This window comes from Eumetopias jubatus, unplaced genomic scaffold (assembly GCF_037043125.1).
Source record: "Eumetopias jubatus isolate StellerSeaLion01/CBP00866 unplaced genomic scaffold, mEumJub1_p1.0 scaffold_12, whole genome shotgun sequence".
Classification (NCBI taxonomy): Eukaryota; Metazoa; Chordata; class Mammalia; order Carnivora; family Otariidae; genus Eumetopias; species Eumetopias jubatus.
The window spans coordinates 25243947-25313897 of NW_028274818.1; the positions used below are offsets into that span (position 1 = coordinate 25243947).

Below are 69951 nucleotides of genomic sequence, written 5' to 3' on the forward strand. Positions count from 1 at the left end.
CACATCTAGTTATCCCGTGCTGTGGTCCAAATGTTGGCACCCCTCCCGCCCCAGTACATATGTTGAAATCTCAGTCCCTAAAGATGACAGTATTAGGAAGTGGGGCCCTTGGAAGGTGCTTAGGTCATGAGGCTGGAACCTTCCGGAATGGGATTAGTGCCCTCGTAAAAGCGACCCCACAGAGTTTCCTCACCGCTTCCACCATGTGAAGACACAGAGAGAGGGCTGTCAGCTATGAACCAAGAAGGAGGCTCTCACCAGAATTCCAACCAACCCGGTGCCTTGCCCTTGGGCTTCCCAACCTTCAGAATGGTGAGAAATAAATTTCTGCGGTTTACACACAGTCTGTGGTACATTGTTATAGCAGCCTAGATGGACTGAGATATTAAGAAACATTTGATTCATCCAAGCTCCCTTCCCCACTCTGCCCAGACACCACGCTCCCCAATTAGCATGATGGTCATAGTTTGGCATTTCATACTAATTTCTCTTATAGGAAAGGTGTGTGACAGAGGACCCCCATCACAGCATTTCTCTCAATGTTATAACTGCTTCCTTGAGAGTCTATTAACCTAGACTGAAGTTTCTCGTATCCCTCCCTCTCAGCACAATGCCTGGACCATAGCAGGAGCTCGTGAAATATTTGTTGAGTGAACGGACCCGGAAGGGACAGTCACATCTCACCAGGAAGGAAGGTGGGCAGTGGTCAGGAGAAGGAGCGGGGAAATGACATTTGAGAACCAGGAGTCCTTCATTCAATACTCAGGAGGCCCCTGTTCTGTGAGAGGCACAAGGCTAGGAGACACAGGGTGCGTAAAGATGACTGACACGGTGTTTGCTTTCAAGGAATTCCATGGAATGGAGGGGACGTCCCCGGCTGAGAGAGTAACATGAGCAAAAGGCTGGAGTCCCAGCAGTGCTGGATGTGTCTGAGGGGTCATAGCTTATGAGGCTGGAGCCCAGGAATTGTTAGGGATGACAGAGGTGATGCTTTCACCTGGAAGTGGGAAGGCGGATTTGGTTCAGGTAGTAGGTATAGGTAATGAGTTGTATATTCTGAGATGGAGGGGTTATGAGGACATCCGGGAGGAGAAATCCTGTAGGAAACTGGAGACAGGGATCCAGAGGTTAGGGGAGAATTTAGGGTCAGAAATAAAGGTCAGCGGTCTTTAACATTTGGGTCATGAACAAAGCCTTGGGGAGTGCATGGGGCGTGCATTGGGGGACCATAGTCCGGAGAAAGAAGCCTGAGGCAAGGCCAGACCCCGTTCTTCAGAGCTGGTGGAACAGAACCCCAAAAGAAACAAAAACTGGTCAGAGAGATAGAGGGAGACTCACGGAAGCCAAGAGAGGCCAGCGTTTTGGAGAAGGGACAGGGAAGGGACATCTAAGCCTGCTGTGGAGGCCAAGAATGTTTACCTAAAACAGGACGTCTAGGGGCGCCTGGGTGGCTCAGTTGGTTAAGCGACTGCCTTCGGCTCAGGTCATGATCCTGGAGTCCCAGGATCGAGTCCCGCATCGGGCTCCCTGCTCGGCGGGGAGTCTGCTTCTCCCTCTGACCCTATCCCCTCTGATGTGCTCTCTCTCTCTCTCTCTCTCTCTCAAATAAATAAATAAAATCTTTAAAAAAAAATAAAAAATAAAACGGGACGTCTAAGCTGGGCTTGAGGAGAACTATGGGCCGGTGGGTAGACAATGCCTGGAAGGGCCGCTGGTGGGGACAGCAGACACATTCAGGAGACTGGAGAGTGAGTGGGAGCTGAGAAAGCATAGGCAGCAAACAGAACCCGTTATTTTTTGAAGTTTGACACTGAGGGGAAGGATAGGCTGATGATGGTTGAAGGGGAAAGTTTTCTTAGGATGGGTGAGACCAAACATGTTGACTGGCAGGATGGAGAGATGAGAGTCTGAGGACCTGAGGGAGGCAAGAGGGGATGCAGCGGGAGGAGGTGAGGGGCAGCCCAAGCTTTGGGCACCCCGCACCTCCGACCTCCTGTCCTCGCCTCTGGGCTGCACTGGGTGCCCCCCTTGGCCTCCCTGATCTAGCCACTCCATGAGCACTTACTGAGCAGCTCCTGGGGAAGGAATGGCCCTGGATGCTCGGCTGTGAGGGTGACTGAGACCTAGGCTGTCCTCTCAAGGACTCAGTCTGAAAGGTGGAACAGACAGAGACGGGGAGCATGGTGAGCCCCACAAGTAGCGTGGCGCTGGGCTGGTGATATCTGAGCTGAGATGGAAAGTCAAGTCGGCCCTGCAGTCAGCGCTGGCAGCTGGCATGGGGGCGGGGAACAGGGGGAGTATCTTAAACAGAATGTTTCCCTACAAATCCCCTCCTGCTTCTTCCAAGGTCTGGCCGGCTCCCGGGGTGCTGGGCTGAGAGTGGGAGGACCCTCTCCCCTTCCTTCTTCCCCCAGCACAGTCCTCGCCTCTATTTCACTAACACTCCTCCCCCGCCCCCCCCCCCCTCAGAGTGGGTTTTAGCCCCTGGTCTTTTGGAAAACTTCGAAGAGACTGGTCTTAGTCATCTCCGCGTCTCCTTAAGTACCCGGTGTAGCGCTCTGCACATGGTTAATGCCTGAACGTTACATATCTATTTTTATAAAGCATTGCTTCATTTTTTTTTTTTTTTTGAAATAAACTCTACCCCCAACGTGGGGCTCAAACTCACAACCCTGAGATCAAAAGTCACATGCTCTACTGACTGAGCCGGCCAGGCGCTCCCCAAAATATATTTTTTGCTCTGAAATTTTCTCAGGCCTGAGGACCACTATCACTTAGTAAATTCCCAAGGGGACCACTGACAGGGTTAAGGCACAGAGGTATAAAGGGAGAGGAAAAGTAGGCAGAGAAAGAAAAATAAGGCTGAGGGAGAGGCCTGGGGTGGGGGTGGGGGTAGGGAGAAAACAAGGAAACAATGATCAAGTCTACACACAGTGGGGAGGGAGACGGTTCCAAGCAAAGTCTAACCAGGGTTCTCTTTGCCATGAAACCCTGCCGTTGGATGCTCGTCCATCCCGGCAGAACCCCCTCTTCTCCCTCCACTTCAGGGCGCTCCCGTTGGGAGCTGATTTCTGGACATAATCAGTTACAGGCATCACGGGGGCATTTTTGGAGCAGCGGGGAGAAGCTGAGAGAAAGAGGTGGGGGGAAAAGCCCTATCGACCCAACAATTTCCCCATTTTGTGGGGTGAGCCTAGACAGAAATTACATTTCCTTCCCTTGAGAGTCTGACGGAGGGAAGCTGGCGGCTGTGTCACACTTCTGGACTGGGTATGAAACTCGCCAGCTCCACATGCTTTAGCGTGGCAAAACTGATTTTGTTTCGCAGCTGGATAAATAAAGTAAGGCAGGAAAAAGCTGGCTTTACACATTTTTGAATTAGCACCAAGTCTTCCAGACTCCACCTCTTTCAGGACATGTTCCTGAATGCAGTGGGAGGTGGTAATTTCCCTCCCTCCCCCTCCTCACCGCAACACTGCACTTACCGTGACATCTGTCAGCCTGGCTCTTCCTTCCCCAACATCTCTGGATCCTTAGCTGAGTTTTTTGTCTATATCAATAGGATCATAAGAGATAATGAGAGGGAACTGTAAAAGAGATGGAAGTCGTGGAGAAGACTGATGGTCTCCGAGGGTGTCAGTGTTGCTGGTCCACAACTGAAAAGTCCTAAAAAAATAAAAATAAATAAATAGAAGAACAAAGCCTTTTGGTGGTGGTCCCTGAATTAACTTGTTTTGTTGTTCCTGAGTTAATTTTAAGTGAAAAAAAAATTCCAGTCAGTTATCCTAAAATTTACAAGAGAGGAAACAAAACTTCTGGCTTAAAATTCAGAGAAATACATATCCTATAATGTTGGATATGTCAAGCCACCCAGAATCCACCCAGAATCTTACACGTCATCCACAAGGTCGATTTTTAATCAAGTTACACCTTTTCCAAAGGGCACTAGGAAAGAAATGATCAGTTCTATCCTCTTTCTCCAGTACATATTCCACAGCAATTTTCACAACCCAGAAAGAGTACACGTATCAAGGACCAATAAAATTGTTCTAAGTTAAAAAATATTAGTGGAGGGCGCCTGGATGGTTCAGTCAGTTGAGATCTGACTCTTGATTTCGGCTACAGGTCATGATCTCAGGGTTGCAAGACTGAGAACCACGCTGGGCTCTGTGCTAGGTGTGGAGTCTGCTTGAAGATTCTCTCCCTCCCTCGCTAAATAAATAAATAAAAAAAATCTTTTAAAAAATGTATTAGTGGAGGAGAAAAGAAGGAGACTCGGTGTAGACTGCAGTGAAGAAAAGTATATGAAGCTATTTCTGAGGTGTGTTTGGGACAGGTCATGAAATGTGTTAGATCCGTAGTATGCCCCAGGCAGGTAACTGCAATAAAGTCATGTCTTGTCATGTCCTCTCTGGGAAAAGAGGGTGTTTTGTGAAGATTACAGCTAGGGCTGAAAGATGTTTCCATGAGCTTTCCTCACAGTCTAGAGGCCACAAATACCTTGTTCAAAGGCTTTTTCACGGGTTTTCTCTGGACCTTGAATACCCTCTGATTATAGGTCTTATTTTTGGGGATGAAACTTCTTTGCCCAGAATAATAAATAGTCTTGGTGTAAAGATATTTCTAACCATCACGCCACTGGTTGGTCTTTGGTGAATTTTAGGGCCTTGATAGGTAGTGGGGTTAGCAAATACTGTCAGATTCAGTATCCAGCTAGCCTGTTTTATTTTCGAAGGTAACTGTTTCTTTAACATTTCAAGCCCCACAAACATAATAACTATAGAGTCCTTCAGCAAGAATTCAAAGTCTACTTTGATCAACTGGTTTTTTCTTTGCCTCCATCCACCACAGTCTACAAGTGAAAGGTATGAATAGCTTTTATTTTTAAAGATATTGAAAGTGAGGCCCAAAAGGGATAAGTCATAAGGGTTTTCTCAGGAGGATTAAGCTTGGAGTTGAGGGAGATTGAAAGGCGAGAACTCAGAAATCCCTGAGTTTTATTCCCTCATGTCACACATGCTGCAGTTTGCTTCACATCTATCCCTATCTGGGACGGCCGACGCTTCCTTCAACTTAAAGCTATCTCTTCTTTACTTCATGTGCTGCAAGACATTGCCTGGAAGACAGGACGGGCAATCAGATGGTTCTATGCTTGCTCAGTCAGAGTCCATGAAATACTTCTTTAGGAAAAAGGGACATTAACTTGGGGTAATGACGAGGCAGCGAAATAGAAGAGAGGGAAGGGGAAGTTGCTTCGAGAAATCATCATAACCAGGTGTTACTGGGAAAGGAAATGTCATTAAATTAGGGGAATAGGGGCAGCAGGGCTGGGGTAACTAAAATGGTTGAAAAACACAATGGAGGGCAGGCCAGGCAGAAAAACAGACATTAAACCACTTAAATAAAATCTGCAAATTTTATTTGAGATAACCCTGAGTAGCCAAGGCTAGGACTGGAAATCTATCCAGTGGGAAAGTGACCAAACAAGATAACGAAAAAGCAACATAACCACCATGGAGTTTGCAAAACAACCATCTGTTGTGTGAGGAACGTGGAGAGAGATTCTGTATTTATAGAATCTTGAGTGGGAAAACCAGGCACATTAATAAACTTTTCCCCTAGTTCACCAATCTGAAATCTGAGTCTTCTTCTAGTTTCTCTGCTGTCAACATGTACTGTTTTTAAAAAAAAAAAAAAGTCCATTTAAAAACAGACAGACAAGGGGGCACCTGAGTGGCTCAGTTGTTGGACGTCTGCCTCTCATCTCGGGTCGTGGTCTGGGGTCCTGGGATCGAGCACTGCGCCTGGCTGCTTCTCCCTCTCCCACTCCCACTGCTTGTGTTCCCTCTCTCGTTGTGTCTCTATCAAATAAATAAATAAAATCTTTAAAAAAAAACCAGACAGATTTGCTATGACTAATTTAAGAACTCCCAAATTAGGCTCTTTTCCAAAAATACATTGCAATCGACAAGACCGTCAACTCCGTCTTAAAGGAATTGTGATACCACTGCAGACCCTGAGGCTGAATCAGAGGTTCCCTGCTAGTTTGGGTAGAGCAGGGTAGTCTGTTGAAGAGTTCCACAACCCTGAACTGTTTTTGGTCTGAGGCTTAAGATGAAATCCTTCTATAAACAAATGTTTCCAAGGGTGTATCTTAAACAGCTTACCTTAAAAATTCTTATTTTTTCCTCCCCGTTTCTAAAATGGAAACTGTTGCGAGGAAACATTTTATATCAGAGGCCAAGAGTGCTAGTGTTTTTCAGTTATTGCACGTTTCCTCTTAATGAAAATGTTTACATCCTCTTGTAAAATTATTTTTAAAAAGGTAACATCTTTTGGTAGTGTTGCTTTTACAAGAATACCTCTGTGTTATAATTACTCTTAGGGTGGAGGTGGTTGGAAATAAAATGTGCTAATTCTCTTCCAAAAGCCTACCTGGGTTAATAGGATCACACTTAGTGAGTTCAATTAATTTTACCTCGAATTCAGTTGGGGTGAGGTGGAGGCAAAAATAAATGACATCACCATTTACTGGGTGTCTACTGTGTGCCAGGAAATGCACTAAGCACATTAGTCTTTATCTCATTCGATCTTTTCAGCAACGCTGCACATTATCATCTTCATTTTACACGAGGAACAGAGGTTCAGAGAGGTTAAGCAACTCTCTGCAGGTCTTACAGATAGTAAATGGCCACCTAAAGGTAACTCACACACTGGCCTCCTGGTTTCTTGTTAAATAGCATATGCAATCTATTTCTTCGGGGTTTTGTTCAGCAGTCCAGCTTACTGACTGTGCATGTCTTCTGCTAACTTACTCAAGTAGTCTTTAGTACCAAGTGTGATTGGTTCCTTAAGAATTCTCTTTAACGAGAACCTATGTGCTAGAAACTCTGCTCGGTGACTTGAGCACCTGATCTGCTTTAATCATCGCAATTCTAAGAGACTGGGTTCTCTCCGTTTCACAGATGATGAAAGTTTTGGGAAGTAAAGAAAGTGACTAGGGTCTCCAAGATAGTGAGGGGTAGAGCCACGACTGGATTCCAGGTCCGACTCCATTTGTCAGTCCACGGGCCAGTGAGCCACAGCGCTGATTTAATATTCATCGGGGGTGTTCCTTATGTCCTGGGAGCCGGTACTTCGATGAGCAAGCTGCGGCAGCACCAACTCCTCCGTCCACTCAGCCGGGGAAAAGGCAGGACAAGTGGCCTAGGAGAGAGAAGCCCTCCCGCTTCAGCTTAGCAACAACAGAGGTGGTCCCCTGGACCGCCGCCCGGCGAGCGCCACCCCCTCTCCCGGACGCGGGAGATGCGGAGAGGGCCCCAGCCGTCCGGAGACTCCCGCACACAGATGGCAGCTTTGGTGCTGCGGACTCGGTCGGACGCTTCAGCAAGCCGTTAGCAGCCATTCAGTGGTCCGGCGGAGAGCGGCGAGTGCGGAACTCCAGGGCGTACCCGCCCTGAGCCCAAGCCTGCCCCCGGGACCCCCGAAACCTGGGCTTGGGGCGGCAGCCGCTCACTGCCCGGCACCCACAGGGGCTCCGCCCTTCCCGCCCCCGGAAGTGACGCGTGGCCGCAACGGCGTCTGGGAGGGGCCCCGACGTAGCCGGGGGGTTTGAGAGTGGCGGCGGCCGCAGAGGAACTGGCAGGCCGGGCCCCGACGAGGAACGCCCCGAGCGCGCGCCCGGCGGGTAGCGGCCCCACGACCCGCGCCGCCGCCGCCGCCGCCGCCGCCGCGTGCGGGGGCGGGGAGGGCGGGGAGGGCGGGGCGCAAGAAGCCGCGGCGGGCGCGGCGGCGGCTGGCGATGCGGGCGGCTGCGGGCACCCGGCGGGCTCGGCTTGGCCGCCGCCGCCTTCTTCGGCTCCGCCGCGGGGGTCGCAGCGGCTGCCGCGCCGTCCTCGAGCTCCCAGCGTGAGGAGGCGGCGGGCAGAGAGAAGCATCACGCTCCAGGCGGAGACCCAGAGGGAGCCCCGCGCGCGGCCTCGGTGAGCAGCCGGCCCCGCGCGCCTCGTCCACCCCGCGCCCCTTCGGGCTCTCGCGGCCGCCGCCCCCGCCGCGGGGAGCGGGGAGCAGGGGCCGGCGGAGGGGGGGAGGCGGCACAACAGGAAGTGAGCGTGGCGGCGGGGGCGGGGGCGGGTGCGCGCTCCCCTGGGACCCGCCCCCCGCCCGCCCTGCCCTGGCCGCGGTCCCCGCCCCGCAGCGCGCAGGTGGGCGGCGGAGCGCTCGGTCCCTCGCTTCGCCCCTCGGGTCCTTGGGGCACATGGTGGCAGTGGCTCTTTGGCTTGGAGAGGGGAGGCGAATTCTGACTCTTTGTGGTGACAGGAAGTTGGAAAATGAAAGTACAGTAATTCAGAGCTTACCGAGGCCGCGTGAGGTGCGGCTCTTCCCCGGACTTTGATCTGCTCTGTGGCACACGGTCACCGAAGTTTCTTCCTCTCCCCAAGCTCGCTGTTCACCCGGTGTCAAGTTTCATTTCTTTTTCTACTTCTGTCCCGCGAGCCCCTTCCCCCCTTGATTTTGCGCTTAGTGTACAGCTGCCGCGAGGCTGGTCGCCCTTTGGTTCCTGGGAGGATCAATTGGAAACATCTTTTGGGGGCGGAATATTAACTGGCCTTGGCAGGAAATAAGGGGTATTGTTGATTGATGGAAGTAGTCAAAAAATACACAGTTGGCTTTTTCCCAGGCTGTTGAAGTTTAGGGCATTTGAAGTTGAGGGCATTCCCATGAAGACTCTGGAGTCTCTTCCTCATCACAACAGTGGATCAGGTCCTCCCTTCCCTTTTGCCGGCTCCCAGCCACCACCCCACTGCGCGGAAAACTTGGTGCTTTAATATTTAGCACTGTTAGTGGTTCCATTAAAATGGTGTATGATTCCGCTCACCCTTCCCCACCTCCCCGTCAGGAACTCCCTTCTCTTTGATTTTACTTAAACGTTAAAACTGTGAAAGTGAAATCCATTACATTTTTAGGGAAATGCCTTCAAGTTTTACTGCAATGTAATTATACTTTTAATATGTTTTTTTTTTTGAGATTTTATTTATTTGACCGAGAGAGACAGGGAGAGAGGGAACACAAGCAGGGGGAGTGGGAGAGGGAGAAGCAGGCTTCCTGCTGAGCAGGGAGCCCGATACGGGGCTGGATCCCAGGACCCTGGGATCATGACCTGACCCGAAGGCAGACACTTAACGACTGAGCCACCCAAGCGCCCAACTTTTAATATGTTCTTAATATAGGGTGCTGTACTGTGTTAAGAGATTCCTGGTTACTTTTCGTAAAGGGTGGTGATTGTAGTTCAAAACTAGTCTTGATACATAATTTGGTTGTTTTTTTTAAAGATTTTATTTATTTATTTGAGAGAGAGAATGAGAGAGAGAGCATGAGAGAGGGGAGGGTCAGAGGGAGAAGCCGACTCCCCGCTGAGCAGGGAGCCGGATGCGGGACTCGATCCCGGGACTCCAGGAACGTGACCTGAGGCGAAGGCAGCTGCCCAACCAACTGAGCCACTCAGGGGCCCCTGGTTTTGTTTTATTTAAGCAGCACGCTGAATTTGGAGACCTTTAGTATTTGGGTCTTAGCTGCTGTTTCTGAAAAATAGTTGGGCTATGGGTCACCACAGCAACTGGACTGTGTGTATTATAAACATGTTTAGGGGGAAAAAAGTTTCATTTACTAGAGAGTTCCTTTCCCTAATAGGTTATTTCAACATGCTTTCTTTCAGTTTACCTCTGGGATTGACCTATTTTTGAGGTATTAAGGTAGAATCAGTTACGTTTTCAACATCTAACTCCTCAGTCATGTTCTTTCATTTGCAACAGTTAAGTATTTCTCTCCCTCATTATACTTCTGAAAAGCTAATTTTAGAAAACTTGAGTTTTTCCATGAAGGAAAGTAAAGGTTTTTATTGATAAGTAGCTAGAATAAAACTATTTGTATTTTTCGACTTGTCATTTCCCCTTTTTGATAATTGTCTTCTGGAAGTTTTTTTCTTTAGTTCTCTTTTATGTCTGAGGTAATAATTGAATTTCGTGTTGATAGCACACTTTAGGAACTGAAATGAAGAGGTTCAACTTGACTGTATACTCAAAGGTTCACCAACTTTTCGATCAGAGTATGACCTGATTCCAGAATTAAATGAATAAAATACTCCTTTCAAGTACCCACTGAAGATGTCCATTTTATATCCACGTTAGTTTTTTGTGAAAGAACATTGTTTTCCAGTGCTTCATTCCAAAACCATGATGCCTTTTGATTCTAAACAACCTTCTATCCCAGAGGCACTGTAAAGTACTAAAAAAAAGCCTCGGCATTTTCCCCAGCAGTTAGGTTCTGCCCTGAAGTAGCAGCAGCTCACCAGCGTTTGACTCGGTCCATGCGCTCCCCTCATACCCAGGAGGGAAGGTAGAAGTTGAAAGGTGAAACCTGAACCCCTCTGGGTGCACACCCGCACTCTGGGGACCCTCCCCTCTGCTCAGAATGGCACTGTGCGCTCACTGTGGAGATGGTAGTGCTTACTTCTCTCTTTGCACCCGTACCTTAGCCGTTACAAACCCATGGGGCTCAAGCATTATCTACGTGATAGGTAGTAAGACTCTAGGATTTAGTTTGGGAATTTTCCCCCAAACAGATGGAATTACAGGCGCCAAATTCTAATCATTTTGAGATTTCAGTTCTCTGTCCTTCATCTTCTCCCCTCCCTCTCTCTGTCCCCTGCCTCCCGTTTCCCCTCTTTCCCCTCCTCCTGGTCTTCTCCCTCTCCCTCTCTCTCTCTCACACAGACACACTCTCACACCCCGACCCCTATAAGCATTTTTTTTTTCAAGTAGGCTCCGTGAGTGCGGAGCTTGAACTCAGGACCCTGAGATAAGACCTGAGCTGTGATCAAGAGTGTGGACACTTAACTGATAAGCCACCAGGAGCCCCCCTAGGCATTCTTGATATGAAGATGATGTCTGGAAATATGGAGACGGTTCTTCAGTTAAGCTAAAATTTATTAGGGAGTAGTTTTAACAGGTGTAGACTAAAAAAAAAAAAAATCATTTAGATGGGAAACATGTAAATAAAAGTAGCCATGAACAGACATCATTAGAAGAAAGGGTCTCTGGTAAATTGAGAGAAATGGCATTCCCCCCCCCCCCACCATACTTGATGGATCATAATATAAAATCACTCTTTTTTATTTAAGTAAGCCTTGTGCTCAACCTGGGGCTTGAACTCACAATCCCAAATCAAAAGTCACATGCTCTACTGACTGAGCCAGCCAGGTAACCCCTAAAACTACTCTTTTAACTCAGCTAAGGTGGGAAAGGTTAGCGGGCAGGGTTACTTAGCATCAAAGTCGCACTTCATATTTGTAGGCCATTATCGCTTAGTATCTAATTGTAATACTTGTTACAACCTACTGGTGATGTGAATGCAGTTCTCCACCTAGGGAATGGTTCTGATAAACAGAGTTTGTGACTGTGCTGAGAGAAACTTGGATTCGTGGGCTCAGCTTCTCCATTAACTGTGACTGGGGACATCTGCTTCCTGTTCTATTTTGTTTTCCCATCTCTACTTTTGAATGACAGTATCTGTAATCAGCTCCGAAGTGACAACTAAGGATTATTGGAGGACATTTTGAGTGTCTTGGAAAAGTTCTAGAAACCCAGCTATCTTGCGCTGCAGTTTCTTATCTGCCTTTTTTGGGAGCAGACATAGTTGACCCTTAAGGATCCCATTCTTTGTGAGTTATACGTTGTTAGAATTAGGCTCCTGAGGCCTATGGTTTTGTAGTATTTGTAGTGTTTGTTTTTAGCATCCTTATTGAGATAAAATTCATCTACTTAAGTTGTACCGTATGGTGGTTTTAGTATATTCGAAGAGTTGTGTAACTACCACCACAATCTTAAGTTTAGAATATTTACATCACCCCATAAGCAGTAATTCCCCATTCTTCTCTCCACCCAGCTCCTAGCAACCACTGATCTACTTTCTGTGTTGAACGCATTTGCCTGCTCTGGACATTTCACATAAATGGAGATACAATATGTGGTCTTTTGTGGCTGGCATCTTTCACTTAACGTAATGTTTTCAAGGTTTGTCCATGTTGTAGCATGTACTACTAGTACTTTAGTCCTTTTTCTGGCTGAATAATATTCCACCGTGTAGTTACACCACATTTTGCCTGTCCATTTATCAGCTGATGGACATTTTGTTGTTTCTACTTTTTGGATATTGTTATGGAATAATGTTGCTGTGAACATTCCTGTACAGGTGTCTGTGTGGGCATGTATTTTCAGTTCTTTTGGGTATGTACCTAGGAGTGGAATTGCTGGGTCATATGGTAACTCCTTAGCATTTTGAGGAACTATCACACTGGTTTCCAAAGTGGCTATACCATTTTACATTCCTACCAGCAATGCATGAGGGATTCACTTTCTTTACATCCTAGGCAACGCTTGTTACTGGCTTTTTGATTATAGCCATCCTAATAGGTGTGAAGTGGTATCTCATGTGGTTTTGATTTTCAGTTCCCTAATAACTAATGTTGAGTACCTTTTCATGAGCTTATTGTCAGTTTGTCTATCTTCTTTGAAGATAATGTCTTTGCAAATCTTTTGCCTAGTTTTTTTTTTTTTAATTATAAGATTTTTTTTTTTTTTAAGATTTTTTAAGTAATCTCTACACCCATTGTGGGGCTTGAACTCACAACCCTGAGATCAAGAGTTGCATGTTGCACTGACTGAGCCAGCCAGGCCCCCTAATTATAAGAATTTTTGGGGCGCCTGGGTAGCTCAGTCGGTTGAGTGTCCAATTCTTGATATCAGCTAAGGTCATTTTCTCAGGGTCCTGGGATTGAGCCCCATATGGGGCTCCGCATTCAGTGGGGAGTCTGCTTGAGGATTTTTCTTTTTTCTTCTTTTTTTTTAAGATTTTATTTATTTATTTGACAGAGACACTGCGAGAGAGGGAGCACAAGCAGGGGGAGCGGGGGAGGGAGAAGCAGGCTTCCTGCTGAGCAGGAAGCCAGATTTGGGGGGATTTGGGGCTCGATCCCAGGACCCTGGAGATCATGACCTGAGCTGAAGGCAGACGCTTAACGACTGAGCCACCCAGGCAGCCCGAGGATTTTTCTTCCTCTCCCCCGGCTTGTGTGCCCTCTGCTCTCTTAAATAAATCAATCTATTTTTTTTTAAAGATTTTATTTGTTTATTTGAGAGAGAGCACAAGGGGGGGTGGGTAGGGGGGAGCAGCAGAGTCAGAGGGAGAAGCAGCCTCCCCACCAAGCAGGGAGCCCGACTTGGGGCTTGATCCCAGGATCCTGATATCACGACCCGAGCCGAAGGCAGGCACCCAACCGATTGAGCCACCCAGGCACCCTAAATAAATAAATCTTTTTTTAAAAATTCCTTTAGAAACAAAGAATTCTCTGGCCCAGAATGTCAGTACAGCCAAAATTGAGAAACTCTGGCCTAAAAAGGGAGATCCTAAAACCTGAGATATTGAATGATTTTTCATTTCATGTCTTGATAATCAGATAAAGGCCACTAATCAAATAAAGGAGGATCTGTAGGGGCGCCTGGCTGGCTCAGTCAGTAGGGGATGCGACTCTTGGATCTCAGGGTCGTAAGTTCAAGCCCCACATTGGGCATGGAGCCTTCTTTAAAAAAAAGGAGTAACCCTGTGGGCAGAGTGGTGACAGAACTTGTAAATTAAATCAGGGAGCATTTTCTGAATTTTCAGTGCTGCCAATTTAAATGTAAATTAATTTATGAGAACGGAAACGATTTGGAGGAGAAATGCCAATGGAGCAAAAGTAGATTTATTCCCTACATCTTCGGGCCACGGTGAGACACACACATACTCCTGGCAAATAAACCAGTTTTGATTTAAATGGTGGTCTCAGAGGATAGGACAATGAGCTTTTCAGATAAAACTCAGGAACAGCGGTACTCTGGTGACCGAGAGTCCTCAGACTGCTCCTGTGACTTACGGGAACTCATTTTGTCTCCCAGCAAGGCTTTTCTTAAGCAGTGTGGCTTGCTTAAGAGCAGATTGCCTGGGTTTAAATGTCAGCCCCACCACTTACTTGCTTGGCCTCAGACAAGTGACTTAACTCTTCTCTGAATCAGTTTTTTCAAATGTAAAATGAGGCTGCAACAGTATTTGTTTTGTAGGGTTGTTGTGGGAATGAAATGAAGTAATACATTTGGAGCACGGTGCCTGGCATATGGTGTCCTGTAAGGGTTGGCTGTTAATATTATTGTATGTCTTATCTGTATGCCTCTTTCAGCTCATTGCTATGGACAGTGCTATCACCCTGTGGCAGTTCCTCCTTCAGCTCCTACAGGAGCCTCAGAACAAGCACATGATCAGCTGGACCTCTAATGATGGGGAGTTCAAGCTCTTGCAGGCAGAAGAGGTGGCTCGTCTCTGGGGGATTCGTAAGAACAAGCCTAATATGAATTATGACAAACTCAGCCGAGCCCTCAGATACTATTATGTAAAGGTAATACACATCCACCTCAAAACAAGAATTGTTCCTCTCTTCTGTTGAGGTTATAAGGTACTAATGTCCTTTTTTATTTGAGGTATAATTGACATAAAACATTATATTTTAATTGAGGTATAATTAAGGTACAATTGACATAAAATATTAGTTTTAGGTGTACAACATAATGATTTGATATTTGTGTACACTGCAAAATGATCACTGTCCTGGTTTATTTTCATCCAATTTATTTCATAACTTCAGCAGTTTGGAATTAGGATGAAACATGTAAATGTTCCAGTTCTATTTCTGCAGTCCCACTCCTCACGCATATGTTGTTCCTAATTGCAGTTGTCGGTAAAGAAAAAGTGAGTATAGGGTTGGAATAAGGAAAAGAAAATTTGAGATTCTTGAGGACAAAATAAAACATTCTCATATATATCATAGTTTAAAAGTTGTCACATATATGCTTGTTTTTTAGCTGTACTTTTTAATTTAACCCAGAGAACACAAATTAGTACTTTAAAGAATAGCTGTTAATACAGATTTGATTTCTTAGCTAAAATTTATTTTTTCCTTGATTTCCTATTATTTTGGATATGTTCTTGGGCTCTGAGGTGAAATGAATGGTTCAAATGGATAGAATTAGAATGAGAAGCTGAGGTCTTAATTTCTTTCACCTTTGAGTGGTTGGTCTTACCAGTTTTCCCCTATGGGGGTGTGAGGTAAGAAAGAACTGGAACTTCAGAAGGAAGTAGAAGGCCCAGCAGAAGTAATGTTCTCTTCCTTTGTGCTTACTCAGGATGCGAATGGCTGGTACCTTTGGAATTGTTTGAGACCACAGTTCAGTGATCTTTGAGTTAATACAGATAATTTGGTTGAGGGTGTTAGGCAATTGAAAACCTCTCTTTTACGTAACATGTCATTTCAGTTGTTCATAAGACATTTAAACATGCTCAGCTTATGCTCCATAGCGCTAGGACCTGGGTTTGGTATGGCTAGATAAATGCAGGTGATTTTGAGGCTCTCAAGTAAACTACTTGCCAAATAGAGACCCTTATGAAGTCAGCTTCTTCCTGAGCTGTGAGAGGTACATTTGCAAGAAAATATAAGCATGCTTATTTTATTTATCTACAGAATATCATTAAAAAAGTGAATGGTCAGAAGTTTGTGTACAAGTTTGTGTCTTACCCAGAGATTTTGAAAATGGACCCACTGACCGTGGGCAGGACTGAGGGAGACTGTGAAGCCGTGAGCTGCGGTGAAGTTGGCAGCAGCTGCAGGGACCCCGAGAGCGGGGGCAGAGAGAAGCCCCAGCAGCCCGGGGCCCGGGCCTCCAGCCGCAATGACTACATACACTCCGGCTTGTATTCTTCCTTTACTCTCAACTCTTTGAACTCCTCCAGTAAGAAGCTCTTCAAACCTATAAAGATTGAGAGTCCAGCTGAGAAGCTGGCAGACAAGAAGCCGCCTCAGGAGCCAACACCGTCTGTCATCAAATTCGTAACAACACCTTCCAAAAAGCTGCCAGTTGAACCTGTTGCTGCTGCCCTGTCAGCCGGCCCAAGCATTTCTCCGTCTCCAGAAGAAACGCTCCAGGCATTGGAGACTTTGGCTTCCCCCAGACTGCCTTCCCTGGAAGCCCCGGCCTCTGCAGCCGGCGGCACCCCCGCCTTTGCCACGCCCCCCATCTCCGCCTCCCCTTCTGTGCAGGAGCCCCCCAGGACCCCTTCACCACCGCTGAGCCCCACCCCTGACATCGACACCGACATCGGGTCCGTGGCCTCGCAGCCCATGGAACTTCCCGAGAACTTGTCACTGGAGCCTCAAGACCAGGATTCAGCTTTGCTGGGAAAGGACAAAACAAGTAATTCCTCAAGATCCAAGAAACCCAAAGGCTTAGAGCTGGCGCCCATCCTTGTGATCACGGGCAGTGACCCGAGCCCCCTGGGAATATTGAGCCCGTCTCTCCCCACGGCTTCTCTTACGCCAGCACTGTTCTCACAGGTAACTGCCTCTTGCTTTCTGGAGCCACCGATGTTTGCATTGACCCCCCCCTCCCCTTTTAAAACAAATCCAGAATCGACCACCGCCCGTTCTCATGCTGCTACTTAAGTCTGTCTTAGGTGGGCTGTGACCCCATGAAAGTAACCCAGTCCCGCACCTAATCGGAACTGCTGCAGGCGAGGTTTGGAGGAGCGTTCTGAAAGAACTCATTGTCTCTGCAAGCCAAGAAATATTTGTCAACTTCCTCCTAAAATGACTATTCTCTCTCTCTCTCTCTCTCTTTTTTTGGGGGGGGGGTCTTATAAAACTCATTGGTATTTTATACAAAAATAGTGATAACGTCAAAAGCTAGAAAACAATAAATCCTGAGAACCTTAAGAAAACCAACTGGTGTGATGTTGAGAAACAAGTTTGTACAGTTAACATTAGCTATTAACTTGCTCATCTCCTATAACATTTATTTATTTATTTATTTATTTAAGAGGGGGTGAAGAGGGAGAGAGAATTTTTTTTTTTTTTTTAAGATTTTATTTCTTTGACAGAGACACAGCGAGAGAGGGAACACAAGCAGGAGGAGTGGGAGAGGGAGAAGCAGGCTTCCCGCTGAGCAGGGAGCCCGATGCGGGGCTCGATCCCAGGACCCTGGGATCATGACCTGAGCCGAAATCAAGAGTCCAACGCTTAACTGAGCTACCCAGGCACCTCCCCCGTAACATTTAAATAGGTGAATCCCAGACCTCCCTTACTAAGGAGAACTGTGTTTGTGACTTTAGTTGCCCACTATTTCTCTGCAATTGACCAGATTGGTTTCTTTATTTGGGAAAGACCCTACAAAACACAGGTTAAAAAATATTTTGCCCTTTATCTTTCTTAGGTTGTAAAAATAATTTCTGAGCTTTTCCTCATGATAAAATTTCAGACATACTTAGTGGAGAAGAGGACAATATTTGGGTTCAGGGTTGGGGCACCTGGGTGGCTCAGTCAGTGAAGTGTCTGCCTTCCACTCAGGTCATGTTCCCGGGGTCCTGGGATCAAAGCCCCGCGTCAGGCTCCCTGCTCGGCGGGGAGCCTGCCTCTCCCTCTGCCTCAGCGGCCCTCCCCAGCCCCCCCTTGTGCGCATGCTCTGTCTCTCTCAGATAAAATATTTGGGTTCACGGCTACTGGTGTATTATTATAAGGTTCAAACATAATCCTGGTGAGTCACTTAGTGACCATCTTTGTTCTGCGTGTTGCAGACGCCCATCTTACTGACGCCGAGCCCCTTGCTCTCCAGCATCCACTTCTGGAGTACTCTCAGCCCTGTTGCTCCCCTGAGTCCAGCCAGACTGCAAGGTGCTAACACACTCTTCCAGGTGAGTCACCTCCAAGCCTGTCTCTTGCAGTTGGGGCCTGGCACATGAAGAAAGAGAAAGGCCGTTTCTTCACTCTTCAGTCTCCTCATTATAAAACTTCTGTTTAATAAATACGCTCTACGAGGGTTAATTTGCCAGCCGGCAAACGACTCCGACAGACACAGCCACGCTTCCTTTTCATTCTTTACTGTTACATACATTTCAGTTAGACCAATTAGTGTTCAGTACTGTAGTAGATTTTGAACCCACCCAGTTTCTTTGTCATTTTAAATGCTAGAAATCCTCTTTTTTTTTTTTCTTGGAAAAGAAAATACACACGTGTGAAAATTTGCAGGAGAATCTGCACATAGGTCTCTTTTACCTGAGGATTTTTAAAAAAACTTTTGAGAATGGTCTGTCAAATACTCCCGTTTCTCACTCATTTAAAATTGATACTTGCCAACATTTTAAATATATGTTTTAAAAAATGGTTATTGTAGTATCCCTTAACTGAGATCATAGGAAAGGTGTCACAGCTTTTAACCATTATTTTTCCCCAAGCATCTAGACTTTATAACTTGTAGAGTTTATTTTGGTTGATTCATTCACTTATTTAGGGGTAACTCACGGGGAGATTTTCTTATATTTTACAATTTAATTTTTCATTTGTTCTTTTGGAAATGAAATGGTTAAGAAAAAAGGAAATGAAAAAAAATTTTTTTTTAAGATTTATTTATTTATTTGACAGAGAGAGACACAGGAAGAGAGGGAACACAAGCAGGGGGAGTGGGAGAGGGAGAAGCAGGCCTCCCACGGAGCAGGGAGCCCGATGCGGGGCTCGATCCCAGGACCCTGGGACCATGACCTGAGCCGAAGGCAGACGCTTAACAACTGAGCCACCCAGGCACCCTGAAAAATCTTTCTACTTCTGCATTTTTTTTTTCCAAAAAGTTCTAAATTACTGAATGGAAAGAGTGTTGAGAATGTTTCATATTTTATTTTTACATTTTTCTTTGCCTCTCACAGATGATTGAGTTGTAGAGTGATCTGAGACCTTAAAGTCACAGTGCTCGTGCAGTTTCAGCGTGGACTCTCCCTATAGAACTGGTCTTAGAATACATGATGGGGAGCTCTGTTCTGGGATGAGCACCCTATAACTATTTGCACCAGTTATGGAGTTCATGAATGGGCATCTCTTTCCGGACCTCTTTTTGATTGTGATTTGCTTTGTAATTGAATTATACTCTATAGTGCATGAACTTTCTAAAACCTTTGTGTAAAGTTAAATGTAAATCTGTATACCTTAAGCTATGAGGGAAGGTAGGCCAGAGAGTGTTAATATTTAACATGTAGGATAAACAGTTTTTTTCTTTGAAGTTTTTCCTGTGACATCATATTCTTCCATGATAAACGGTTACTACCTTTGTCCCGTGAGCCACTGCAGGCAGCTTTCACGTTCTGCCTCAGGGACTGTAGCCGGGACAGAAAGTGAAAGTTGGGGTTGAGTAATAGGATGATAATGTGTTTTATTTTCTTTCTCAGTTTCCTTCTGTACTGAACAGTCATGGACCATTCACTGTGTCTGGCCTGGATGGACCACCCACCCCTGGCCCATTTTCCCCAGATCTACAGAAAACATAACCTATGCACTTGTGGAATGAGAACCAAGGAATAAAGAAACAGAGTCGTTCAACATGATTACATTTGAAGTGAGCAGTTAGTAGTTCTACAATGCTAATAATAGACTATTGTGATTTTTGCCATTCCCCATTGAAATGCCTTTTTAAGATTCCCTTTGAATATGACTCAAGTTGGACTGTATATAAAAATGCCTTAATTGGAGTCCAAACTCCACCTCCCTCTTCCTTCCTTCACTCCTTCCTTCCTTCACTCCTTCCTTCCTTCACTCCTTCCTTCCTTCCTTCCTTCCTTCCTTCCTTCCTTCCTTCCTTCCTTCCTTCCTAAGTATTTTGAGCTTTGTGTTAAAGATATTTTTGGTGGGGTTTAACAGCTAGCTATGCTTTGCAAGAGCAGTTAAGAACAAAGTTACTCCTGCCTTATTGGGACCCTTTGGCCAGGAAAACGATGCTTTGAGTGTATTATTTGGAGAAATGTGAACTGCAGTTGTTGGCTGTATCTTCAGGACTAAGTGTGTTCTGTGGAGTAACTGAAAGTGAGCTGTGTAAAGGCAGTGAAGGAAGAGGAATCCTTCCTGTTCACACAAAGTAAGATTGGAGCAGTACTATCGGAGAGATTCTATTTGACTGTAAAGGGGAACGTATGTAAGCAACTCTACAGAAAGACATCTTACTTACCTTTATCATGTGGGTTTCTTAGCCATAAGTGTGATCGTGTTTGAACCTGTGAACAGAGCATGGAGCCTAGTCTGTTTCAACACAGGAAGATGTTTTAAACTTGGGGTTTAAGACAGCGTTTGCAACAACCAGTGAGAATAGGGGACCCCATCTCCAGCATGGAAGTACCGTCAAGTCTCTGGGTGGTATGATTACAGCCCCGTGGTACACAGCCTGGTAAGTGATGGCTTTTAGGGTGAAGCTGGGTTTTGAAATCTTGAGGCATCTCTGAATGAAACATTCATCTGAATGACTTGAAACAACATGTGGGGCTGTCCCCAGTTAGAAGAGACTTTTTCTTTCCTGTTCATTTTACTCTATTTTCCACTGCATATTTACCTTCTTTTAAATTTAAGGTTGTTAGGGGTTGTAATAGTTTTAAAGATGTTATTAGGAAGATGAAAAGCAAAGCAAAGCCTCCAAACCTCGGGTGAGGTAAAGATGTGCTTATTTCTTTGACAGAAATTTTTTTTTTAATTAGAGAGCCACAGAATTTGTTTGGAAATGCTTATACACAGGGATTGGATTGTTCACATTAGTAGTGAGAAATGTAGGCCTTCATCTCTACGTTACCACATTTATAAAATGTTACCATATGGTGATCAGTGCCAGGTGCACACGGAGTTGTGGAGCCTCCAAACTGAATTGATACCAGCATCACAGTGGAATCTTCTGAAAAACTTGGCTTTGAAAGTCTAGGATTAGATTATATGTCACCACCACAACACTGCCCATTAACCTCATTTTTTAACTATAGAAACAGTTCTATAATTGAGACCCATAAACTGAAGGGAAAGAGGGAGCAAGCATTGGAGGGCTCAAAATGACACTGAGACAAACCAGCATCTTCCAGATATATAATCCTTACTTTAAATGTTTCTGTACAGTGTAGAGAAGCTGTAGTGTGAGGCACCCAGACACCCATGCTAGGTTAGCAGGAGTGGAGGGACAATATTCAGGGAGCTGTCTTTATGTTTGTAGTGTTGAAGACCTGTTCGCGATTCATTTGTGGTCACCAGCTGAAAGATCTGTTCTTGGGGTGTTCTGGAGCGATGGGGAACAGATGGTGGGACTTGTCTCCCACACTGAGTCATTTACTTTGCATGCTTGTTTGAAATCAGACCTCTCAGCAGCACTTTGGAATAGTTATTAGGTTAATGAATATTTTGTACTTTAAATGTAAGTATTGATGGCTTGGTTTAACTAGATATTTTAAATTTTGAAAGCACAAAAGTATTTTATCTCTTTGAAGTAAGGGAGAAAAGCCATTGGTTGTTTTCATAGACAATATCTTTGAAGATTACCTATCTCAGCACAGGGGTGCCTGGGAACCAAGGGCACCATTAAAACTCAGTCACAGCACCTTCCTAGGAACCAGTTTTTGTGAGTCCTCTGTCTATAAACCTACCCCGGAAGCCTCCGAGAGGTGTGGGCCTCAGGAGATTGATGATCTGCTTTCTCTTTGAGATCAACTGACGTGGAGAAGTGTGCGTGCGTGTGTATGTGTGTGTGTGTGTTTCCTTTTTTAAATGAAAGTTTACAACCTTAGCTCAAGTGTATGAGGCAGACCGTTCTGTTTGTAAACTACCTCTTTCCTGGAAAAGTCTCAGCTTCATGTTTTTTGAACATCCAGAGTTCTTAGCATCAAAAGGTAACCTACCACTTAAGCTCAGTGTTCACTGGGGAGCCTTCTGTTTGGTATCTGTAGCTGGTACCCATCACGGGTCATTTTGCCGGGATGATGGCTGGTGGGCCAAAGTAGCCCACGTTAAGGGAAGGGAGCAGGTTGGATGAGTTTTTGAGACATCTGTGATTATCTTAGCTTTTCATCTGCCCTGGCCCATATCTCTACTCATTTGTATGCTGGGAAATGTTTAAAACAACCAGGCTCTCTGAAGGGGAGGAAAAAAAAAAGTCCTTAAATTGTAGCATTTGCTGATTTCCATGATGTAAATGACTCCACCTGTGGCTGATTTGAAGCCGCTGCCTTCAAGTTGAGAATGGAGGGGCACAGCGCTGCACTCTTGGCCGGCGGCCACCGTGTTCATTCCAGCCTCGGGTGGGTTTTCACATAATTTCTAAAATCATTTTTTTCTTGTTCCTATGCTGGTTTTTTAAAATACAAAATTAAAATCACATGTCTAACTTAAGTAATTTTTTTTTTTTTAATGGTTTGTCAATGCTTTTGTGATGTAATGTTTCTTATGGTGTATTTTGTGTGTTCTAACAAAGGTGAAAACTTCCATTGATTTTTAAAAATACATACTTAAGGGAATGATCCAGAAATCCTCAAAAAGTCCATGTAAACTTCTTAGAATTAAAACATAGGTTTAATTTTTCCACATTTTGATGGCTAAAATAAGAGTATAAATTTTTTCTTCAGATTTTGACAGAAAAAGTAAGCCCATGGGCCAATATATATACACACATGTATGTATATATGGTGAAAGGGTACTGGATTTTTTTTTCCTTTAAATTTTTTTATTCTTATGTTAATCACCATACATTACATCATTAGTTTTTGATAGGGTACTGGATTTTTTTAACTGGAAGAATTCCTTGACTTTTTACATACTGTACTAGAGATCCAAAAAGGCAGGTCTGTTGAATCTATTCACCTGGCACAATTTCTAGTTTTCTCCATACTGTGTGTCACTCAGGCTTGGAGGGGAAAGGAAGTCAGAGGCTTGGGATGATGCCGCCATCAGAGCAGGCTCTGGGTAGTAACACGGCAGGCCCGTCCCTAGCGGGCGTTGTGTGAGGTCTGGCGCAGTAACCTTGTCTTATCCTGATCTCAGAATATTTGTTAGGATTGTGAAGTTCTAAAGGCAGTTTTGTAGGTTTCTAGGGAACGTAAGCCCCTGGAAGCACCCCCTGGCATTTCAGGAAAGCGGCCTCCAGCCTTTCCGAGCACATACCTTGCCCAGTAAAGGTTTTTGAACACCAGTTTCCTCTTGCAAAATCATACGTGTGTAAGTTGTTAACTGCTGTGTGAAAGTCACATGTACATTATAAGACAACATAAAAATCGGAATTAAGGATGATGTAAAAAGGAAATCTTGACTGGAAGTTCTAGGGAGATTGTCTTGTGCACCTTCTGGCAGCACATACTCTCTACCTGAAAGACCACTGACTCAGGATATTGTTTACAGTCTGATCTTGAAAACAAAAGGTGCATGCTTTTGTTGTGATACATGGAGAAACCCTTTACATGTTTGCTCTGATTTTCATGTCAAATCTCTAGAAGTTCAGTTTGGAAATCTTCGGGAAAGGTTGTCTTCAATTTCCTGAAGTGTTATATTAATTCTTTTTCATACATGACCCCCCCCTTACCAGTGTTTTCTAGAGCTTCATGCATAGTATTTTTGACAGCCTCTTGTCTCTTTTCTCTCCAAATTAGGTATGATCCTGTAATTGACTTTTATTTTACTAGTCTGCTTACAAACTTCTTTTGGCCTTATTAATGTTATGTTTTACCAACAAATTCTGAATTATTTTAAGTTGCTTTATGCAAAACTATATAACATCTTCCATTTTCTTGCTGCATTCATAAGTTTTGATTTTTTATTTTTTGGAACATTTCAGCATCTGAAGAAATACTTTCCTTGATGGGCCAGTGCTACTTATCACTTCACTAACTTGTATATATTTTAGTTATCCATGCCAGAAATCTAGAATTGTGCTCAGGCGCTGCTCTTAGGTGTGTAGACCAGTCTGGAGAGGAGTGCAGGTGTCTTTGTGCAGAAACCTGGAGCTCTGAGTGAATCACCAAACCAACGGGGAAGTTAAAAAGACTACTCACCGTGTTATCTGAGGGAAGGACAGAAAATGTTACTTCTAAATGGAGCTGAGAAGTTAATTGTTCCCCCCACAGTAGGGAAGTGGAGGTCAACATTAATTTTCTTTCTTTAGCAGGTCCCCTAACTGGAGATGGGTTCTGTGGAAAACATTTTATGAATTATTTTCTTGGTTTTGGGTCAAACAAATAAATGTTGTTTTTAATGCTGCAGGCATTACCTGAAACAAGGTGCCCTGTTATTCCTCTTAGGTCATCAGAATTCTGCTTACTGGAGTTTGAAGTTTTAATCTTAGAATCTAGAATTCTTGTGGGTGGTAGTGTATTAAGCAAGAAAAGAAGGCGGTTTGATTTCATTTCTCGTACTTGGTGGAACCTGTTAGCATAAAAGTCATGTTTTGACCTGTAAACACAGCAATCTGAAAGGTGAGTTGTTGATGTGGTTTAAATGTTCCATTTGAAGCTGCCAGTTTCTTCAGGCTTTTCCAAAAAAAAAAAAAAAGAAAGAAAAGAAATTGCAACAGATTGACAGCCTGCCAGAAAATGGCAGCTATATCGTGAGATCGGGAGGCCCAGAGTGGCTTTTGCGAGAGGGGAGGCGTTGGCTTTCAGGCTTTCCACAGAAACCAAGATGTTCAAGCTGTTAACATCGTTTTAAATGAACCCCCTAACAAAACTCAGGAGGGATACAGTCAAACACAGTAAGGCTCTTGAACTCTAGTTTTTTAGTTATAATACACATCAGAAAGTTTTGTGAGATTTAAAGTTTTATTTTTAAAGATGTAATTGGAAGACTAGAGCATTTCCTTCCAAGTCATTCTGATGTATTGGCTGAGTACCTGTGTACGTGTGGATATGCTGATGTGCTGAGTGTGTGTGCGTGCATGCGTGGAAATAAATCTTTCAGAGGGAACGTAGAGTTTTCATTCTCTAGGATGGCTCCTAGGCTATTTTATGTGAAAACTTAAAAAAAGATTGGCCGCACTTTACAGTTGCCACTTTTAAAAAACAAATGCCTTGCACATATATTTTTAAATCCCTAGAATCATCGACCTTAAAAGACTAATTGCTTGCCACCATTTTAGAGCTGGAAGGCTGCCTGTGACATGTGCTGAACAAAGCTGCGTTGACCCGCTCTCCTGCGCGTGCATCACTGCCCTTTCCTAACATTTCTACACTTCCGCTTTTGTGTAGAATCCTCATTTTGGTGGGGTCTAAATTTCTCAGAGAGGGGGTTTATACGAAGTAGTATTTCTAAAGTACAGATTTGATCGTGAATTGATGAAATGGTGGGGGAGTTCTGGCACCGTAGCCTAGTTTATCCTTCTAAACTGTACGGAAGAAGCATTAGCAGAAACCTCAGAGTATCTTGGGCTGAATGTTCTTCTCAGCTTTGCCTTGTTTCCCATCTCATAAGGGCCCGTTCTGACTCTTGTCCCTCCAAGGATTATAAGCTGTGCTAGGACAGGCCTGGGACCTTCTGGACAAGGGTGGGCGCGCCCTGAGGCCAGGCCAGAGTTCTAGCCAGTAGAATCATGCAAGTATGCCTAGAATAGAGTTCAGGGGTGGGAATGCCACGTACTGGTATTAAATCACTTGGCACTTTTTGGGGCACCATTATTAGCACTGTTTTGTTATTAATAACTGGAAGCACTTAATGATTATTTTGTTTAATTTCGACCTAAGGATGTTGAGGGTCAGAGAAGTAATGTTTATTTCTCGTTTATGTTTTCTGGAATTAAGACTCTTTGGAGAAAAGACAAATGGATTACCTAATGAGCCATTCTTTCAGGCTCTGTAAGGTATGCTCTTTTGGCCAGGATATTTTAAAATCATTTACAAGCTTTAAATATTGTGCTTTGTAGAAATGTATGACTTTTCAAATGATTTGCAATTGATGGAATACACTCAGCTTTGTAAACTATCCACTTTTCTGGTTCTTTTCTGTTTACTCGTTGTTGCTTATTGTCTATTAGGCAAGGGACACGGTCCCTTCTAAGACATTTCATATTTTCTGTTTTTGAGGGCAGTATTACCAAGGCCTTTTTATGTACATTACATTCAGTGCTTATGTGAGAAGTAGCGATGTCTTATGACCTTCCCTGTTCACGATTAGTGAAATAAACTAATATGCATATATGTAAAGATAGAAATTAATGCAGTTAAATTTTTTGATCACTCGCGGCCTATTTATTCGGTCTGGCCATTTGATTTTCCTAATCACAGTCATACCAGTTTCTGCACTTTTGCCTTCATGTAGTTTCACTGACCTCTGTGGGTAGGGAAGATTAAATATGAAACACTCAGTCCAGTCATTCTGCTACTGGTAGCTTTGGTTTGAGGTGAATACAATTTTTGACTAAAATTAGTTTTTTAGAATTATACCCTTTATTGGCCAGATAATTAAGTTGGCTTAAAAAAAAAATGTGTAACTTTGCATTTTGATGATAATTTTTAATGAGCCCTACTGGATCTTCAGGCGTGGCTATCACATGAAAGCTGAATGTTATTAAATAGTAAACATTTGATTTTCATCCGCCCTGTGTCTGATGCAGAAGAAAAGCATATGTCTGCTGTGGCATTAACACTGGAGAGAAGTATTCTTTTACATCCCCGTCTTAGTTCGGGATATGCAGTAATAAGAACTTGTCAGGGTGCTTCCCTCCAGCCTAGATCGATTTTCCCCCTTGTTTGTTGAAATCGATCTCTCACAATATCTAGTTTCCACCACTTCTGTGTACATGGAAGGCTTCTGTGTAATGCAGGCGCACACTTACCCAAAGGAATGAATGACGGGTAATGCGTCACTAATAACTTGTCTTAAAGTCAGTGTAATTTACATTAGGGAGACCTTCAAAGTATTAAAATTGCTTTTTTCTTCTTTTTCCTAACACTGCAGTTGACATGATGGTAACCACTACCATTTATTAAAATCATACTGATTGTTGGTGCAGCGGGAGAGAAGCTGCCATGGCTTCTAGCTCAGCAGTCTGACCTAGCCTGTTGGGAAGCAAAGGGGTGTTCTTTTAAGGTTGATTAGGATTGACTGTAGCCAGAGTTTCAAACTCTGTTCGAATGTGGCGAAGAACCTTCACACACAGCGTAGGTAGGTGAGGACGACGATGCGCTAGCACTTTGGGGGCTTTATGATATGCTGCTTTTAAAAGGGAAAAGTGTAGCTGATACTCAGTGCATCTCCACACATAGCAAGGGGTTGCTCTGATAACCAATCAGGTGACTGTTTTTTCTGTCACTTCAAGTTGTATGCAAAATTTTTGTTAAATTCTGTAATGGTCTTTTTAGAAAGAGGATACGTCAAAAACAACTATTTTTATGCAGGAACTGACAGAGGAATTTGCTTTGTATAATGGCAAGCTAGCTTTAAGAAAGCACTGTAGCAAATTTACTGAAGTCCAAAACTATGTAGACATGTTAATAGATATATGTGCAACTAGATATGGACAATTGTATTTTTTTAAATAAATATTTTTAACAAAATGACTGACTTGATTATTCCTCTCACATCCATTGAGCTGGTCTGTGTGGATTCTGTGTTCATCCATGCTAAATAGATAAGTGTAAGTTAAAAGTTCAGTTTCCCAGTGGTTATCATTAAAACCCGCCCTTCAACTATTTGATGTGTGTCTACATTAAAATATTTAAAGCCTGAGTTGGGATATAGGTGGTGGAAAGGGGAGACTGTAAAATGATCACTGATATAAAAAGGAATTAAGAGAACTACACGGGCTAGAAAAATTATTCACCGTGTAAAATCTTTTTTTTTTACTTGTGAATTTCACTTTTTTTTTTTTTTTTTAAGATTTTATTTATTTGAGAGAGAGAGAGAGTGCACACAAGCAGGGGAGCGGAAGACAGAGGGAGAGGGAGAAGCAGGCTTCCCGCCGAGCAGGGAGCCCGATGTGGAGCTCAGTCCCAGAATCCTGGGATCATGACCTGAGCCAAAGGCAGATGCTCAAGCGACTCAGCCACCCTGGCGCCCCATGAATTCCACTTTAATTTTTTTTTTAAGATTTTATTTATTTATTTGACAGAGACACAGCTAGAGAGAGAACACAAGCTGGGGGGTGGGAGAGGAAGAAGCAGGCTTCCTGCGGAGCAGGGAGCCTGATGCAGGGCTCGATCCCAGGACCCTGGGGTCATGACCTGAGCTGAAGGCAGATGCTTAACGATTGAGCCACCCAGGCGCCCTCACTTTTTAATTAAAAAAAAATTAATCAGACTCATTCTAGCCCTTGCGAGAAGCATGTTTTGCTTATTTCTGCTCTAGACATTGTCTCCTCGTGTAGTTTTCAGCATAAGAAACTGGAGACTTGAGTTTATGAAGTAAATGAAATGAGGCCCTTTCAGAACTGAGTTGATACCATATCCATGGGGGAAAGCGGGAGGCACACATTATATCACAGAGGTCTGCCTCCTATCTCCAGGTGTGGATGGCAAGATGGAATCACAGAGGGTTCTTTGGGGGCAGCAGTGAAGCGTCCCTTTAGGTGGTGGGTAGGCCGTGTTCAGGCGGTTGGGTAGGAACCACTTCTGACGAGCGCTGGATCCTCCTAAGCCACTGTGGTCAAAATATTCCCTAAAACAGGAGTCCCACGAGGTCGAATAAGTTTGGGAAATGGGGGCACCACCTCTTGGAGATGGAAAATACATATTAGAATGAAAAACTCTAAGAAATCCTTCAGTAAAAAAGCTTGTTTAATCTACCATTTTCTAACCTTTCTGTGGACACATCCTCCTGAGAAGCATAAGGTCCATTTTGCAATCACTTTCTGCGTTTTTTTAGATGCACCTAATCACAAAATACTAGCCTAACATTGGGTAATTTCCCAGGGCTTGTGTTACAAGGTAGGAGAGACTCATTAACGGAAGCTTTCATACCGATTGTCACTAGAAAGCACAGCACTTACTGCCATATACCCTGTAACGAGTCCATGAAGGTGACTTCCTTTGGGATAACCTTCTGAGGATGGTGTGTCATGAAAACTGAAACCGGAGAGATCATTTCTACCAGATGGAAAGCCCTGGTGTCAAGGCGGTTGCTGGAGCATCACACTGATGTTAGGATTCCCACGCACTTTGAATACATCGTCATCATTGCCAGAAACCCCGCTCTCATCAAGGCCACCATCCACATTGCCCAGTCCAGTGGTTGATGCTCAGTCCTCATCGGAACCCCTGGTGGCATTGGTTACTTCCTCCTCCTCCTCAAGATACCCTTCACGATGCCTTCTAGGAAACCACAGTCCCTCCTGAACTTCCTCCTCTCCTGGCTTCTCTCACTTGCTCTGCTGGATCAGATTCTTTCTTCAAACCTCTAGGTGTTGAAGAACCCCAGGGCTCAACCTTCCAGCCTCTCAACGTTCTCTCTCTCTCTTGGCAGTCTTCTTCAGTCCCAGGACTTTAAGTGCTGTATGTATGTGACCACGAAATTTATATCTTTGGGCTTGACTTTTAAGCTCTCAGCTTTGAAATTTACCAGCCTTCTTGATACCCAAGATAGCATCAAAAAATGAACATGTCTGAAACAGAACTCTTGAGCGCCGCCCCCTTCATCTTCCAGTGGTCAATGGCCTTGTCAAAGGGCCCGTAACTCAAGTCACATGCACTGGGGTCATCCTAGATTCTCGTCTTCCTCACACCCACGCCCCATCCATCAGCAAATCCTGACTTTCGAAATGTAACTTGAATCCAGTCACATTCACTACTTCCGACGTTGCCAACATCGTCCAAGCCATCATCCTGTCTTATGGTCAAGGCAGTCATGCCCTTGCTGGTGTCCTGGTCTCACTCCTGTCCCACAGTTTCTCCTCCACACAACAACCAGAGCATTACTCTTAAGAGTGTAAATGAGGGGCGCCTGGGTGGCTCAGTCGGTTAAGCATCTGCCTTCGGCTGAGGTCATGATCTCAGGGTCCTGGGATCGAGAAACGCGGGGAGCCCGCTTCTCCCTCTGCCTGCCGCTCTCTCTTCCCACCCCGCCAATGACAAATTAAAATAAAAAAAAAAAACTTTAAATAAATAAAAGTGTAAACGAGACCATGTGCCCTGCCTGCTCGCAACTCCCAAGGAGCTCACATAAAAACCACAGGATCCAGACTCCTGCCGCGGCTTGTATGATCCGGCCCCTGGCTGCCACTCCCACCTACTTCCTGCCTGTCGCCACCTTGCCCACTGCACTTAAGCCCGGCTGGCCTGTCTACTGCTCCTCAGGGATGACACGCCCATGCTGGCCGATGCCCCTGCGCTCGCGCTGTCCCCCGCCCCACAGGCTTGTTTCCCGGTACTCCGAGTCCCTGCTTCCGCACAGGGTCTAGGCTCTGGCACAAAGGGCACCTCCTTAGGAAGGCCTTCCAGAGCATCTCTGGACAGTCCGTCTTCCCACTGCCTTCCCCTGCTTTATCTTCTTCTGTGGCACTCCGTTATCCTTCATCCTGCGGCCTGTTCTTGCTGCCCATCTGTCTTCCACCTCGGTGTAATCTCCGGGAGGCAGGGGCTTCTCGCTCACGCTCTGCTCTATCTCTGCACCTAATCAGTGCCTTGAACACAGCAGGTACTCCCATCAATCCTTTTAAAATGAATAAAGGAATCCTCTGAAAGACCTCTAGGTCATTCTGTCTTTCTTTAGTGAATCTGGGGTACAGATGGATTAGATTCCCGCCTCCAAGTAGCAGAGGGCCATCTGGGAACAGGATGATCGTGCCGCACTCTGAAATGTAAAAACTCTTAAAAGAAGGAGGATCAGGTAAAAAGCCCTACTTGCTCTGTAACTGATTTTGGAAGTGGGGTATAAAAACCCATCAGCCTTCCCTTATTCTGATTATGTTCAAGAGGGAACAGTGGTTCTCAGTCTTGAGAGTTTTGCTTCTTCTAAAATATCAGCCATGTGAACCTATAGCTTGAGAGAGACCTTTTTTTTTTTTTTAAGGATTTTATTTATTTATTTGACAGAATGTGAGAGCAGGAACACAAGCAGGGGGAGTGGGAGAGGGAGAAGCAGGCTTCCCGCAGAGCAGGGAGCCCGATGCGGGGCTCGATCCCAGGAGCCTGGGATCATGACCTGAGCCGAAGGCAGACACTTAACCGACTGAGCCACCCAGGCGCCCTGAGAGAGACCACTCTTTGGGAAATACTTGGTCATTTGTTTCTGAGCTTCATATAAAAGAATCCGTTGTCCATAATGGATAACACGCTTATTAAATTTAAAATATTTTATTTCAGGAAAGATACACTTAGATTTGTTTCAGTCTTGTTTTCTATATTCTTAAATTAATCATGACACCTTAGATAAAGCCAATGATTCTTCTTTCTAAATTTGTATAAAAAGGAAGGTTTTGTTTGTTTTTTTTTTTAACCACAAGAAAAATACAACTGCTTTCTTTTTTGTCCAGGTCAGTCACTCCCTCCAGCAGTGAGATTGCACATTTAAGTCTGACAGCCATCAAATACTTGTGAGTATTTACAGATCGAGTTAAAACGACACCCCTAAGACCATCAGCTTTCAAAAAGAATTTGGATCTGTTTGACTTACAATAAATATGTACCAAACATATGAACAATTTTGAAGCTGCTAATGAGGAGGTTTTAAAAATAAAAATTGCTAACATTGATTAAGCTGTTTCTCTGTCAGGCATATAATCGTTGCTTCAAACAAAGTCACTTCATTCTTCCAGAAGTCCTTTGAGGTAGGGTATGTGCTTTTAAAAGAAATGTCACTTATATTTAAAAAAAAAAAAAAAAAAAAAGCCAGGCCGGAAGAGCATCCATGATCTCTCTGCCCAGGGCCACACACCAGCTGGAGGGGGAGGCCAGCACTCCCACCAGGCTGGCTCCCGCTGGGGTCCCATCAGCACACAGGGTGCCGGCAGACGGGACCAATGCTCAGATGTGGGAGACCGCTGTCTGTGTGGGGCACACCGCTTACACCCGCTGCTGAGAACCTGGCCCCTCTCTCCCTGTTCACACCTGTACATTCGTACCTACACAGAGAATCTGCAAGTAAATGAACGTATGCTCACGGTAATAGCCATTTCACTACTTACGGACGCCTCAGTGCTCTTAACCCTTTCCAAGCGGCCGGCTGGGGATTCTGTCTGCGTTACTAGGGGATTCGCTGTGGGCAGGAGCGCCTCCTCCTCAGTATGCTGCACTGTTTGGATCGCTCGGCAGTCCCAGCTTTTTGTGAAAGGAAACAACTTGACATGGTATAAAGAGCTTGTTTCCTCTATAAAAGATGGAAAGTTTAAATAGACATTTTGGAGAAATTCTTAGTGCTGTTTCTACACCTTTTATAAGCGCAGTCAATGTCAGTCAAGAAAAACAGAATCTTCATCCCATTCTCCCAGAAACTTCTGGCCAGTTAGCATTGGCTATCAGCAGTGGTATACAGGTGGATGTTTAACAGTGGGCTCTGTGGGTGGGGGCGGGGGGAGAAGAAAAGCCAAGAAAAGCCAGGAGGATGGCCCTTGCCAGTTTCTGTGGGGTGAATGCTCCCAGGTGGCTGATCTCCAGCCACCAAACACATTACTGGGGAAAGTGCTGTTGGAAAGAGATGCTCAGAAGCATACCTTTCCACTATACAGATACAATACACATAAAAAACCTCAAGGAAGTGATGAGTTTTGAGTGGTTATGACCTTTGTTTTTAATGTAATTGATTGTAAGTTTCTATAATTCCATTTTGAATAATGGCTGTGTTTAACAACCAGCTCTCGAAATGAAATTTTAACCATCGGCTTTTATAAGCGAGTCTGAGCTAGCCCAGCATACCACTGAATTAATGTCCCAAAGATAGCAAGATTCAACTTTTCCTTTTCATGTTTTAGACGTTAAATGAACTACTGATAGCAGCAACTGGAATTTGAGGGACTTTGGACTCTCAAAAAGTAAAAAGCACATACATCCTTTGAGCATGCCAGGGAATAACTTGGGGTTTGTTTCTGACCAACCAATTTAAAATATATCTACATCTAGCCATGATCATTGAACTTTACAATTTCAACTTATTCTTCCAAACTTCAACTAAAAGTGATCTTCAAACCCAGGCAGGGTGTGGTCCATGCAAGAGGTGGCCAATGGAGTGAAGCGTATGGCTGTCTTCTTCCTTCCCTTCTGGGTGTCCTGGACAGCTCTGACCAAAGATCCAAACCAGGGAAGAGGAAGGGAACTTGAATATCCATCCAGTAAACTTCTAATGATTTGCCCCAGGAGGATCCAGGTTCCCAGAAGTCAGTTTAATCTCATCTACCCAACCAAGGATTAGCGGAGAAGATCCGAGCCAAGGCGTGGAGAGATGGGCCTCCACTGCCTCCCCCGATTGTCTCGAACACCTGGGTCTGTGCCCAAGAGCCTGGCGGTCTTCGCCAGCCCCCTTCACCCAGCTTTACCTCTGGTAGCACTCTGAGCTTTCCATTCCTAGGGCTTTGTCCTGGGTAGGAACTACGAAAGAAAAAACAGGTAGCGTGTTTTAGCAGCTCTGACCTGCAGCAATTATTCCTTCTGAGAGTTTACCAGGCTTTTGTTTCTCTGCCATTTTATGGCCCTGCAGGGAGCCAAGTCGAAAGTCAGACTTACTAGTTCTGGCAAACCATTGGTGGAGGGAGTTTGTTGAGACTAGTGCCTAGGGCTTGGGGAATAGAGGTTTCTTTTTGTCTCTCAGGAATAAGGAACTCAGTAGGTGTTACTCATTGCATATTCAGCAAACATTTCTGAAACCTAAATGAAGGCTCCATGCTGAGTGCTACGCTAGGTACCTACCACCTTGGGGAGCAAGGCTATAGTCAGTGCAGACTTGGGTGGGGGGCCATTGTTCTTCTGGGTCTTTAAACTGAGTGGCCACCTGAGAAAGAGAGGACTGCAGATACCCGTTCCTTCCACTTTTTTGGTGATTTTTTTTTTTTTTTTTTTTTTTTTGCTTTTATGGAAAGGTTGAGGGCTCCGCCTGCGCACCTGCTCTTAAGAACTGGCTCCATGCACAGCTGATCCACTTGCTGGGACTTTGAGATCTCTGGGCAGAAAGGGAGGCAGGGAGGCTTGGGAGTATGAAAATAGCTTTGGGACTCCCCCTGCCTGGGGTCTCCAGGAATGAGACTATTCTTAGGAGGCATCTCTGCCCTGAAGGAGCTTTCCTTTGCCACTTGGCCTGAAGGACCTCTTTTTGAAAAAGAAATCTGGACTAGAGTCAAACTCCTAAACTGCAAAGAGATGGCCAATTAGGCTTCTGGGCGGCGTTCCAGCCAAGGAGGCAGACTCCGTCTTTCAGGGCCCCACATGGGCTGGAAAGAGATTCTTGGCCCATGGTCCCATGGCACGGTGGGACGCAGGAAGCCAAGTTCACAATCCATGCCCCTCTCCTAATGGAGAAACCATGAGTCAGTCTATCACATTCCCTCCTGCCCTAAGAGTCCAGCACAGACAATCGCATGGCAAAGCAGGAAGAGAGGAAGAGGAAGCTGTAGAAAAATAAACATTTCCTTGCATTATACTTGGAACAGAATAGCATTTGTGGCGTGCTAAGATCTATAGTATCTCCGCCCCCCGCCCCAGCTCTGTTTTCCTCTTGTGTAGACACAGATTCTTTCCTTACCTGATGAGAGTCCAGGGTGCATCCTGTGGAAAAACAGGAGCAAGATATAGAAGGTGAAAGCCAAGCAACCAAAGATCACGCCACAGACCAGGAAACTATAGCTGCCCTGAGCCTGGAATATCTGCCAAAGGGGAAAACAGACACAGGCCATCAAAACCTCACATGAAGGTGTGTGTTGCAGGAAGCAGGTTTCTCAGTCGGGTTGCGGCCCGTCACACCGATAGGCAGGATCATGGGTAGCAGGGCCGTCTTGGCCTTGCTTCCAGGTTATGTTTCTGGAGGAGGCAGAACTCCTGCTCTGAGGCAGGGGGTTGGACCCCAGGACCCCAGCAGCCCCTGCTAGCTCTTGTCTGGAACCTTCTGAAAATCTCCATATCTTCCTCAAAACTCTGAGCATACTGTTTCTATACCCACAAGGCCTAACCAGAACTTTGCAAAGGATTTTATATATATCCTTTTATCATGGAAAATGAAAGTATAGGCCAAGGTGGCTTACGGAACCCCCATGGACCCATCACCTGACTTTAACAATTAGCACCAACTTCCTCTGTACCCCTCCCCCCCCACTCCTTCCCTGCACTAGATCACACAGAAGCAAACCCCAGACATCACGTCATTTCGATGCAGCCCTTCCCCCTCCGGGCAGGGCACCAAAAGAGGGAAGGCGGGTTGTGATTAGGGGCATGCCGGAGATTGAGAGACCTAGGTTTGAATGTCCTGTCACTTATTAGAAGTAGGACTGACTGAGGGCAAGTTGCTAATTTATCTGACTTTTAATATCCCCCTTTGTAAAAAGGGGATTGACAATATATGCCTTAGAGTCAATAAAAAGCAAATGTATTTTTTTTTTTTTTTCCTGGTGAACAGATGAGACATGGGTCTATCTGAAGAGAAGTGGGAGGGCTGGCCCTTGATCGGGGCAGGACTTGGGCAGGACGGCTGGGCCCCGTGGACGGTGGCCAAAAGCTAGGAGAGGCGGGGTGGGGATGGGAGGTTGAGAAGGGGTGGGAAATGAACTCCGGACTCCGCTCAATCCCATCCCAGGCTCTGGGAGCTAACGGACATTCCCGCGGGGCCCTGCTGGCCCCGCTCCCAGACAGGCCTTGTGTTTGCGTTGGACTGTACCATACATCCCTTCACATCTCCAAGTCCCACATTCAGAAGCTCAGCTTTCAAAGCTGACTCAGAAGCAGAAAGAGGTAACAGACCAAGGGGGCCCTGCTCCTGGGCGGGACCCTCAGGGAAGGGAGAGTGTGGGTTCAGAAGGCGGCTGGCTGTATCTTCCCCCCTGCTCTGAGGGGTGCTCCCCAAATGCTGGCCCCTTCCCCTAGAGTTTCCCCACATACCGAACCAACCAGCATCTGGAGGACCATCTCGCCAATTCCTGCCCCTGTCACCAGCACCGTGGTCGCACAGCCTAACCCAAAGAGAAGGATTTGGGTTAGTAGATGCAAGTTAAGGAGACAGAAGTCAGCTGGTATCACCCCAGTTATTTCTGGGAAGACTCTGGAAAAAGGTATGATGGCCTAAGAGGACTATTTCGAATTCCTTAGATTTCTCAGACTCTAGTCCTTAACTTTGCTTTGGGAATGCTTAGGTTCTGCTGTCACTATGTTTGCACTGTTCTAGAACCTTCAAGTACTCAGGGTTGTCTTCAGAGTGGATTTGAAGTTACTCAGCCTGGCATTAGGAAGAGTCCTTCCCAATCTGACTGCCACCTGCCTTTCTAGAAAGCTGTGCCGGCCTGGTCTGGGACTGGCCCGGCGCCTCACTGCCCCGCCGCACCTCTGCTCACTCCGGCAACGTGGCACAGACCTTCCGAGTCCACACTTCCGAGTCAGACTCGGGTCCCGGGCCCAGCAGTGTCAGCTACTGGCCGTGTGTCCTTAGGCCCCTTCCTCCCCTTCTCTAGGCCTCAGTTTCCTTCTGTAAAATGGACACGAACACCTTCTCCACGGAGTTGCCCCGTGGGAAGTCCGATGCAGTACAGGGAAGTGCTTAGCCTCGTGCAGGCGCACAGTGAACCCTCGAAACCCCACCAGCTGTCTGCCTCACCCCTTCAATGCTGCCTTCAGGATAAAGTCCCCAGGCTTTCCTGGGGTTTGCAGGGCCCTTTATAACCCTTCCCTGCAGAGAGCTCAGACGCCTCTCACCCCTGCTCACAATCTACCCTCCATGCCCTCCAGCCAGGAGAAAGCACCCTGCTTCCTGCCCCTGCACACTCCGGCTCAAGCCGGGTTCGGACGCCTGTGTTCACCGCCTCCTGAGCGTGCCTCCCCCGTCCTCTGCATCTGCCACGCTCCTGTTCATCTTCTAAGTTCCTCCTTTAGACCTCCTCCAGTAATCGCCCCCAGGCTCTAAACCTGCATTAGTTGCTCTTCGCCTGTTTCCGTCGGCCCCTCCGCCTTTCTCCAGGTCCCCCACTTCTGTCTGCAGGGCAGCCTTCTCCGCAGGGCTACACGCCCACGAGACAGGACTGGGCCTTGAATTTTAGCTCAATGGCCAACATATGGTAGGTGCTTAGTGTTTTTTGAATAAAGCAGAGATCAGGGGCGCCTGGGTGGCTCAGTAGCTAAGCGTCTGCCTTCGGCTCAGGTCATGATCCCAGGGTCCTGGGATCGAGCCCTGCATCAGGCTCCCTGCTTGGTGGGAGGCCTGCTTCTCCCTCTCCCACTCCCCCTGCTTGTGTTCCCTCTCTCGCTGTGTCTCTCTCTGTCAAATATATAAATAAAATCTTAAAAAAAAAAAAAAGCAGAGATCATCATTGCCGACTACGGACTTCAAGATGTTCTTTTTGGACTGGCTTACATTTCTATCCCTCTCTGCCTTTGCTGTCACAGTGTTCACAGCCAGCGCCCCACCCTTCCCTGGAATGCCTTTCCTTTTTCCTTCTGCCTTTCCAAAACCTGGGCCAGCTCCTATCCCATCAACTCCGTGAAGCTACGTGTTGGATTCAACATTGGTCACTCCCTTCTCTGAATTCCAGTAGCACCCATGTCTATTCCACTCATTCATTCAAAAACCCTCCACTACTTTCTGTGCGTCAGGTACTGAGCTGAACACCGAGAGTATTCTGATGACTAGAGTTAACATATAGATTGAGCACCTGTGAGGCTAAAGTCAAGTGTTCTACATTTCCTCCAATGCACAAACAATGCTACAGGTAGGTGTGCGCATCCCCATTTTGTAGATGAGAAAACCGAGGCTCAGAAAGGGGAAGAAAAGGGAATCGTACAAGGTCACAAAGCCCGAAAGTGTGCAGGCAGGACTGACTTTCTGGTGCCCTCAATGGAGCACGTCGAGGAGAGGACACAGATAACATAGGTACAGAAGCCTTGAGGCAGGTACAAAGGGGATGGGTACAGCTTTCCAGGGGCATCAGAGAAGCTTCCAGAAGGGGTGGAGAGGGAGGGGCGGAGTAGAGTGGACACTCCAGGCAGAGAATAGCGGGTCATTCACCATGGCTAGCAGGCCCTGAGTGGCAGTGTGGTGAGAGGAGGTGCGAGAAAGGAAGAGAGCCCCACAGGAAGTCACGAAGGCTGTGACCGGCTCTGTGTCTCACGCGGCCCCCTCTGCAGCAGTGTGCGGGACGGCCTCCCAAGTGGCCCCACCCTGGCTGCACTGCAGAGCCCCCAGTGGCCCCGGTCCCGTTCCATTGGACGCGTGCAAACCAAGCCCAGGCCTTGGGTTTTGTTAAAAGCGCCCTGGGCGACTGTAATGTGGGAGCAGCATTGAGAACCGCGGAGGGAGGCAAATGTGGAGGGGACAGGCCAAGACCTGCCAAAGCAGGGATAGAGGTGATCAGAAACTGGGAAAAGCTGGGCACCTTGAAGTATTCCAAGCAGGCAAGTGATGGGAAAGGCCTGAACTAAGGCAGGGATGGCGAGAGAGAGGAGGATGGATTTGAGGGATCATTTGCAGGCAGAAGCAACCAATACGAATTATTATTATTGTTGTTATTACACTCTAACATTTGGCTTAGTTCATTCATTAATTTCTTTTTAAAGTAGGCTCTACGCCCAAGGCGGGGCTGGAACTCACGACCCCGAGGTCAGGAGTTGCACGTTCTACGGGCGGAGCCAGCCAGGAGCTCCTATACTGTAATACTGGTGGACCACTTAGAACTCTGGGATCTTCCGTGTGACATGGGACGCCAACGTTATTTCACTGCTTCACTTACTCACTTGGGGTTTGGAGATCATCCTTAGATTTCAAGGATCCAGGCCTCCTGCCTCTCGTTACTGTGGTTTTAGCTCTAATGGCTTGGGCCACCCCCGCGCCTCCTACACCCATTTCCCCCACTCCTCCCCTAAAGAAATCACTCCTCTTCATCGCTGGTTTTCTGACACCCTAGGGCACTCTAGTGACTTCTAAGGGTAATGTTAAATGTTCAAAACGTAATTATTTTTAATTAACTCATTTTAAAAAAGGATCTTTGCTATAGAAAGGGAGGGAGATTAGTGGAGAGAATTTGAGGTTTCTGACATCAAAGAACCCCATCGTCACAACCCCAAATCGTGTGGAGCCGCTGTTCTATTCCTCTAGGCTTCCAAAAACATCCACAGGCGCAGCAAAGCAAGGAGGTACTATTACTGATAAGGAATCAACCCCTTTCCTAGGCCATCCCTTTCCTGTGCCACTTTGCTGGTCTTTGGACTTGGAATTTCCAGTACAGCGTGATACACCAAATGCCAGCGCTGGGTCAGGGGACGTTACCATGGGAGAAGAAAACAGGAAAGAGAAGCTTACTGCTTCTCAGGGGCCTGCAATCACGTGACACAGGTATAAAGCTGAATGGGGAAAGCCACGTGGGTCAGAAGAGGCCCACCTGTGAAGCGGTTCCCAGCAGAGTCAGGAGGGGAGCGTGCATTTCTGGGAGGTGGCAGGGCAGTGATGGAGCTGGAATATACCACAGGAAGACGGGGGCAGGGGCGGGGGAGGGGGGGGAAGGGCGTGGCACCCAGCCAGGGGGGACGCTTGTGGCTCTGTGCCCCCTCACACCCACCTTTGTACTGCAGAATGTCCTCCGTGTAGGCTAGCATGCTGGGGAAGGTGCTGCTGAGGAACAGGCCCAGGCTGGCTGTCCCCACGAACAGGAAGGCGACGTTGTAGGAGAAAACGAGAAGTACCAGGAACGTCATCACCACGCCGACCTTTAACAGCAGAAATGGAGGCTACTAGCAATTGGGAAAAGCTGGGCCTCAGGCTCCTGACTTGGAAGGGTCCACTCTGACCCCAAAACGGCGCTGTGTGACCAGGACGCCTCCCTGTGGACTATGTGGGGACTGCATCTTCCCCAGCCTTGTCTCTGCGGAGGAAGCCCCGGGAATGGAAGACTGCGGACGGGGGTGGGCAGGAGCCGCCCAGACAGCCAGGCAGATGGCCTTCCGGCCACACTTAAGAAGCGCTTGGCCAGGCAGTGCTGCCTGTTCCCAAGGTCTTGTCTGTGAGCTCGGGGAATCCCAGCCAAGCCATCAGCTCTCTGCCCTCCACTCCTCATGAAGACGATCTGCTTTGCTTGCCCTAAAAGCCATGAGTTGGCAGAGGAAGTCCAGGGTAGCAGGAGAGGCCTCCAGGGCTGGGGGGTGGTGGTGGCGGTGGGTGGCGGGGTCCCCACCCTCTGGGCATGCAGGCGGACCTCCCAGGGAGAGGGTCGGTGGCTGGGGCAGTCTGGCACCCCCCAGCTTCAGCTCAGACTCCAACCTGTGAGCAGATGCCAACCTGTGGTTAGAGGCCCCCAGGATGGACTCAGGGGTCAGAGATCTTTCTAGTTCAGGAAGGGTCTCTGTCACATGGGCATATTTTTGTTAAATCACGCTTTTCCTAAATTCCTTAAAAATGTTTTTATGTCAGCATTGAATACCTTTTATGCAAAACGCCACTGGGAAGAAACTCAGGCAGCTGGGGTCTGGAGGCAAAAGACCCAGGTGTAAGTACCAAGTCTGGGGCTTTGAAGTCCTTGATCTCTCTGATTCGAGCCCCCGAGTCTGCAAAATGGGTTACCAAAGCTACCCTGGAGAGTGGTGGAGAAATGATAGCAACGCAGGGGCCCTTAAACTTTGACTCTTTAGACAACGATCAGTCCTAGTGTTTGTGTTTTGAGCTTTCCTTAATGTCTGCAGACATAAGGATCTTCCACAGAAAACCAGGGCTTTCAGGTAAAAATCTCCTGGGTGAGTACCTCTTTCTAAAAAGAAAAAGATAAAATTCTAGAGCAGAGAGCTAGAAGGTGTGAAAGAAACCACATCCAGGGGTGCCTGGGTGGCTCAGTCGTTAAACATCTGCCTTCTGCTCAGGTCATGATCTCAGGGTCCTGGGATCGAGCCCCCCGCATTGGTCTCCCTGCTCCACAGGAAGCCTGCTTCTCCCTCTCCCACTCCCCCTGCTTGTGTTCCCTCTCTCACTGTGTCTCTGTCAAATAAATAAATAAAATCTTAAAAAAAAAAAAAGAAAGAAACCGCATCCAGCCCCACCTGCACCCTGGCCGATTGACAGATGAACGGAGCCCACGCAGAGGGAGGAGGGAAGGGACAGTCACCCTCCCCAGCAGATCCCAGGGACCTGCTCCAGCTGGAGGAACGAAGCCAGGGATTGCAACCCATGAGCTCCCTACCCTTCACCTTTCTTTACCAGCCCCTCAATCTCTGCTGCGAAATCTCTCTGTCTCAGACTGAGACTCAGAGGCCTTGTCAGCAAAGAGTTGCTGCCCTAGAGGGGGGCCACGGCAAATGGCGGCTGAAGGGGACACACGCTCTTCCCAATGGAGAAGCAAAGCAAAAGACTTCTCTCATGCAGTAAAAATGCGAAAGCAGTAGACACATTTAAGCTTCCAAATGTAATGTATTTCTTTGGCAAAGAAAATGGCCCCATAGCCTCACTGCTCTTTCTTCCTCCTCTGCTTAATCTTCAAATGTTGGCATGGCCCCAGCCCCTCCTGGCTCTTCTTTGTCTGCATTCCCTGTTGGTCCAGCGCCATGCTTTCAAATATCTCTATGCCCAGCCTCTTAAATCCCAGCCACGACCTGTGTCCGGAGCTCCAGACTTGCATGTAATACTGCCCCTTTGATAGGTGACTGGCTAACCGACACGGTGGTCCAAACAGAACTTGGCCTTTCCTCCCCCAAAATGACTCCCCTGCCCATCAGTGAATGGCATCCCCATCCACCCAGCGGACAGGCCCTGTAACTAAGGTAGTCCTTGATTCCTTATTCCCTCCCCTCCCACATTCAGGCCAAGGGCAAGTCCCATCAACTCCACCCAAAAAATGTTGTAGACTCTTGTACTTCTCCAGACCCATCCTGACCACCCTCATCTACGTCTTGTGCCTGGACTGCAAGAGGGGGCTCCTCTTCGTCTTCCTGCAGCCCCTCCTAGATCGACTCTCCCCCAGGACAGGGGAGTGTGCTTTTGAAATACAAAGCAGATCATGTCCATTCTCTGCTTAACACCTTCTGAAGGCCTGCCTTTCTCCCGCTTTGAATAAAACCCCAAACCTGGCGTACAAGACCTTGCAGGGTCTAGCCCCCATGTCTGCTGCCCCAACCTGTCTTCTTTGCTCCCCGTCGCTGACCTGGCGCACTGTGCTCCCACCCAGTTAACTCCCCCTGCGGGCCTTTCAACCAGCGGTGCCCTCTGCCCAGACCACCTCCGCCACTCATGGCACTGGAATCTTCTTGAGAGTCAGCTCCCAACTGATATGCCTGGGGCGGGACCAGGGCTTTGAAGATACTGCTCTGCTCCCCTCCTGCCGCCTGGCCACCCCATTTTCAAACCAGACATTTGCAGGCAAGCCATGAAGAGTCACCCTGAAAATCTCCAGACTTGGGGGAGTTTGAAAAATACCTTGCTTCTTTTAGCCTGGGTGACAGAAGACTGAGCATGCCCAGGGCCAACTGCAACTCCACCAAGAAGCCCTCCTCCCACTCGGCCTGCTTCCCACCTGCCACCCAACCTCATCTTGACCCTCCCCTGCCAATCTTCTTCCCTAGCTGGTTGTGAGCTCAGAGGCAGAGACTCCCCCTGCGGCTCCCCACAGGCCCTGCATGAACTGCATATTCATTCACCAGGAAGTGGTTGTGGAGACCCAGGAGAACAGAGAGCAAGGTGACTGTTAATTTAAACATGAGAGGACCTCTCGGAAGAAGTCACAGTGACTACGGGACAGTCACTGGGCAGGTGCAGCGCCAGGGAACTCACTCAGGGCTGTTGAACGGTAATCCTGATGGGGTGCCCCCCAAAGGCAGCTGAAAAGCCCTGAAAACGATCCAGACGCCAAGGTTCCTCTCTGCACCCCGAGTCAGAATCTCTGGGGGAGGGGCCTGGGAATCTGTATTTTCCGAAAGCTTCGCTAATGTATTTGGCAGTGTCTAGGATAGTGTTTTCCCAGACTTGCTTGATGACACGAACCCCCTGGGGTGTTGGTTAAATATATAGATTGCTAGGTTCCCTCCCCTGGACATTCTGGTTCATGAAGTCTGGGCTGGGCCCAAGAATCTGAGTTTCTTTTTAAAAACAAGCAGTCCAGGTACAATTTTTATCATCAGTGCCTAAATCATGTGGGGGCTTCAGCGCTCTTCTCCCCCCAGACACAGAGTCCCACTCCACCATCCTCTGTCTAAGCAGCTGGCCTTAGGTCCCTCAGAGGCTGGCTGGCCACCAGCAGCGCACGTACCCTGACTCTTCTCCACCCCAGGACTTGGGGAGTCTGCTCCTTCCCTGGGGCACCACCTTGGCCCCCTCTTCACAGCTTCACACTCCCTTCTCCACCGCTCTCCATCCCCATTCCCATCCTGGGGCCTTCCTCTCTGACAATGGGATCTGCCCGGACCCCGCAGACAGACAGAACTCTCTCCCACTCAGAAATATTTGCAATGGTCACACCTCCACTTCTCATCTGCCTCTCCCTCTTGAGTTTGGCCTCTACACATACTATCTCCCAACTACAGTGAACCGAAATTTCTTTCCTAAAAGTCATCGACCAGCACAAGGCCAAGTATAAAGTCCTTTCTTGGAGCTCATGGTCTCTGATCTCTGTAGCCCCAGCATTATTTCCTGACCCCCTTTCCGCAGGAAACTCAACCCAAGGAAGTACTTTTTGACAGTGGATTGGGCTACCAGGAGAGGGAGTGAGTTCCCCATCACTGCAGGTATTTAAGCAGACTGTGGACTCCCTGGAGGAGACGTTTAGAGCGGCGATTGGAGCCCTGGAGGGAGGCTGGGCTAGATGAACTTACAGGAATCTGTAATCTAGACCCTTTGTCTTAGATGGTGACATTGACACACATCAGGTCGAAGGTCTGACCCTGCTGCTTGGGCCTTCCAGGCAGGCTGGTTCCCTGAGTGCCATCCTCCATTAAAAAAGTCTGGCTACTAAGAGTCATCTGGGAGAGTTTCCAAATGCAGATTCTGAGGCTCCAGCCCTGAGATGGTGATTCTGAAGGCCAGGGGATCCCTGGCCTCCGCCGGCCATGGGGCTCTGACCAGCTGGGCGTCAAGGTGACACAGGAGGACCAAGGCCAGCACCTGCTTCACTTGTACTCTTGGCAGGTTGTGCACTGGGATCTGTTCCACTCACAGCAATAACCACCTCCTACAGCCCCTTTCTTTTATGGGTACGAAATCAGAGGCCCCGAGAGGAAAAGGGTGGGCTCCCCCTTCTAGATTTCCATCCCTTCCTCACCAGCATCTCTCGCTTCTGCTCCCCTCCCTCTACAACGTTCCCACCCTGTTGGCAGAGTCCAGTCCCGAGCAAATGTCCTGGGGCAGTGGTAGGGTGAGGATTGAATAGTCCTCCTGTGCTTCCAGGAAGAGAAAGGAGACCACTTACCACATTGATGAAAACCATGGTGGCTGGCTTCACTTTGGAGGAGATGGGAATGGAGATGAGCCGACCCAGGGTGATGAAGCCCCAGAAGAGGCTGGGGAGGTAACCAGCCACCTTGTGCCCCACAGAGAGTGGTTTCTCCACTGCATAGCTGTACACAAAGGCTGAATACTCCCCCTGTGGAGAGACAGGCCCTGCTGAGCACACCTGCAGGGCAGCTGGACCCTCAGAAAAGGAAACCCAGGTTGGGGGCAGGGGTGCTGAGGGCCGAGGAAGGACTGGTCCTGCTCCGAGAGGCTCAATAAAAGGGGGGGCTTGGAGCCAGGATCACACGACACCTGCAGGCCCGAGCTGAGGATAGGACCCATGGTGCACAGCTTATAGACTGCACCTGCCCAGAGGTGCAGGCCTAGGGATGCGGTGGCGGGCTGGGGGGAGAAGGGGTGTCTCTGGGTCTCCACAGGGCGTCCCGAGAGGTCTGGGCATACAGGCACTGCTCCCCATCCCTCAGCCAGAGCAGACTTCCACCACGTGTCTTATTTATGAGGATTCCACAGAAGGTTTATTATCGAAGGAAGGGTACTACAGCTGAAAAAAAGGGGCGTAAGAGTGTCCCATTTGACAGATGAGGGGGGCAGCGAGAAGTGAGCTGCCTGAGGCCACACGGAGAGTTGGAAGTCAGCCAGGGCTAGCACGAGTATTTTCCACTGGGTCATCTGTTTCTTAGAGCCTTCTCTTTGGAGAGTCCCTGATATGGCCACCAATTACTCAATTAGCCATTCAAAAGGATCCTGACGTAATCCTAAGAGACTTCTGGGAAAAGACACTAACTAGTGTAACAGAGCTCACTAGTAGAATACAGAGCTGGGCCCAGGTCCGGCCTGTAGTTTATTTACAACATGGCTCGAGAAGCCTGGGTTTGGAATGTGTTCCAGGAAGCGGAGTGCCCTCGGGTTTACATGGCAGGACCTCTACCTTGAGGAATAGGGCCCTGCCCCTTTACTTATTTATTTTTTAAAAAGATTTATTTATTTGAGAGAGAGTGTGTGCACAAGCGGTGGGAAGGGGGAGGGCCAGAGGGAGAGGGAGAAGCAGGTTCCCCACTGAGCTGGGAGGCCGACGGAGGGCTCGAACCCAGGACCCCAGGATCGTGACCTGAGCCGAAAGCAGACACTTCACCAACTGAGCCAGCCAGGTGCCCCTGGGCTCTGCCCCTTTAAAAAAAAAATGTGGGTAGCCCGCCCTTGGTAACAAACCAGAGAAGCCGCTAGCCACAGAGTTAAGGAAAAGAAAGACAATGGGCTGGGACAGAAGACCCTAGTTCCAAGGGGCTGTGAACAACTCTGCAGTCTCCCCCAGGACTTTTATTTAGCGTAAATGTTTGAATCGACTGTACTAAGGTGAGGTCTCTAGGAAACTTGGATGCCTCACTCTTTCTCTTGTTACTCCCAGCTGGAGTCTCAGGGGAGGAGGGCAGGCTCACCGTCATCCCGTCCGTCATGAACAGGACCAGGGCCGCTGTGATGTGGATGGCGAAGAACGAATAAGGGGCCCCTTTGAAGTTCCTCCTCTGGCAGCAGCTGAACAGGTCCTCGTGGCCTGGATGAGACACAAGGGCAGGGGTGAGTCTCAGCTTCTGCTCCCTCCCCTCTGCAGGCCCAGGGGAAGCGGTTGGCAGGTAGAGAGCCTGGCAGAATGGGGGCCACGTACTGCCTCCCACCTTCTATTAGCTTCCAACCACCTGTTAGGGACAGCCCCTGTCCATCTCAGTCCCGGTGGAAGCAAGACTCTGAGAGATCCAGTAACTTGGCCCAGGTCACACAGGCTGGCTCAGGCAGAACGGAGGCTGGAGCCAAAAGCCTGCCTTCCCCATGCTTTCAGCCAGGTCGCTCCAGCCCTTGCCCCGTGAGACTATGAGTGCCCATGGCTTCTTTCCAGACACGACTGCCTGGGATCTACGATCACCCTCCAGTGGAAGGGGTCACCAGGGAAGCCTCGGTGTGGGGCCGTGGGCGGGAAAGTTCATTAGGGCCCCCACCTGGGTGTGGCTGAAACTTTGGGGGCAGGGAGGAGGCATCTTCCTTCTCAGGAGGTTGTGTCTCCAGGGCGAGCTCATCTGCAGACAGGAGCAGGGGTCTCCTCTGAGGACAGCAGGCCAGCAGCCGCTCTTTGGACAGCAGAAACAGCACGGCCATGGGCACCGGGAGCTGCGGGGCGGGCAGAGGGTCAGGAGAGCCCTGTTGCCATCAGGCTGGCCCCTTCCCGTGCCTGGCCCACTGCACACACCTCCACACGGTCGAACGGCGTGTCCGCCCAGTCCTGATGGAAGGCAGCTCTTTTCCAAAGGTGTCCATCTAAGGGCTGTCCCTGGCTAATGCCGCCAGGTGTATTGACCCAGGGCTGACTGGTTTAATTGCGGCCCAACCTTAACCACATCCGTTTTCCTAAAGACAGCTCCTTGTCACATGCAAAACTTGGACTCACACCAGGCCTCTGGTACAGGAGAGGTGCCAGAGATAAACTCCTTTCTAAGATCCTTATCCTGAAGGTGCCCCCACACTCCTTCATGCTGCTAGATCACATGACACTTTACAACAGTTTGCTTTTGTTGATTATCCCCATTTTCCAGATGGGGCAACTGAGGCTCAAAGTTACCACTTAGTCATAACCCGTTACAACGGGGAGAGCCCACTGTAAGGTAGAGAGCCTTACAATGGGTCTGTAAGCTACAGACCCAGAGACCGTTGGTGCCTGGTCACAGGGCTGACGTGCGGCAGAGCTGGACTGGAGTCGGGACGCCCTGACTCAGTCCGGGGCCAACGCCCCCTCAGGGCTTGTCTGGGTGCTGTTATACCCGAGGAGGTACAGAGCCTGTCCTCAGGCCTTGTGTCCAAACCGGAAAGCTGAGACATGCGCTGCTTTTGACTGAAAGATGTGTGCTCTGAGCAACACACACACACAAGCCAGTGTGCCCTGCCCTACTATTTACACTAAGCCGCTCGGGTTTCATGAGCCCCCAGAGCGATGAGAAATGTCTCCTGCCTTTGCGGTTGCCTAGAGAAGCCTCTGCTGCCTCCCTCAGGTGCCTGGCCTGCATCTAACCACCCTCGCTGCCAGGAAGCTCTTCATCAAGCCCGACCTCTGCCCTTCCTGCCACAACTTCATCCCGGTTCCTTTCACTCAGGAAAGAGAGGAAGCCCGGGGAGCTGTGGAGGCTCCCCACAAGCCCCCGGGCCCCTCCGGCCTGACAGGCGAGGCCGCTGTGGACGTGGGAGGCAGCAGGGCCCGTGCGGCACTGAGGGGGGGGAGTCTCCCCATCCCTGGGGGCAGGCTGGCGCAGCGGGGCATTTTCCCGGGGGTCCCCCAGCCCAAAACATCGACCTGGTGCTGACACCTCCCTGCGGGCACCTTGGGAGCCTCCCTCCCCACTCGAAGATGCGTCCAGGTCAGACACGCCTGGGCAGCACCGCACAGCAGGCCCGAGTGGGAGGAGACGACTCCCCCCTCGGCCCTCAGGAGTCCGGGTCTGACGGGGGAGACCAGCCCTCCCTCCAGTCTGATGGGGGAAACAGGAAACCCTCACGCAGAGGCCTGCCTCGGCAGAGTGCCTGAGTGAAGGCCAAGGGGAAACAGCTGTAAAGAGCCTGGTCACTGCAAGCGGGGCTTTCCAGGGAGGCGGGTGGTGGCAAGGACTTCCAGGGGGATTGGCTGCTGTGGCCCGGTTAGAACACACCCTGCCTTTGTAAGAAGCCCATTCAGAGGAGGCAAGCTCCACCTTCAAAGTCAGAGAGTGCTGGGTGGGCTGTGCGTGTGTGTGGTTGCTTGCGTGTGGGTGTGTGTACACGCGTACCCACAAGCATGCACAGCCCCATTCTCTTCTGTGGTGGACTGTTTATCTTCAGAAACAAACCAGTATAAAAAGTCCGGACATCCTGCAGCAAACAAAGTGCCTCCAGTCTGCACCTCGTGGGGCAAGAGAAAACAGACCTCCGCTTAAACTGGACCTTCCGGCTTCCCGGTCCCAGCGTCTCAGCTTCGACATTGTATGGACGGTGCTCCTGCCCCTCACAGGTCCCCCCTTGGCAGCCACAGGCCCAAAGCTGTGTTGTTTCCAAAGCAATGATCGGCAGGGGCAGCAAATGGAAAGAGCAAGAGAGGGGCGTGGGGTTTTGAGAGCCCCGAGGGAAGACTCCGGTACACGGAAAGTTAGAGAAGAAAGGAAAAATGAGCACTGACTCTGGGGCAGCAGGAAGGGGGTCTGTGCGGGGAGTCAGGGTTCCAGCCTGGCCAGTGTCTTCCTAGACACTTCTCAGGCCCTTGAGCCAGGGACGGTATGCCACCCCCCACCCCCGCTCTGCTGCTCCGTGGGACCCCGCTCAGTGTGATATGCACCGCATCGCTTTGAGGCCCAACAGCAGCTGGGTGCCTGAACCCAGCCTGCCTGCCTCTGGAGGGGTGACAAGTCTGCCAGGAGCCGACAGAGGCCCTAAGTCGTGACACACCATCTGATGTCTCCACCCCACCGCCAGGCAAATGGTCCCGGGGAACACCGGGTCCACGTCCCCAGCCCAGGCTGTGCTGGTGTTCCTGACAGTGCTTCCCAAGCTGGAGAAGGGGCAGGGATGTCTCCCCACCTGTGCCTCGGGCCCCAGCCTGGCCTCCTGGGGGGAGGAAGGGGCACCTGTCTTGGGTTGCAGAGCACCAGAGGTTTTCAGCCAGAGACAGAGTCAGGCTGACAGGGGAGGATGGCGGCTGGAGTGCCGAGCAGCCTCACAGTCGCAGTGAGTGGTCTCTCCACTCTGCTCCGTGGCAGCCTCGGTGGGGGCAGGGTCCCTCAGAGGTTGTCTTGCCCGTGCCCTGGCCTCCACAGGAGCCCACCTCACAGCAGGGCACAGGGGAATCCCACCGGCGATTAAGGGCCCCAGGGAAGAGCCTGACAAGTCCTGCAGGGCTCTGTCCCAGGATCTACTTCATCTGGCTTTGGAGGAAAAGAGCTGGTTTCCCATGGAGCCTCAGATGGCTTGAAAGTGGACGCTGATTCCATTGTGCTAAACCTGCTCGCGGCTTTATCTCCCTTGAGATCACCATCATGGATTGTCACAACCGAGGACCTTCGAGTCGATCTCCTGTGACCCCCCCCTTCGCATTCAGTGTTCCCACTCCCTTGCCTTCCCGAGGGCGCACTTCAGGCCAGCACATTGCTCCGAATCAGAAGACTCCACCCTGGGAGCTGGTATGGGCTGGCAGGTGTGGCTGCCCACTTGTCCCCACCCAGCCCTGCCCTCGTCACACTCACATTGATCAGGGCCATGATCCAGAAGGCATACGACACACGGGTCCCTGTTCCATCCTGTGGAGGCAACCTGGAGAGCGACTGGTTGGACCACCGCCATGCCTCAGCATGGTGCTGGCCCAGGACCCGGGACGCATGGAAGAGGTGACTGCCGGCGGTGCTGTTGGCCGTGCCATTGGCAGGCAAGCAGTTGGCCTCAGACAGGAAGGGGTCGGCAATCAGGGGGCTCAGCAGGGCACCGAAGCCCACAAAGAAATGGAGAACCTGGGGAGCGAAGAGAAGCGGTATGGGTGTGTGTGTGGGGGGGAGGGGATGGCTCGGGCTTCCTACTCCGTCCCCCACTTTGTGTCCCATCTGGGGAGCCCCTGCCTGGCCCTAGAGTGGGGAGCAATAGGGAAGCAGGAGAGGTGAGGAGAGAAGTTCCTCTCAACTACCTTCTTGGCCTGAGATAACTTGGGGCTTGATAAAGGGAAGGGCTAGACAAGAAGAGAAATACAGAGAGGGGGAAGGAGGCCAGAAAACAGCAAGCCCTCCCATCATGCCATCACGGGCACTCTCAGTTTACAAAGACACCTAGCCCCGGGGAGGGGACCAGGAGAGGAGGCCAGGACCCAGGGAGCTCCCCGTGGCCTCCCACCACCCAGCCCCATGCCTGCGTGTGGGCTCACCTGGAGGAAGATGGCCGAGTCCTTCTGGTAGATCCTCACCAGCTGCATGTTGGCCACGGTGTCGATGCAGCCCATGGCTAGGCCCGCCAGCGCCATGACAGAGGCCAGCACCTTCACGTCTCGACATAAGGGGATGACAGCAAACACCAGGGAGATGGCCAGGGAGGACGTGAAGAGGGCCCATAGTGACTGGGCCAGGCTGCAACAGCAGAGGGCTGAGGTCAGCGGAGGGGCCTGTGGCCTTCAAATACAGAGCCCTCCCTGTTCTCCCCTTGCTGGGCAGCCTCGGGGAAGCCTCTGGTAGAAGCGGGGAGGGGGCTGCGGAAGGAGCCCTGTCATTAGCTAGGGGCTTGCCAGCGAGATGTTTCTTGTGCCCCCGGTCTTCTCAGGTAGCAATCCCCACGTCACGGCGCGGCTGTAAGAACTCAGGAGACTGTGTGAGGTGGCACACAATATGCACTAAACAGAGGGTAACTGCTACTGTTTAACCTACAAGCAATTTTAAATTGTTTACTTAGAGGGGCGCCTGGCTGGCTCAGTCGGTAGAGTCATGTGACTCTTGATCTTGGGGTTGTGAGTTCGAGCCCCACGCTGGGCGGAAAGGTGACTTAAAAATAAAATCTTGAAAATAATAAATAAATTGTTCACCTATAAACTATTGTATACAAAGATATTTCTGTCCGTCTCATGGATGTGTGAGGGTCATCTGCTTTGAGCATCTCCAGGGTACTGTGTCATCTGCGTGCAACTGTGGAGATGGGACCCGGGGTGGAACCCGAACCCCTCCCCTCACCAACTGGGCTGCAATGTGCTCTCCCCACACAGGAATGGCAAAACGGCCAGACCCTTCGCAGGTGCCAACTAAGCCACCTGAACCAAAGCCCACAGCCAAGGTATTTGGGTAATTTAGCACCCTCCCCAACCCTGCCCGCCCCCCCCCCCGCCCCCAGCCCTTGGGCAGAGATCTTGGCTCTGCAAGTTTCTGGAAGGGAGGCCCTGTGGTTGTCCCCAGTGAGGGGTGTCTGGGAGGTGACCTTCCTGCAGAGGAGTTCAAAACAGGCAGGCTGAGGGCCTGTTCGCTGTGAGTGAGTGAGTGAGTGAGTGAGTGAATGGAACATCTAGGGCTCTGTCAAGGTCTTGTTGGGACACCCTACCTAATAAACAGACTCTGAGAAAGGATGCCTTGTGTTTTCTGGAACCACTCTGAACGGCTAATGTGGGTGAAGGGCACTGGGTAGCAAGAAGGTTCTGGGGATGCCTGGCTGGCTCAGTTGGCAGAACATACTACTTTTGATCTCAGAGTTGTGAGTTCAAGCACCACATTGGGCATGAAGCTTACTTAAAAAAAAGGTTCTGGAAGAGAGAGTTTATAAAGGAAATTTATCAGATTATGAAAAGTTGTTCTGGCAGCTAGACCTGGTGAGGTGGCAAGGGTGTGTGGCAAGAAGACCTGAGTTTCCGGCACATTAAGGAAAAGAGGGAGACCCCCAGGAGAGCTCTCAGCTACGTCTTTCCCCAGAAGGTCTTGCTTCTGACCCCCGTGGCTCTCTGCTTCTCCTTTTGGCCCATCTTTGATTAAATCCTTTATCAGAAGGCCTCTGCTGATAGCAATAGTTCGTTATTTTCTCTTTTCTTGCTTCCAGGCTGATCTGCTGGGGAGATCACTGATCACGACCCCTGCCTGTTCCCAACTCTGTGTGAGCAGGGAGTGGGGACTCCCTCCACCCTTCACCCTGGCCACTAGGAGGAGGACAGGGAGGGCGGTGTCACAGGGAGACCTGTTCAGGTCTCTCCCAGCCCCCGTTCCCCCTGGCACCCTTGCTCTGTGGGACCCCAGAACTGACAGCCTGGGCGGCCCACTGAGCTTCATGCATTTCTGCCTCCTGCAACCTGGCTTCGAGTCTCCTGTTGCTCCCTGGCATCTGGCACAGAGGGGATGCCCACATCTCCACGGGTGATGAAAATGGCAGGCTTCTCACGACTGCTTGCTCTCTCTTCCCCTTTCCTTTGCCTGCACAAGATGGACTAGGCAGTCTCCTGGCAGGCCTGACTTCAGGGATAGCAAGAGGGTCCTCTCTCACCCCCTCAACTGTTCTCCCCATTGAGCTGGCGCATGGGATGGGGTGACCTTTCCACCACCTGGCTCACCACTCTGCGGTAAACCGTGGATGCCCCAAGTCAAGTGCTCAGACTCTCTTGAAGAGTTAACACATTATCATTGTTGCCCTGAAAAACCTGCAGGGCCATCTGGGTAGCTCAGTTGGTTAAGTGTCTGCCTTCAGCTCAGGCCCTGATCTCAGAGTCCTGGGATCGAGAGCCCTCTTCAGGCTCAGTGAAGAGTCTGTTGTTCCCCCGGCTCCCTCTGCCCCCCCCCCCACCATGCTCTTGCTCTCAAAAACAAAAACAAAAACAAAAAACCAGCCCTTAGCAAAGTCCTGAGGGAAAGGGACCTGGATCAGCAAGTAAGAACGGGAAGGAGAGCTGTGAGAAAGGAAAATGCATACTAACATTTGTTTACAGGCCCAAGGTGGTAGGCTTTGCGACTGTGCCTGTTGGACCCACAAGTAAACTAAGGCTGAGAAAGACTAAGAAAGTAGCTGACATTCTGGACTCAAACAAACCCAGGTCTTCGTCTTGATAATCCCTAGGCCATGCTGCTTTTCCATGGAGGAAAGAGAGATGGGGGGGGCGGGGAGGGAGGGAGTGTGTGTGTGTGTGTGTGTGTGTGCGTGCGTGCGTGCGTGCGTGTGTGTGTGTGTGTGTGTGTGTGAAAGGGTCATGTGGTGCTGCGCCACAGACCCCCGCCAGGCTGGGGAGGGGGGCGGCCAGGAGGGAGCAGGAGACCAGAGTCTGCAGAGCCTGGAACGGCAGGCTTGGGAAGCAGCGGTGAACAGCTGCGGTGGCTGGAACATGAGCCCCCAAGGGTCCCTCTGCGGGTGTTCCGGCAGCTGCAAACCCTTCCTCTGCTAACTGCTGGCTCCGAGACCAGCTTCCCAAGGCGTCTGCGGCAGCCTGTTCACTGCGGGCGCTTGCCTGTCCCCATGCTCAGCCCAGAGCTGCTGTTCCCTCCGGGGATGCTGCCCATTGCCGCTCAAATGAGAAAAGTGCTTGAGGAAGGCTTGCCTCGTCACCCCACACGGGACGGCCAGGAGACTTAGGGGGCTGACGCGGGAGTCGTGGGGGGTGACACAGAGAGAGTCAGAGGCAGAGACAGAGGCCCAAGATAAAGCCTTAGGTCTGGCCAGGATGCCAGTAGAGAAGCAGGAGGCTGGGGAAGGGATGGAGAAGGGGCATGGTCGCGGTGGGCTGCCCCGTCTGGGCCTCTTCTCTCCCCCCATTTGCACCTTCTCACCTTATCATTCTGGAGAAGGACACTCAATGCCCACAGGGAAGATTTTTGTTCCCAGGCTCAGGGACAGGCAGGAAAGGATGAGAAAACAGAAAGCGGAGGCTGGAAGGAAACTGGCCCAGGAAGGCCCCGTCCTGCACCTCCTGCAAACCCCTGGGGCATGATTTGGACCTGCCGCCTACCAACTGGGGCTGGGGAGGGCAAAGCCCAACTTGGGCCTGCGGCTCCTGGGCACGGGGGGATGGAGACGTGTTGTGTTTCCATCCCAGCAACTGCCTGCCCTCCCCAGTTGCTTCAGCAGGGCTGCGCTGGGCATTCCAAAACTCAGCTTGAACACATTTCTTTAGAAAGGCATACTGCTGCCAAGAGAAAAGAAGTCCCAGATACATCCCAGAGCCAGACTGAAATATACTAATTGGTTTGGTCACTTAATGGTTTGGTCAACGGCCCCTTCCAGGAACGTGGGTAATTGAGAATTAGGGAATAATCATGTCAAAACAGCGTTGGCAGCACAAATGCAGTAGGATGTATAATTGGACTGGTCCTAGAGTATAAAAGTGTCAAATCACTATGTTGTACACTTGAAACTGATATAATACGTATGTCAACTATACTTCAACCGAAAATTAAAAATTAAAAAAAAGACTGGTCCTAGACCTAATTCTGCCACTTCCCAGCGGGCAGCTTGGGGCAAGGCATTTACACACAGCCCCTCTGAGCCTTTAGGGGTGAATACCTAGCTCCTTTATGAAATGGGGATAGTAAGCTCTACCTCCTGAGGCTGCCAAGTGCAGTCAGTGTGTTGTTACAGTCTTCTGCTCACTCCCTGGGATCTTCCCCTGGCCACTGGCAGCCCCCCTCCCCGATGCTTACCTCCTCCCTGCCAGCCACCAGGCCTCAGGAAGTATGCTCCACAGCCCCCCAATTCCCCAGCCAGGCCCTGACTCTGTTCCTAGTACAGAGCCTGCTGGTCTGGGGTGACCATGGGAGGTTGGTCCAGGAACTGCTACAGTGGCAGCAAGGACCCACCCATCATTTCATAGATCAGGAGCTGAGCCCAGACAGGGGAAGAGTCAGGATCCAGTTTTTGACTCCCAGTCCAGGCGAAGGCCAGCATTGTGTCATTGATCTTCCCTCCCCTGGTCCTGGGCTCAGAGGTTAATTCAAGCCAGTGAGAGAGGGAGGCCCCACTAGCCTGAAGGTCTGGGGAGGTGCAGGAACAGCTCAGACAGTTTAAGGAACCCCTCCTGGGGGAAGCCTGAGAAATGTCCAAGTTACTCATTGATGGCCCCATGTGGAAGGTGAAATGGGGGAGGGAGAGCCTCGTGGTGCCTGTCCCACGAGTCTGCTGTGTGACCTTGAGCGTGCTGCTGACCCTGTCGGCCCATGTGCTCTGCTCTACCCAGAGGGTACACGTGATCACCTTGACTTTGCCTTGCTGGTGTTGGCTCTAGCCCTCCTGGTTCCGTGATAAGAGGAGGGGCTGCTTGGCTCCAAACCAGGGGAAGGGCTGAAGCAGTAAGATGTCAGCCAGTCCATCCTGCCCTCCACTCCCTGGGGTGGGGAAAAATGCCGCTGACGACCAGCCCCTTGCCACCTCGATGTGAGGGACCCCAGGGTGGGCACTGACATGCTCACAGTCTTGCCTCAGGACATCCCCACTCTGAGAATTTTCTTCCGGGAGGGGCCAGGGAAGAGAAGTGCCCACAACCCAGGAAGAGTCAGAGGTACCCCTAGCCCCTCCCCGCCCCAAAAGGAGTCAGGGCACCCCTGGGAGCTTGGGCAGGCTGCAGACTACAGCTCACGCTGCCCAACAGGGATGGGATGCCTCAGACTGAGGGAGCCAGCAGAAGGCCCCCCTCTAACTGGTCACTCCCACAGTGACACCCCAGCTTGCTCAGGGCCCTGTGTTAAGGTTGGGGAGACTCAGAGGGAGCAGCAAGAAAGCCTGTCTTTGGGGAGATCCCAACCTAAGGCAGGACTCAGGCCCTGTTAGACTCAGATTGGGGCTGCACCCTGCGTGTGACCACACTCCTGGCCCGCTGGGGTGCTAGCCTTGCAGGGAGCACTTCCCCCGCCCCCTTGCTGGGTGTTTGCAGCTCCATCTGCCTAGAACCCCTCTCCTCCAGTTACTCGCACGCATGGTTCCCTCCTGTCATTCAGGTGGCAGCTCAAATGTCCCCTCCTCAGAGCAGCCTTCCCTGACCCACCTGGTGAAAGTAACCTCTCAACTCTGTTACTCTCCATCCCCACCCTGCTTTATGTCCTTCATTTCACTGACATCTCTTCAAAGTGTGTGAGTCAATGGTTTTCGAATGTTTAGAGCTATGAACCCATCACTACAATCTGAGTCTAGGGCACTGCCCTCACCCAGAGAGAAACCCCGTACCCACCGGTGGTCACTCGCCATCCCTTCTCCATATGCTGGGAGCCCACTACTCTACTCTGTGATTTTCCCCTTCTGGACTTCCATAGAAATGGAGCCATATAGCATGAGGTCTTCTGCGGCTGGCTCCTTCCCCTTTGCATAATGTTTTCAAGGCCCCCCATGCTGTAGTGTACATAAGAACCTCACCGCCTTTTCTGGCTGAATACTATTGCACGGCATAGATGTACTACGTCTTGTTTGTCCATCTATCCATTGATGAACATCTGGTCGGCTTCCACTTTTTGGCTATTATGAATAATGCTGCTATAAACATTCCTGTACAAGGTTTTGTGTTGACATGTTTTCGGTTCTTTGAGGCATATACCTAGGAGTGGCTTTGCTGGGTCATATGGTAACTCCCAGGCTGAGGCGAGTTTTTTAAAGCAAGAATCCTGTCTGGGGCCAGACCCCCAGTAGGCTTTCAGCCCAGGTTTGCTGCACACAGAAACACAGACAAACTGCTTCAGGGAGAGGCAGAGTCTTTCTAGATGGGAGACCAACCAGGGCTCAGCTCAGAGGACGAAACTGGCTTTTGTATTGTGTTCCCGGTAATTCAGGGGGCCGGCATCTTGGGGAAGCAGGTTTGACAGCAGCCTGGGAAGCCTCACGTGGAAGGAAGACCGGGTTGCATGCAATGGGCAGGAGAGAATCAGAGCCGGGTCTTGGGCAGGGCAGGACTTGCAGGAATGAGGAAAATTAGAGGTAGAGAAGAAGACAGTGAGTAGGGTAGAGGGGAAGAGCTCAAGCCTTCAATTAAGAGGGTGCATGCAGGGGAGAGGCCAAGGCGAGGCTGGGAGAAGGCTGAGGAAGGTCTGAAAGCCATTTATCTACCCCGATGTCCTTGAGATAAAGGGGTCTCCCAAACTGCCCAAGGTGGTTAGACAGGTCCCCAAGAAACTGGGGGGAAAAAAACCACCTAACCTTTTATCTAAATACCCGTTTCTCTTTCCTATCTGGCAAAGCACATACCTATACACCCTGCCAACCAGGTGACTTTGTGTTCTTCCCTTCTCTGAATGGCTCCCTGCTCCTGATAAGCAAGATTTTTTTTTTTTAAAGATTTTTACTTATTTATTTGACACACACAGAGAGAGAGAGAGAGTACAAGCAGGGGGAGCGGCAGGGAGAGGGAAAGGGAGAAGCAGACTCCCCACTGAGCAAGGAGCCCGCTATGGGGCTTGATCCCAGGACCCTGGGATCATGACCTGAGCTGAAGGCAGATGTTTAGCTGATTGAGCCACTCAGGCACCCCAAGCAAGATATTTCTAAGGGAATCTTGGTCCAGATTCTTCTGACCCTAACTGCACTCATCTCCCTCTTGGCCTGCACATGGTGGCTTCCTTCAAGATCTCTGTCTGTGCTGGAAGCTAGGGGTGGGGGCTGGGGGTGGTAGGGGGGACTGATCCTACCCTGAGCAGAGAGCTCCTGCCCTGTTCTGTCCCACTCTAACATCCAAGGCTGTCCACACACAGACCCTTCAATGCATGTCCCTATGGAGGCGTCCAGAAACCCTCTTCAGCCCTGGTCCTCAGCCTGGGCCAAGCAGTAGGCAGGACGTGATTTGGGCTGCCCATGCCTCTCCCTCGAGTCTGTCCACAGCAGCAGGCTCTTGACATTTGTTAAAGCAATGCCGCCCCCCGGCCCCCAAGTACCAGCCTGGTGCACTAGCACTAGTGGGTAATCACTTAAGCTGAAAAGTAGGTGGGGGTGGGGTGGGGGTATTAGCATTTGAACTTGTAGTGAGGCCCCAAGGAGTCAAGCTTTAGTGGCTGGTTTCGGGGCTACTGGGGGTTCTGTTTGTTTTGAGAAATGGAGCTGTCCGGTCCTAGCTGGGTTGTGACTCCTGTTGACACACAAGCCACCCCTGTTGACACATCCTCCAACCCCCCTGAAGTCCACCTTGCTCTTAGCCAAAGGAAAGGGTTCTTTCTGACATTTTGTTTTGAGGGCAGGAGGACTGAAGATCCGAATTTAAATGTGAACGTGAACTGATAGGGCTTATGCCCTCCATCGCACCCTACCCCCACCCTCAGATCCCAGTAGGAAGTTCCAGAGGCCCTTGGTTTCCTTCCCAGAGTGTCAGCTCAGGAATCCGTAGCCCATATGCCTGTGCCTGGTAAGGACAGGGTGTAACTTGCACCCTACACAGTTCAAGCTGACTACTCATAAAGCAAGAGCCATTTCCCACGTATCTGGTTCTAGAGACAAATGCCTGGGTTCAAATCCTGACTTAATAGCTGTGTGGTGTGACCTGGGGCAAGTGTCTTAACCTCTCTGTGCCTCAGGTTCCTTATGCACAAAATAGAGATAAAATAGTACTAATCCATAGGGTTGCGGTGAAGACAAATGAGTCAATACAAGGGAAGTACTAAGAACAGTGCCTGGCATTGAGCAAGAGCTCAGTGAAGTTAGTTATTACTGTTACCAATACCATTTTTCTTTCCTGCGAGCCCGTTTCCTGCCCCACGACCCTTTCCACTGCCTGCTCAGAGCTCCTGGTTAGGTAAGGAGCTGTGAGGGAGGTGCAGAGCAAGTGAGGAAGACAGGGCCCAGTTGGGTGTGGATCTCTGTTGTTTTCACAAAACCTGGCACGCCAACCTGCCATTTAGAATTATCCTCAGCCCCCTTCCTGTTCTTTGCACTACACACGTTCCTAAAAAATTCCAGGTAAGGGAGCTTTTGTAAGTCAAAATGCTTTTTAAAAAGAAAGAAAGAAAACAGAAAAACACCCTGCTAGATTTCTAATTAAACCTCGAGGCAGAATCAGGAAGGATCTTGAGCTTTTTCTGAAGATTTTCTGAAACCCCCATGCATCCATCCTATATAAAACCCACAGAAAAACCAGTGTACACAAGACTTGCTTCTTAAGAGGAAGATTCTTCCATTTACAAGAGAATATGATAATGGGGCTAATCACTCCCTAATTGGTAATGTTTTGTCAGCCGGTTGGCTTAAAGTGGGGTCTATCTATATGACACCTGTGTTCTCTCCATCAGCTCCAGAAGCAAGGTGGATAGGAAAACCCACCCTCATGGATACGTGGAGGAGTGAGCCAAAGGGGGAGAGCAATTGGCCCAGAATGCACCCCCCCCCCACACACACACCCAGATGTTTCTCTGGGATAGCCTAACTATGGTTTTGTTCCCCAGCTGTCTGCTTGCTTGAGTCCATGCTGTCCAGAAAACCACCCAGCCAGGAGCTGGAGCTAGGGAAATCTCCAGCAGCCTCCAGCTTGCAAGTCATCTCTCCCCTGCTTTGGGTCTGTTTTCCCAGCTGCACTAGGACAGCGAATCCTGCTGCCTTTCCAGAGGGCTCTGCGGGGGCGGCCCTGTCCAATTTAAGCCCAGAGATTGAGGCTCTGCAATGGTATACAAAGGGGCATCTCTGGGGCCATGGCAGGCAGAGGCCAGGAGTGGGAGAAGTGGAGAGGGCCCCTGGCACCAGAGATGGAGGGTCACCTTACCAAGGTGTGCATGAGACACCCCACGCCTCCCCCACACGGCCTAATGGTCAGGTCCTGAGTGTCTCAGAGGCAGAAGGGCTTGGCCTCCAGGAGCCAATGCAGGAACCCTGACTCTCTCTGAAGCAGGACCGCACAGGACCCAGCAGCCCCGTGGCCACCCGGGGAGGGGGCGGGGGAAGGAATAGCGTGTGTCAGCTGAACTGGAGCTGAGGGTCTGAGTGGAGCCCGCCCCAGGGCGCCCTGTCAAGCCGCAGCCAGCTCTGGCACCTAGCACGGCCCCTGAGGTGACACTCCCACTCTCCTTCTACCTCACTTCCAATTCCGTCCCCGGCAGCTGGGGCTACTGACCGACCTGGGGCCGCGGAGCAGGAGGGAGACTCTCCCCCCGCCGCCAACTCCATCACCCCTGGCCCCGGGGCGCGTGGGCGGGGCAGCGGGTGAGAGCCGGGTTTAGCCCCTCACCCGGGTGAGCGAAGACAAATAAATAATCCCGAAGTCACCTTCAGTCTCTGGAGAGACTTTTCCGGGGAGAGCTGGGGTGGGGGAGGGAGGCAGCCCTTCAGACAAGGCGGGGCGCGGCTGGCGGCGCAGGGAGGGGTGGTCGCCGCCTGCCCGGAGGCTGGGGCGCCGGGCAGCCTCAGCCCCGCCGGGGCAGGGACGCGGCGGCGGGAAGGGGAGGGAAGGGAAGGAAGGGAAAAGAAGGGAAAGGAACGGAAGGGAAGGGAAGGGTCGGCGCGGCCGTGCCGAGGAGCGGCGGGGGTGGGGGCTGGGGGGCTGCGGGGCTCCGGGCGGGCCGGGCACTCACGTCCTCTTGAAGACGCCCCCGAGGGCGCTGCCCAGCAGGAGGCAGAGCTGCTGCGAGAAGAAGACCCAGGAGATCTGGGGCAGCGAGCTGTGCGTCTGGCAGCGCAGGTCCAGCAGCGTGGGCCCCAGGAAGGCGATGCACAGGCCGAAGCTGAAGAAGACGCTCCAGTAGGTGAGCGTGGGCTGCAGGTTGCGGCGGAGCAGCCCGGACACGCGGCCGTCGCAGCCCATGGCCCCGGCTGGCGGGCTGGCGGCGGCTGGCTCCGCGCGCCGGTGCCCGAGTGCCGCGCCGCCCGCGGGAGGGCCAACCGGGCCCGGGGAGGCCGGCGGCCGGGAGGGAGGGGCGGGGAGGGGCGGCCCGGCGAGGGGCCCCGCCCTCGGGCCCGGGGAGCGGCTGTGGCGCGTCGGCGGCCCGCGGGCACCGCGTCGGGGCCCGCGCCCTCCTGGTGCGGGCAGGGCGCCGGCCTCCCCCTGCTTCCCGAACCCACGCTCACCCTCCCCGGCTGCGGGAGACCGACCGCCTGCCGCTCTCGGCTCCCACCCCCTCTCCAGCTGCCCGTCCCACCGGCGTCCTAGCACGGCCCCCCGGGGGCGGCGGGGCCTGAGCCCCCATTGCAGAGCTGGGCGAACTGAGCCCGAGACGCCCTGGATGCTCACACAGGCTGGAGGGCGGGATCTTCCAGCGCTTCGCGTAGGCTCGGGGAGCTCCGGTTTCCCCCCAGATCCAACCTGGCCTGGGCTTTAGGTGGAGGAATCCCAGAGAACAGCCCCCTGCACTTAGGGGCTTCACAGATGGACTTCGAGGGTCTGACAGCGCCCCCTTCTTCCCTCGGAACAGAAGACAAAATCACCTACATACGTTTTTTTTTTTTCCTTGGGAGAGTATTCATGGCTTTCGTTAGAACCTCAAGAGGGTAAGCACTTCAGACAGAAAACCTTAGAAACATCCCATCTTTACGCTAAGCTCCGCCTGAGAGCTGGTCTTCACCTGCCGCGTCTCATCTGAGCGCTGGACAGGTGTAGGAAGGAGGAAGATGTAGACTCCATCTCTCTCCTCCTTCCTGGTGGGGAGGAGGGAGGAGGCGGCGGGAAGGAAAGGGCAGCGATCTGGAGGAATCCCAGAAGGAATTCCCCGAAACAGTTCTCTAAGGGGGTAAAAAAGAGTTCTGAGGAAAATTCCTTTTTTTTTTTTTCCTGGAAAAAACCGGGTGGGGTTGCGGGGTGAGAGGTTCAGTCTCCAGACTGGTAGTTCTTGGAGGAGCCTGCGGCTCGCACAGCCTGTCCCTCCGCCCGGGTGACTGTGGACCTGGTGAGTCCTGTGTGGCCCAGCTTCGGAGGGAGCCAGGGCTCCTGCATTGGTCCCTGGAGGCTGAACAGTAAGTTCCAGAGGGTCACCTCTGCTCAGGTGTTCTAGCAGTGGCAGGAGCCATACATCATGGCCAGTGGCCCTCTAGGGGGACCAGAGCTGAAGGGGCTGAGGAGGTAGGAGGGTGGGTGCTCTCATGACAACTCGGCAGAGGACAGGTAACCAACTTCTCTTGCAGGTACTGGATGCATCTGCTCCATCCCCTCTAGATTCTGGGCACCTGGGAGCAGAGCCGCAAGGTCTCTCTGGCTTAGTGGGTTGGGAGGTAATAACAATTACTTATTCAATGGTGGTAATGGTGAGTCTACAGGGTACTTGTGATTCAGTAACAAGTTATCTTCTGGAAAACAAAAACAAAAATAATTCGTAACGACAAGCGTTTGATTGGATCCTCTCTGCCAATCTTACAGACTTTTACAACCATAGAAGCTCAAAGTTGGAAGGAACAATCTCCAACTCGAGTCCCCTATTCCTGTCCCATCATTGCTGATAAATGCTTGTCAGTCCTGTTCTTTTTTTTTTTTAAGATTTTATTTATTTATTTGACAGAGACACAGGGAGAGAGGGAACACAAGCAGAGGGAGTGGGAGAGGGAGAAGCAGGCTTCCCACAGAGCAGGGAGCCCGATACGGGGCTCGATCCCAGGACCCTGGGATCATGACCTGAGCCGAAGGCAGACGCTTAACGACCGAGCCACCCAGGCGCCCCTGTCAGTCCTGTTCTTGACTGACACCTCTTACTGTTGGGGACCTTACCTATCATTTCCTGTGGGTTTGATTCCCATGTGAGTCAGCTCCAGTTGTAAGGAAGGGTTTCGAGCTCAACTGGAATGCCCCTCCCTGTGGCTCCCTACAGCCACCCACAGGACAAGGCTGATTGCTCTGGGCATGTTAGTCCTTCACGCACATGACCTTGCCCAGCACTTGGCTTCTTCAGCCCAAACGCCTGAAATTCTTTCATGATTTCCTTAGATGGTACTCCCTAGATACATCACCCTACTGGTTCAGCTCCTCCAGCCACACTGGCAGTGACCCTGGTACAGTGAGGCATCCCACAGTGTCTGGGGTGCTAGAAGCATTCTATAGCTTGATCTGGGTGGTGGTAACACAGCTATAAACATATGTAAAAATTCATTTACATACAAACATGTACGCTTAGGATTTGTGTCTTATAACGTAAGCAAGTTATGGTTTGATAAATGAGTGGAAAGTAAAAATAAGTAAACAAAAACAAAGTGAGACCCTCTACTGTGAACACAATACCCAGCCTTCCTTAGAGTCAAAGCCTTCCTTCCTTCCTTTCTTCCTTGCTTTCTGGCATGCTGGGTCAAGCAGGCAGGGAAACAAGTGCAGCAATGAGGTTCTTTCTGTCATGGGGATGCTTTGAGAGCCTATAGGGGGGAACATCTCATTTTGCCTGGGAAGGCTTCTTTACTGGACTGGGTGTGGAAGGATGAGTATGGGAAAAGGTTTCGTTTGTTCTCTCCTACTCTTCTTTGTCTCCTCTATTTTTTCCAGTATCATCACCTTCAGGAAACTTTTCTGGAAAAATCCTATCCAACCCCCAAATACCAGCAAACCCCTGATCCACTCCTTGCCCCCTACAATCCTCAGTGTCAGCTGTTATATCCAGGGACGGCCAGCTTCCTCTTCCTGCCACCCTGCCTCCCCCGCAGTCGGTTAAATGGTGAGTTCTTAAGGGCTGGGACTATATTTACCATATTATATTATAGTTACCAACTCTCCCCACACCCATCCAGGTGCCTCACAGAATACCTTGCAGATAGCGAGTCCTGGATAAATAGCTGGGCGCTGAATTATTTGCACATTGCCTTTATAATTATTTTTGGTTTTTCATGTACATATCTTATCTCCCAATGATAACAAGTTCCCCAAGGAAATAGAGGCTGTCCTCTATTTCTTCTGTGTCGAGTATCCAAATGTCTAGCCCTCGCTGGGCACCCTGTGGTCATTCTTCAGTTTTAATGACAAAACCTTGGATGGTCCTTTAGCCACTCTCAGATTTCCTTCTGTGTACATTGGAAGGAAATTATCCCTGTCCCTCACTAGCTCTGGAAAGCAGTGGGGAGACCTGAAAATAAGGAAAGACGGACTAGATTGGCAGGGAAGATCTGTGGGAGTGAAGAAGGGTCCTCAGGCTCTTGCTGCCTGAAATCTGTTTATTTGTCTCAAGGGTCGCCTCCTCTGGGAAGCGTTCCCTGACCTTGCTAGGGTCCCTCCTTGAAACCCCATCCGAAATCATTGCTAATCATCTGTGTACTGCCTCTCCTCCAAGGAAGGGCCATGGGCTTGGTTCTTCACTGAGTGCCAGGAGTGGCTCCTTGCTGAGGGCTGTTTGCACCCTACTGACTCCTGCTTACACCTGGAAGTGATGAGAAATCCATAAATGGCCCGTCTTGGACCATCGATGGGTGGCTTACATCCTGGAAACACTTGAGAAAGCAAACAAGATCTAACAGTGAGTGAAGTAAGAGCCGAGTAACCTTGCCACCACCCTTCTACGTATGCATCCGAGCTGCCCAAACTCCTTAGTGCACAGAACCACGGGTACACTTTCTCCTCATTCCTGTTTCTGTTAGAATTGAAAACCTTCAATATTAAAACATGGACACAAAAAAGTTTGGATGATCACAGCCTAGAGGGGCTCACCTGGACTTGGGCCTGATTTCACGTTTGGCAGAATCCTCTCAGTGACCGTGGGCCTGCTTTGGGTCCCCAGGTCCCTCTGGTCTCTGCTTCTCAGACTTTGAGGAAGCCAGGCAGAAACAGTAGAAGAAGTCTCCAGTTCAAGGTCATGAAGCACATCTGCAGTTCCTCTGGCCATTCTGGGGAATGAGGCCGTCCCTCCCCTACCTCTGGGTTTTATCTTCACAGCCCCTTCATCATCGCCTTCCTGGCCAGAGTGTGCAGAGTGGATTGGCAGGCTCGGTCTGAGGTCAGCATGGGGTGAATGGCAGACAGCTTGGTGCCAAGGACTGTACCCACATGACCTGGCCACCCTACCCCACATGAATGCCAACAGCGGAGATGGGTATGTGTACAAAATTCTCCTTCGCCAACTATCTGGATGAACTGAGTTAACAGCCTGCGTGGGTGGGGGGTGGTTACTGCAGGTACCAAGGGGGACCGGAGAGACAGGAGCAAGTGAGATGGCCCAGAAGCATCTTAAGAGTGAGGCCAGTGGCCACGTGCATCCTGGAGAGAATACTGCATAATACCGGGCACTTAGCTGGTGCTGAATACGTGTTAGTGTTTAACAGTGCTAGCTGAAGCTAGTCTAACTGTGAGGGTTGGAAGGACCCTCTGAAATTATCCTTTCCCTCAGAAACCGAATCCCATTTACAGCACTGCCCAGGGAGCCACTCAGCCTCACCTTCAGCATGCCTGGGCTGGGAGTCAAGCTGTGAGATGTGTGCAAAACTGAGCCTTGGTTTCCTCCTCTCTAAAATGGGGAGAATAGGGGCACCTGACTGGCCCAGTCGCTAGAGTATGAGACTCTTGATCTCGGGGTCATGAATTCAAGCCCAACGTGGGGAATAGAGCTTACTTAAAATAAAAATAAAATGGGGAGAATAATACCTCCCTTACTGTGAGAAAACATAGACAGGGTGTAATACAGGAGCTGGTATACCAGGTTCTCCATAAATTCTCCTCCTCCTTCTTCACAACAACAGCACAAATTGCTCTCCTGGTTTATACACTAGTACGGTGGCTAGCAAAGTATGTCCCTGGACCAGCAACATCAGGATGTCCCGGGAACTTGTTAGAAACGAAGATTCTCGGGGCGCCTCCGACGCTTGAGTTTGACTCGGGTCATGATCTAGGCTCAGGTCATGATCTCAGAGTCATGAAATCGAGCCCTGCATCAGACTTCGTGCTGAGTGTGGAGCCTGCTTAAGATTTTCTCTCTCTCCCTCTCCCTCTGCCCCTCCCCCACCCCTCACTCCTGCCTGCACTCTCTCTAAAAAGAAAGAAAGAAAGATTCTCTAGGGGTGCCTGGCTGACTCAGTCAGTAGAGCATGTGACTCTTGATCTCGGGGTTATAAGTTAGAGCCCTATGTTGGGTGCGAAATTACTTAAAAATAAAATCTTAAAAAGAAAATAAAAGAAACACAGATTCTCAGTTCTGCCCCAGACCTGCTGGATCGGAAATTCTGGGGGTGCGGCTCAATAATCTTTGGTAAGCCCTCCAGGGTACTGAGCTGCAGCCACAGTTTGCAAATGACTGCTTTAGAGCCACAAGGAAAAGTCTAATTCCCATTCTACAGAGAGCCATTCACTATTTGAAGACATTCTTCATCTTCTTCCTTGACAAGTTTCATTGTCCCCAGCAACATCCTCTCCGCTTCCTTCAGCCATCCTTCATTGGCCGTGTTTTCCAGACCCCTTGCCATGCTTTTCTCCATCCATGTCATGCTCTGATTGTTAGTGACCTTCATAAAAATGGGGTCTCCCAGCACTACACTCAGTGCTCCCCAGTGGTCTAAGCAGCACCGAATGCAATGGGTTCGCTGCCTCCTCTTTTCTAGAAACTTTGACAGCTATTTATTGAGTGCCCACTCTGTGCTAAGCACATGACCTACAATAACCTTTTGTTTGTATTTTTTAAAGTTCTATGCCGAACATGGAGCTCGAACTCACGACCCTGAGATCAAGAGTCACACGCTCTACCAACTGAGTCAGCCAGGCACCCCTTGTTTACTTTTTTTTATTGAGGTTAAACTTACATAGATTAAAATGCACAAATCTTAAATGAACAAATTGAATTTTTATATGTGTACATACCCAGGTGACCACCACCCAGATCAAGATACAGAATATTTCCAGCACCCACCCCGGAAATGGTAGTGTGCTTGTTCAATATTCTGTCTGTGAGAACATAAGTTCATTATTCTTCATTGCTATGCAGTATTCCACCATACACACACACACACACAATTTATTTGCATGCAATTTTATTGCAGACAAATTTATACACACACAATTTATTTATCCCATCTGCTATTGATCGACATTCAGGTCATTTCCAATTTGGAGCTATTATAAATAAGGCTGCTGTGGACATTCATGTACTTGTCTTTTGGGGGACATAAGCATTCATTCTATTGAGGATATGCCCAGAAGTGAAGTTGCGAGGCCATAGGATTGGTTTAGCTTTAGGAGATGTTGCCAAACAGTTATCCAAAGAGATTGTACCAGCATACACTCCTCCAGAGTTCCAGTTGCTCCACATCCTTGTCACCAGTCACATTCATTTTAACTTTCATGTTGGGAGGACACTAGTTTCTTAGGGGTTTTCATCTGCATTTCTCTAATAACAGATACTGTTCATTATTTTTTTATGTACTTATTGGCCACCTGCACACTTGTGAAATGCCCTTTCAAGTTTTCTATCTACTTTTTTTTTAAGATTTATGTATTTATTTTAGAGAGAGAGTGAGAGAGCGTGGGGGGAGGGAGGGTCAAAAGGAGAGGGGGAGAGAGAGAATCTTAAGCAGGCTCCATGCCCAGCGCAGAGCCCCACGTGGGGCTTGATCCCATGGCCCTGAGATCATGATGTGAGCTGAAATCAAGAGTCAGTCACTTAACCAACTGAGCCACCCAGGCGCCCCAAGTCTTCTGCCTACTTTTAACATTGGGTTGTCCTTAGAAAAATTATGTAGGAGTTTTTGTTATATTCTAGATATGAGTCTTTTCTCAGTTACACGTATTATAAATATCTTCTACTTGTCTGTACCTACATTATCTTTAATCTTCACAATGATCCTATGAGGTAGGCATTGTTATCCTTTTTTTATGGATGAGGAAACTGTGGCTCAAGAAGGCAGAGTAACTTGCCCAAAGTCACACAGAAAGTATCGAAGCTGAATTTTGAGCCCACTCCAAAGTCTGGATCCTCCCCATGACACCATCTGCCTCTCACATTCAACTCCTACTTACACACCCAAGACTTGTGCACAGTCTTATAGCTGGTGACATTTTCCCCCAGGAACTGCTATTTTTTTTTTTTTTAAGATTTTATTTATTTATTTGTCAGAGAGAGTGCACAAGCAGAGGGAGCTGGAGAGAGAGAAGCAGGCTCTCTGCTGAGCGGGGAGCCCGATGTGGGGCTCGATCCCAGGACCTCGGGATCATGACCTGAGCCGAAGGCGGACGCTTAACTGACTGAGCCACCCAGGAGTCCCTCCCCGGCACTCCCCGCCCCCCCCGCCCCCTGGAACTGCTATTGAACTAAGTCTTCTTGTCTTGTCTAGGCACAGTTGATTTATTGAAGTCCTATGCAGTATAGGACTTGGTATATGTGGAATAACGGGAGGAATGTGGAATCAGGAGCGGGACAGACCAGCACTAGGTTCTGGTCCCACACTTGACTGTCAATTCAGGGCTCAACACTGTCAGCCCAATTCTCTTCAACCGCAAAATATCACATCCATACAGTGTTGTGGTGGGAAGAAATGAGAGCACACTTGAGCCTCCGGTAGAACACTGAGTTCGGCGCCGCCTACACTTCTTAGTTGCCTTCCCCTACCCTGAGCATGTAATTTCCATTTGGGTTTCTCTTCCCTGCCAGCACACTTTGGATCCCAGGTCAGCCATGCCGCCGAAGGGCCATTTTTCCAGCTGTCCCAGATTAAGGACGGCCCCTCACATTCCTAATGGATGGTTACTAATCGTCATCCAACTCATTGAGAAAAATATTGAACACAATGCACCGTTCTCCACCCTCCTAATTAACCTTTCATTCAGAGCTCAGGTGAGCTATTCATCCTGCCGGGAGCCCCCCCCTCCCCCATCGCTACCCGAGGTGCCTGCCTGTGTTCCCTCCATCTCCACTTACCACACTTCCTTGTGATCACCAGCTGGAGTGTCCTTAATGCAGATCGGCTGTCAGCGCCCTGAGGTTAGAGACTGGGTCACACATTAATCCTTCTGTCTCAGGCGCACGGCACAGCACCTGCCTAGTTCACAGCAGACATTCAGGAAATATTAGTACATGAATTTAATATTTCATTGCTAGAAGCTTGAACTTACAAATAAAGTCTGAGGCAAGAATTAATATTCATGGAGGATTTCATGAGGGATGTACAATTCATCTATTAGTAATTCTCAGACCAGGCTATATATTAGAATCACCTGGAAGCTAAAGAAAGTCCGACTCTCTGGTTGATGGAGTCCTGTATCGGTGTTTTGCAAAAGCTCCCCAGGGTTTTCTAATGTACAGCCAAGGTTGGAAACCACGGCTCCAGAGAATCTACATTTTACTCCCGGAGAATTGCTCGCATACGCTGGCATACCATTTAGGCCCCGCATTAAAGTGCCCTTAGTGAATTCTGTTGGGGCTTTATGCCTAGTTTGAGTGACCCTACGACATGTGACTGCAGTTATGGTGCGGATGTTGTTGCCAATGGACCCCTATAGGAAGATGCACAGGAGAGGTTCCTGTTGGGCATCAGTACCAAGAAAAGCTATGATTCTCCTGAACATCCAGTTCTTTTTTATCTTGTGGATGCTGGGAATCATTTAATTAGCACTCTTTCCAAGCTGATAGAAACTGCTGGAAAGCTCATGGCCAAAGTCAGGGTCCACCTTTATCACCTGTACAGAATTATATAGTATATGTGTCTCATGCTGACTTGGTTCCTCTTTATTTTCTGTCCTTTTACTCTCCTTTACTCATCCCTCCCTTGTTTAGTTGAGATATAATCCCAATACCATAAGATTCATTCTTTTAAAGTGTACGATTCAGAGGCGCCCGGCTGGCTCAGTTACAAGAGCACGTGACTCTTGATCTCGGGGTTGTGAGTTCGAGCCCCACGTTGGATGTAGAAGATTAGTTAAATAAATTAATTAAAAAAAAAAACAGAGCGTATGAGTCTGCAGTTTTTAGTATATTCACAAGATTGTGTGATCATCACCACCACCTAATTCCAGAACATTTTCATCACCCCTACAAGAAACTCTAGCCCCATGAGTAGTCACGTCCCCTTCCCCCTCTTCTCAGCCTTTGGCAACCACTGTCCACCTTCTTTCCTTATAGATTTCCTTATTCTGGACAATTCATAGACATGGAATCATGTCATATGTGGCCTTTTAGGTCTGGCTTCCTTCATTTAGCACGTTTCCAAGGTTCCTCCATGTTGTGACACACCTCAGTACTTCACCCCTTTTTATAGCTGAA

General features: G+C 49.3%; 2 protein-coding genes across 4 annotated transcripts; one reads left to right on the plus strand and one right to left on the minus strand.

Annotated features, from left to right (window-relative positions):
- The first annotated feature begins 7787 nt into the window (after window positions 1–7787).
- On the plus strand, window positions 7788–27453 carry ELK4 (ETS transcription factor ELK4). Its single transcript, XM_028120269.2, has 5 exons — window positions 7788–7982; window positions 14270–14485; window positions 15605–16474; window positions 17710–17826; window positions 19348–27453. The coding sequence occupies exons 2-5, from the start codon at window positions 14279–14281 to the stop codon at window positions 19444–19446; spliced, it is 1293 nt and encodes a 430-aa protein (XP_027976070.1). The 5' UTR covers window positions 7788–7982; window positions 14270–14278; the 3' UTR covers window positions 19447–27453.
- Window positions 27454–29915: 2462 nt separating this feature from the next.
- Window positions 29916–60662, minus strand: SLC60A1 (solute carrier family 60 member 1). Of its 3 annotated transcripts, none has more exons than XM_028120260.2 (10): window positions 60388–60662; window positions 50343–50541; window positions 49678–49938; window positions 46420–46588; window positions 45865–45980; window positions 44385–44558; window positions 39564–39711; window positions 35905–35975; window positions 34559–34581; window positions 29916–33411 (listed from the first exon to the last, which is right to left on the minus strand). In XM_028120260.2, the coding sequence occupies exons 1-10, from the start codon at window positions 60615–60617 to the stop codon at window positions 33213–33215; spliced, it is 1590 nt and encodes a 529-aa protein (XP_027976061.1). In that variant the 5' UTR covers window positions 60618–60662; the 3' UTR covers window positions 29916–33212. The 3 variants fall into 3 exon arrangements, with proteins under 3 accessions (XP_027976061.1, XP_027976062.1, XP_027976063.1); XM_028120261.2 differs by having other exon boundaries at window positions 33261–33411; window positions 34559–34679; XM_028120262.2 differs by lacking the exon at window positions 34559–34581 and having other exon boundaries at window positions 33295–33411.
- Between the last annotated feature and the right edge of the window lie 9289 nt (window positions 60663–69951).

What these genes read in the sequence shown, in the direction of transcription:
- ELK4 (XM_028120269.2), top strand. Translation starts at nt 14,279, where the DNA reads ATGGACAGTGCTATCACCCTGTGGCAGTTCCTCCTTCAGCTCCTACAG. An exon ending in TCAGATACTATTATGTAAAG is followed by an intron (nt 14,486 to 15,604) that starts GTAATACACATC and finishes ATTTATCTACAG; the next exon opens with AATATCATTAAAAAAGTGAA. An exon ending in GTGCTAACACACTCTTCCAG is followed by an intron (nt 17,827 to 19,347) that starts GTGAGTCACCTC and finishes TTTCTTTCTCAG; the next exon opens with TTTCCTTCTGTACTGAACAG.
- SLC60A1 (XM_028120260.2), bottom strand. Translation starts at nt 60,617, where the DNA reads ATGGGCTGCGACGGCCGCGTGTCCGGGCTGCTCCGCCGCAACCTGCAG. An exon ending in GGGGGCGTCTTCAAGAGGAC is followed by an intron (nt 50,542 to 60,387) that starts GTGAGTGCCCGG and finishes CTGCTGTTGCAG; the next exon opens with CCTGGCCCAGTCACTATGGG. An exon ending in ACTCGGCCATCTTCCTCCAG is followed by an intron (nt 49,939 to 50,342) that starts GTGAGCCCACAC and finishes TTCGCTCCCCAG; the next exon opens with GTTCTCCATTTCTTTGTGGG.